A 72,089-nucleotide genomic window follows, 5' to 3' on the forward strand; every position below is an offset into this window, starting at 1 on the left:
TTAAATCACTTCTTAAAACCCATTTTTATAGAACAGCTTTTAAGCGATGTCGTCCTTTTATGCCGTTCTTTGGTTCCCCTAATTTAGTTTGTGTGTTTTTTATTTTATATTTGTATCTTACCATTCTATTTGTTTTGCCTTGACTCTCTGTAGAGCACTTTGTAAACTCTCTTTTTAAAGGTGCTCTATAAATAAAGTTATTATTATTAACCTTTTGAAAACCGTAGACCACTTAGGGGTTCTGGGGTCTTTATTGCTATAAAAAACAACCCAGTGACATATAGACTGATATGTAAACATCTGAGAAAAGAGAAATATTTTAAAAAAGGTAAAAATGATTAAATTAGCCCGAGTGTGGTTGCAGAGATACAGCCTTTTTAGCTTGGATATGCAATTTTCAGAGCAGAGGCCTAAAAAAAGCTTGACGCTTAAAAGGTTGAAGCCACTAGGGGGCGAACTGGGGGGGGGGGGGGGGGTTCGGATGCGTGTTCTGCCACAATGTGCTGCGTCTCTTTATACACAGGATCCTGTTGACATGTTTACACGACCACAGTCAACATCTCCACCTGTTCTCATTAGCTTACTTATAAGCCTTGTAACGACAAATTTCCCCTTGGGGATTAATAAAGTATATATCTATCTATCTATCTATCTAATGGTACTGTGTCACCTTGTGTAGGAACAGCACGTACATTTTTGCATTAGTTGCATGCCAATTGGATAAAAATTGATCGCGCTATGGTAAAAAGAAGATTTTGACCTTTTCATGACCTTGCCCTTTGACCCGATCGATCCCAAAATCTAATCAAATGGTCCAACAAATGGTCCAATAACCAATCATCCCACCAAATTTCATGCGATTCGGTTTAATACTTTTTGACTTATGCGAATAACACACAAACTCACACACACACATACAAATAAATACACAGCGATCAAAACATAACCTTCCGCATTTTCAATGCGAAGGTAATAAGCAACGATTAAACAATATTCCTTTACAATAAAAGTAAATACAAATGTCAAAATAAATAGCTCCCCCGACATTATCTGACCTCATGTATAAAACATCAAATCCCGTGACAGAGACTCAAGGGTTCATCTTTATTCACTTTTAGAACAGTTGGCGCTACATAGACGAGCATTATATTTACATCTGTCCAGCGGTAGTCAACAGGTTCATTAGCTTATAGCATCCGTTGACTCTCAGCCGAACATGTGTTAGCGCGCTAAGCTAAGCTAACCGGCTAACGTCTGTAGCTCTCAGCAAGAAGGTGGACGAAAACTTATTTTTTATAAATGTCAAACTATTTCTGTAATTAAATGACATTATTTCCGCGTGCGTCCTGAATGAATGCGTCACTCTGAGTGTGTTCTCTCTGCTCGGTGCTGAGTGTGTTCTCGTTGCACTTCATTTATCGTGCTGCCCATTTGAGACTCACTGAATGTGAGGTCTTGATCCCATTAGGCCTCTAAAACACACGGCGCTGAACTATAATCTGGATGTGGAGCTCTGACACACAACAGATGACTCACCGGCTCTCCTAAATCCTCAATTTACTTTTCACATCTGCACCTGCTGCACCCAAGGGAGATGCATCCGGCCTTTTCTCCTGAAAGCTCTTTAAATACACGTTCTCTTTTTCCGTCAAATATTTTCGTGTGGATACACAGTTGCTGCTGCCCTTGGATCACAGGTGTGTGTGTGTGTGTGTGTGTGTGTGTGAGTTAACACTTATTTTCTGTAGCTGGTATTGGATACGATGAAAATAATCACATTCTTTAGATCTGAAAAGGACTTTATTAAAGAGTTTTGTACACAGCAAATATGCAGAACAATACAACACCATACAAGACGTGGACAGACAGTATTTATACACACTACAACATGAAAATAGACACATGTGCATACAGTGAAGAAGAAAAAAAGCTTATGTAAGAAAATGTTGCCAAAAGTCTTATATTTCAATAACTATAAAGAGAATAATGCCACACACAACTATCAAAAAGACCAAAAAGAGGAATACAAGCTCTGAAACAAGCTGAACCGACAACAGGCGTAACATTTGTAATAACTGAACATCATCAAAGACACTATTAGGCACAGCTAAATAATTTGACCTGATTCAGCATCAGTTTGGCGGCACTGCAATGAAGTCATATGTTTTAAAATGTTTTATCAAACCGTCTGAATCTTAATAATCACTGATGCTCAATTAGTTCAGAATATCTCGCAGTGGAAAATTTCCATCAGGACGTTAAATTAGATGATTTGTTTACGTGGGTTCAAACACCCGGACAGGCACTTTCCACGAAGGATGTTTCTTTGTGTGCTGGTGGAGAGCCAGTTACTGTAGAAATGGTGAAATGGACAATCGGTATATAACGTCATGTCTCACACAGCCGATGGAAATTAGCCTCTCTGGCTATCTTACAGTTTTACTGTTGATTGGTGTGCATTGTCCATGTCAAATAAAATAAATAAATAAAATAAAATAAATAAAATAAATAAAATAAATAAAATAAATAAAATAAATAAAATAAATAAAATAAATAAAATAAATAAAATAAATAAAATAAAATAAATAAAATAAATAGAATAAATAAATAAATAAATAAATAAATTAAATAAATTAAATATTATATTAAATTAAAAATTAAAAAATCACTGAGTTTCCAGAAACACACTGGATGCTCCGAGGCGTTTAACAAACATACAGTACAACTCATGCATGGAATGTCAGAAGGTTGGAAGAGTTGCAGGTCGTTTATTCGTCAAACCGCATTATTGAGTGGCTGCATGTATAAAATTGCGAAGAAGAAAAAGTCAGCATCCAGGAATGTTAAAATGACTGAGTGCATAATGTATAATTGAACTTGGATACATAGCTGTATCGTAATCTCGATGTAACATGTTTTCAAAGAACATAATGAGTACACATCGTGACATAAATGGGGCAAAGGCTTTTCAGAAATATATATACATATATATAAAGTGCCCTTACACAAAAAAAAGAGTAACATTCTGCTAGCGGCGGTGAATTCATTCGTGAATAAGACTTGTTTTTGATTTGTTCCATAGCTTATTTATGACCCTCGGGGCCTTTATAGACACACACACACACGCACATAAACAGCCACTTACCAGCCATGGATGCAGGAGGCACTGTGCAGTGGCAAGACATTACAGGTATGTGAATACATCATGCAGAAGTGAAAACAACGTGGCGTCACTCCTTCAAAGTGCCCAATCCAGTCCTCCTCCTTTCTCTTCTCTTCATCATCGACCCCTTGGTGCCATCTACTTCATATTCACACCACTTTCTCCCTCACTTTTCATCGCCTTACCTTGACTCCCAACTCCAAAGCTGTCGCAGCTCTTAATTAGCTCTACCCCGACCCCGCTGCACTCACGGAGGGATTCCAGAGGTTTTTACACAACGTCTGGCGGCCGTGATGGAGGTCAAGAACTCTCATTCTACATCGGCTGTGAGCGACTCCCAAAAGAATGAATAGATAGCGGTCAGGTTTGCACATGTTTTAACAGCTCCTCTGATCTGATTCAACATCTCAGTTCAACATTTCGGGAGATGCACTGTTGAGAGTCTTTTCTGGAGAGTTTGGTAAGAAGCTCACATGTAGCTATGCACGCCAGGCGGGCGTAGCTTTGGCCAAAACTTAACACATTTCGCCTATAAAGCTCACAAATTAACATGTTTTTTTTACAAAAAGACAAAGTCTCAAGATCACCCTTTCAAAGAAACAACAGGTTATAACGTGTTAATTGGTGAGTTGGTAGAAAATAAAAGACATTCAGGCTTAAGGAACGGCTTGTCGCCAATCAGCTGTGAAGCATCAAGGACCGTCTGTCCTGCTTGTTTGGTGTTTTTGTGCATTTGTCTTGTTCATGACGTGTGTTACGTGCCTCAGTGATATATATGTGCTTATACTGTTGGGACACTTTTATTTTGCTTATATGTGAATTGTTTTCGTCCACATGTCACTGTCTGACTGTCGGTGAATCTTAGTTGCATTATGTTATTGGATATTTTGTCTTTTGTGGCTGCCTTAAAAAAAACCTTGCCAGGAACAGCAGATGGAAATTAGCCTCTCTGGCTATCTTACAGTTTTACTGTGGATTGGTGTGCATTGTCCATGTGAAATAGAATAAATAAAATAAATAAAATAAATAAAATAAATAAAATAAATAAAATAAATAAAATAAATAAAATAAATAAAATAAATAAAATAAAATAAATAAAATAAATAAAATAAATAAAATAAATAAAATAAATAAATGATTTATTGTAAACAACAAATTCAAATATTTTCCAAAATGCTTAACAATTTATTTTAAAAGGTTTTAAATAGTTTTTTTAGCAAGTTAATGATACTACTTTTGATCAGCTGACTGTGTTGTTTAAGTGTTCTCTCACAAATCAGTAACCAGCAGAAGGGTCAATTGCTTACTAGTATTCATGTAGTTAACATGTACATTCGTTGTTTATATTTGCTTGGACCAATGACAATATAGTTTAGTGTGGCCTGAATCGGGACACAAATCTGATCAGTTATATTTATGAGGAAACTCATCTTGTATTGTACACATTTCCATTGAGCCTCCACGATGGCGTTGATTACTAGACGTGTGGTAAAGTGACTGCAAACCCTCCAGTACTCACGTCCTATAGATATGCATACCATTACATTTCCACTTTTTACAAACGTGTCATTCCATGCCACATAGAGATGTTTAAAAAAAAGAAAGAAGATCCTGTAGCAGTGCTAATAATCCTCAGAATCCTACCTTATGAAAGGGCGACACCTTTACCCCGCCCTTCTTTCTGTCACTTCCTTTCCCCCCACCGGTCCTTGAGAACTCCTGTTGTGTTTACTACAAGGCTCTCCGGGGTCCTTGGTTGCTCCACCGTAAACCTCGACTCCGTTCTCGCTCCAGGGGGCCACGCTGCCCTGGGTCACTCGGCCACAGCGGGCCAGGCTGGCCACCTGGCTGGCCGACAGGACCCGGTCCCAAAGACCAAACTGGGACAACTCCCCAACCAGCGCCTGGGACGAGTCAAAGCCTCCACCGACGGAATCCTGGAGGAGTGAAGTGACAGAGAGGCTGTGATTCAAGACAAAAACACATTTGACTTCCACACACAGAAAGGCTCGCCTCGACTGTTTCGCTCCCTGGGTCAGGCCTGTGAACCGGCTACTGGGCCAGATGGAGAGTCGTGGTCAAAAGGTGTCCAGTATAACGCAGGACAGAGGGGTTCTCCTGGATCTGGATGAGGGCCCCCGAGGCCGTTAGCGGCGGCTTCTGAGCGTTATGCAGACGCACACCTTCTTCACCCAACACCACAACACCACTTAGCTTACTTACTTACTCAAAACCACCTGAAATGTGCTTCTATTTCTGTTTTCAGCAGAATACTGAAGGCCGTTCCAAACACGATTTATTTTGGAGTAAGCCTTACCTGCATCTTACGCTGTGTTCACACCAAAAGCGTTGACATTTTTTTTTAGATCCCATGCAAAGTCAAAGCACAGATGAGAATTGCGATTGACGCAATTTTTCGCCGGGCGGCGGCACAAATGACACGAATAGAGCGAAGCGAAGCATTCGCCTCAATATTTCAACTTTGGTGAAAGATTCGCCAACGCTGAGATGCTCCGCTCGCCCTCACTGACATCGTGGCGTTGTTAAATCTAACTTGCTGCTGCTACTCTAGTCATTCAGACGTCGGTGAAAGTCACCAAGCTGCGTGAGCCTACGGGTGATGTCATCTATAAATACATATCTATATATATATATATATACACTACCGTTCAAAAGTTTGGGGTCACTTAGAAATGTCTTTATTTTTCAAAGAAAAGCACTGTTTTTTCAATAAAGATAACATTAATCATAAATACACTCTCTACATTGTTAATGTGGTAAATGACTATTCTAGGTGGAAGTGTCTGGTTTCTAATGAAATATCTCCAGAAGTGTATAGAGGCCCATTTCCATCAACTATCACTCCAGTGTTCTAATGGTACATTGTGTTTGCTAATCGCCTTAGAAGACTAATATCTGATTAGAAAACCCTTGTGCAATTATGTTAGCACAGCTGAAAACAGTTATGCTGGTGATATAAGCTATACAACTGGCCTTCCTTTGAGCTTGAAGTTTGAAGAACAAAATTAATACTTCAAATATTAATCATTATTTCTAACCTTGTCAAAGTCTTGACTATATTTTCTATTCAATTTTCAATTCATTTGTTAAAAAAAAAAGAGTTTTCATGGAAGACACGAAATTGTCTGGATGACCCCAAACTTTTGAATGGTAGTGTATATATATATATATATGATTATTAATGTTCTGAACCCAGACACGAGGGTGTTAGATGTTCCGACGTTTGTGAGATGTCCACAACAAGAACAACGCAGAAATAGTAAAGCCACAGAGATAAGCCCCGCCCCCTCTAAGGCGCGAATGAAGCGAATAAACCACAAAGAGTCAAGCGAGTAAACTCACTTCAGCTTTTGGTGTGAACGGAGGCGGTCGCATTTTCTCTCCCTCTCCTCCCCATGATCTTCCCTTCCCTGCTTGGCTTCTCTCGTCATGTCTTGTCTTGTTTTATACTTGAGAGACTCTCTCCTCATCGCTCTTCGAACTAAAAACCATGGACCGATCAACTGATCATCTGATCAACTGGTCTCTCAACGCAATTGACACCGTCTTCTCGACGAGAAGCTTGGGTTTGGGGGAACCTGCCCGTCCTGCCGGGACGTTGCAGCTGGTTACACGATGGACGGTCGTGGTGCCTAGCAGCCTTTCCGTGGAGGACGATGACATCTACCTATTCGGAACTATGATTACAGGATTTCTGCTGTTTGATTTGGCGTTGCCCTGGTTTATCGGAAAATTAAGGAAACGGTGACAGCCGTTAAAAGCCCCTAAGGCTGCCCGACGAAATTGGATCGATTTGAAAATGGGAGGAAAGTGGTGGAATAGCAGGTGCGCAAATTGGATGTAGCTGCTGGCAGACCAAACAATCCCAATCTTATCTGCTTTCGCTCCCTCAACCAGAACGGTGCCTTGGCCAAGGCCACGGGAACAACAACTCCTGAAGATCGCTGAAGTGAGAACCTCTCATTCCTTCCCCTATCCACAGACACCTGTGGTTGTTTTCTCCCAGGACCTTTCAAGGCTATCTCCATGGCAACGACCATCTTGGACTGAGAACTCTGTCTGTTGTGGCCTGGGGAGGACGATATACCAGAACACGCACACGAACTTTCAATAATACTGATTGCATTCACTACCCTCCCCCATCCCACGCCTTCGCCTGCTTTTCACCCCAGTGGGACCGGACGGGCTGTGGCTGGCGCTATGTTGGCGCCGGACCGGCTGGCTGCTTGTCGGTGCTGGTTACCTTCTGCCCCAATGGATGGGCTTAGATCACCCAGTTGTTGGATTACCTCCTCCCCTTCCTACTCGTTGCAAGTCATGTCTAAAATGTATGTGCTTATGTGCTAAGGTGTTTTTCCTGCTCCCACACTGTACCCTCTCGGGCATAGTCGGGGGGTTGGTGTTTTTTCTCGCCTTCTTCCCTCATGTTATGCTGTAATCTTTCATCCACCCTTTCTTGTAATTTCGATGCTTTTGTACCTGTACTCTGGCAAACGACAAATAAATATATCAATCAATCAATCAATCAATCAATCAATCAAAAGAACACTTCAGTGATCACTTCATTCATCCTCCACTCCCTCGCTCAGGCGCTCACCTGCTCCTGCCCCAGGATGAGCACCCCTCCAGGTCGGATGTGGTGTCCGGCGGCCAGCGCGTGGCCCTCGCCCCGCAGCTTTCCCCCCTGGTAGGCCTGCCAGGCTCCTCCCTTCTGGCTCCAGCTCACGCAGATGTGCTGCCAGCTGCCTCTGGAGAGGTTGAGCGGCAACTGCGCCACCTAGCGACCGGGGGGGGGGGGGGGGGGCAGAAGAGCAGTTCAGGAGAGGTTGATGGTTTCCACAGCGCCCGCTTGGAGGCGAGAGAGGACGCGGCTCTGCTGCTCTGTGATCTTATTGCTCTGTTGGCGGTGGCGCCGTGTTCTCGAAGTCCTAAAGACATCTTGCCAACTCCAAGGACACAAGCAACTTTCCTCCAGGCATCTATTACCATAATGACTCTGTGGCATTACACCAGTCCCTGCGCCGCACGACTCCACCCAGCAGTGCTGTCGAGGTGGTGCATTAATGTGAGTTCATGAGGTCATTCAGCTTCTCTGCTACATTGGCTCTTTCGTCTTATTTGAATACGAATGCAGCGCACAACTTCTTCTGGATTCGACGTTATTATACTCAAGACTATGATGCTGTTCATACACAGCACAGTGGTACTGGAGACATTTAAAAAAGCTAAAGTACAAAGTGGTAGAAACAAATCATTGAGTCATTGAGTCTTCCGAATCTCTTCCAGATTAGTGCTGTGGACTCTTGGATCCAGTTACTGTGTCTTATAGCAACGTTATTAACAGGTAGCACTCTCTGTTTGACACTTTGCTTCATCCTGTATGTTTATTATTCAAAAGGCACTAAAGGCTGTACCATTACATACAAAAATCACATTGACACAGATTGTAAAATCCCATTGTATCTGTTAAAATATGTAATTGTTTGGATAGAGTACTCCACATATATGTACTAAGTAATAGGTAATAATTAGGGCTGTCAGCGTTAACGCGTTAATCTATGCGATTAATTTGGCCGCGTTAACGCACTAAAATATTTTAACGCAATTAACGCAAATTTTTTTTTTTTTTTTAAACCGCGGCAGTACGGTTTGACACTGTTTCCGTTTTTAAAACAATCATTTCTCCGCGAAAATAAGGAGCATAAATCAGTTTAACTCGTGGATTAATCAGTCGGGTTTCCTCCTGCTCCTCCTTCCTCCCGTCTCCCCCTCTGATACACAGAGGAACGGAGGGGACGTGTCGGGTGACGCGGCGTGGAAAGAACGCGACACACGAAACCTTCAACGTGATTGGTCAATCCGTTTGTCTGTCAACATTTCGGGGGAAAAACAACCAATGAACACTCAGTAAATCACAAAGGACCTCCCACCTCACAGGTTAGGCTCATTTAGCAGCCTGTCAGTCAGAGAACCAGAGGACACGGCGCGAGGACAATGAGGCTCATTTCAGAGCTGAGATTGTTCTGGAATGTTTGATGTATAACACGTGGGGGTGTGTCACATGCAAAAGACTTTAAACGGTGAATTTAATTTATTTTGTAAAATGTATTAAATGAGCCCAGCCTCCAGAGGGTTAACGTGACATATTTGAATGTCAGTCAGTTATCAAGGCCACTGGTTCTGCTGCTGTTCAATGTTAAAGATGACAGGACCAATGGGGTCTCAATATACTTTTTTTTTACTAATCTGATGTTTCACTGAAGAAACAATTTATCATCCACGATATTAAATACCTCGCTGGCACTGTATATGTAGGAGCCTCTTTGAAAACACAGCTCTGTGTGAAGTTTTGTCTTTGAAAAGAAGGGAAAGCCTTTTAACCCTTGTGTTGCCTTCGGTCATTTTGACCCGATTAAATATTTAACCCTCCCCCCGCCTTTGGGTCATTTTGACCCGATTCAATGTTTCACCCTCCTGTTACCTTTATATTTACTAACATATTTTACCCTTTGGGTTCAATTTGACGCCAGCAATTAAAACCTCCAGAAAATTATTAGAATTAATATTGTTTTCCAAGTTTAAGTGTGAGGCACTTTATGTTTGTTTGTTGACTACCGAAAGAACACCGACATTAAACATTGAATGGGGTCAAATTAACGCAGGAGGGTGTAATATTGATTCGGTCAAAATGACCAAGGCAACACAAGGTTAAACGGTGAATTTATTTTTTTTGTAAAATGTATAAAATGCCCCCAGCCTCCAGAGGGTTAACGTGACATATTTGAATGTCAGTCAGTTCCCAAGGCCACTGGTTCTGCTGCTGTTCAATGTTAAAGATGACAGGACCAATGGGGTCTCAATATACTTTTTTTTTACTAATCTGATGTTTCACTGAAGAAACAATTTATCATCCACGATATTAAATACCTCGCTGGCACTGTATATGTAGGAGCCTCTTTGAAAACACAGCTCTGTGTGAAGTTTTGTCTTTAAAAAGAATGAACTTTTAACTTTTAACTTTTAATTGCGATTAATCGCAATTAATCGCGATTAATCGCGATTAATTAATCGCAATTTCAAAATGTGCGATTAATTAGTTAATTTTTTTTAATCGATTGACAGCCCTAGTAATAATGTATGTAAATATTGATTTTTTTATTCAGCAATAGTCGCATTATGGAGTTTAATAATACCAATGTATTGTAAATATAATTGTGTGTCAATGAATACAGTTTCTATTTATACCACTGAATTCATTAAACTCATAATGTTGTGCTCTCCAAAGACTCAATAATACATATCATATCAATCAATAAATAGTTTGAACCGCAGCCCACAAACCGTGACATAAATCGCCTCGGGAACATCACCCAATCAGAGGACAGGTGAGTTTCGGCTCGGCTTCTCGACCGACGCTGACACACACTCACACACACACACCTTGCCGTTGACGAGCAGCTCGGCGGGGGTGTGCAGGCCCTGCAGCAGCACCAGCTCGTTGGGCTGCTCGGAGACGGCGTAGGACAGAGGCGTCCCGACGCCGCCCTCCGCGGGCCGCAGCCACAGGCAGGCGGTGAGGGCCCGCAGAGCCGGGACGGAGTGCTTCACCACAGCGTACATGGAGTTGGTCCGAGTTGGGAAGGACAGCCTGTAGCCCTCTGGGAAGGAATGCCCCGAGACGCCTGAGAGCACGACGCCGGAAGACAAAAGCGAGGGAATCGATTGAATCATCGGTCTGAGGAGACGATCAGATGGATGATGAAACTCCCACTTCTTCACCTGATCTGACATTTTTAAACAGGGCATGGATTTTCAGTCAAGCATCATTTATTCATCTTCAAGAAACCCCATGGTCGGATCTGATTGAGCGCAATACACAAATTACACTTTTAAACTAAATAATTTCTCATTTCTTCATTACAGTCACTCACAATTTCTCGCTTCCTTTTATCTATTCATTCTGTTTTCATTCACACATCATTTTCTTTCTCTTCTTCCCCTGGTACTAACCTCCCTCCAGCCCTGAGAGTCGGTGGTGAAGTTTATTGATGCCCTGGTCGATTTCCTGCCTTTGCTTCTCGCTTTCCAGCCTCAGGGTTTTTCTCTCTTTCTCCAGCAGCTCCACCTTCTTCTCCAGCTCCCCCTCCAAGTCTTCCATCCTCCAGGGCCTGTCGGCACCGGCACCGGCTCGGGGCCGGGGGGCCGCCGGCCTTCCGGGGCCGCCCGGCGCGGCGCCTGCCTCTGGCATTCCTGAGGTGCTGCTGTCTGTCTGGTTGTGAGGAAAGGGGCCGATGTCGGACTGCAGGGAGGAAGAGGATGAGAAGTGGTTCACAGAGCGGCTCTACAGGAAGACATTGTGAAGGACTCTCGCTGCGATGTTTAACCAACAGTTCAGGCATCAGTGTATTTACTCCGACTGGAGTGCGTCTCAACATCAGCTCGGTTGTGTTCCTATGTAAGGAGAGTTATTGACATTACATCACTGCTGGATATACAACAGGGCTCGTCAATAAAGGTTTCACGATGCTGTCGTTAATGTTTAGTTCTTAATGAAATAGTCTTTACAGAATTGCTTTCAAGACTTTTTCTTGGATGGGTGCAGTCACCATGAGGTTGATGGATAGATACACTGCCAAGAAATAGTCCTGAACCTATAACCCCAAATAAAATCCCATTAATGTGTCCAAGAAAAGGAATTAATTGGTTGTTTTACGGCTTGTTTTTTGGTTCAGATTACAAACATTTCGGAATAACCGGTAAAGTAAAGAACATGTGGTGCTTGGCTCTGTCGTGTCTGTATGCTAAGCTAAGCTAACTGAATGTCGACTGGAGTTGAATACTGAATGGACTTATGTGAAAGTGGAATCAGTCTTCTGATAGATCTTACCAAGAAAGCAAATAAGCATTCATGAAAAATAATCACAAAATGGGTGTCTTTTTCCTTTTATATTGAATCTCACAATTGAGCTAGTCCATAGAATTAATTCAATTCAATTCAATTCAGTTTATTTTAGTAGCACAACAAATTAAAAATTTGTCTCTCGGAGTGAGTTACAATCTAACACATAGACATCCCTCCCCCACCTCACATCGGACAGGACAGGAACCAAACTCCCAAACCCTTCTGTGGGAAAAAAAAAGGAAGACCTGCAGGAGAGAGGAACAGAGGAGATCTCTCTCCTCCTAGGATGTGATGATGCAATAGATGTCATGTGTACAGGAGGACAGATTTAAAATTAAAATAATGAATATGACAGAGGTGAATAGTGTATGAATAGTTTAGGTAGGCATATTCACTCCCCACCGCGATCCAGGCAGCAGGCGGGTGGGAGGAGGAGGGCGGGTGGATCGAGGACAGTGGCGTACAGGATGAGCAGATTTACTAACCAGGACGATCCATCAGGCAGATATAGGCAGATAGATTCCATAGGTCGTTGCCCTTGATGGACTCGAAAGAGAAAGCGGAGTCGGGGAGAAAGCAGAGAATTGAGAGTTGATTGAGAGATGAAAAGATGAGGGAGAGGGAAAAAAAAGAGGAGAAGAGTAAAGAAAAGAGTGCCGGCGTCTAGCCGGCAGCTATAGTTTTGCGGAAGAAGAGATCAAGGGGCTGACCAGGGCAAAAGCTCTGTCGCAGCAACTAAGATAAGCTCTCAACTCTAAAGGTCTTGTTGTCTACTCTTCTACGTCTACTGAGTGTTCTGCTGGTGGTGAGGAGCTTGATAACTAAAGGCTCCTGGCTCCATAAAACTTTTCTGTCTATCCCACTTTTTAAGTAGTCCACTCTAGGAAGAAGTCCTCTAGTAGGGAGTAGTGAGCGAGTTTCTTTATGGTGTTTCCACGCATCACCAATCAAGGCACATGAGTTAAGAACGATTTTAAAGTTAAGAGAAGAATTACTGGAGTTGTTCTGATTGAGAGCCAGTGGAAAGTGATGTGATCTCTTAGTGATGGAGTGATGAGATCTTAGTTTTTAAAAGCATGTTTCCACAGCATTACTTAGATGCATGCTAAATAATAATAAAAAATGTTAAAGTCAATTAACTGTGTTCTTGTTGTTCTTGGTTTATACTCTAGGTTGAAATGCACTTATTGGAAGTCGATTTGGATAAAATCGTCTGCTAAATGACATGTAATGTAATGTAATGTAACTATACATTCATTATTGCATTTCAGAAAAAGCTACCGAGACAATGAACTGTTTCAGTGGACAACAGATTACTCTCCTCCCTGGCGTAACGGTTCACTTCAACAAACAGAAAACCACGAGGGAAGGAATGTGAGAAATACGGACGCTGCTACATTCCTCAAACCTGCGAGGCCTGTCCGCTGAGCGTCGTGTTGCAGGTAGAAACACACACAGAGGAAGCATTCATAACACATGCAGGGCGCTGAGCGCTCACATGGAGCCATACGATACCGATTAAGTAAAGCCATAAAGGAGAATTACTGACCGTCTGAAATGTTGTCATGGCATAAAGGAACGTTGGAGCATTGAATATTTAATTATGTTAACATTCTAACGTGCAGGTTTTAATGTGTGTCTAAAAAGAGATGCATGGCTGGATGGATGTGATTTTCACTGTAATCCTCGATTCATCCCATATAACATGTGTGTGTGTGTGTGTGTGTGTGTGTGTGTGTGTGTGTGTGTGTGTGTGTGTGTAGTCTTGACTCAATGGGGTTGAGCACCGAAGCAGAAGGAGTCAGCTTGTTTCATTTCTGCAGAGCCGTTTCCTTTTCAAAGGATCTCGTATGAATCCTTCGGTCACTTGTGCGTGAGCGGACTGAGCTCCTCAAAGGGACAGCACACTCATCAGGAACTCAAACCTCAACGGGTACTGAGCGGCAACATCACATGTTCACATCACGAACGAGGTCGAACAAAGCGGGAGCGAAGGGAGGAGGGCCGTCTCTTGCTGAGTGGAAGGAATCGCACCAGAAGGAGGCGCTTCATTTACAGGCGGGAGCGCTTGTTTTACCTGTCTCAGGTGTGGTCATGACATCTCTTTTCTGGGGACTTTGAACGGGCATCTTCAGTGTTCTTAGGACATGTAAACTCCGACATATACCGCACACTAACTTGACAACCGATGTATTAATACGTCTCACCAACTTTCAGATGGATTACGATGAAATGGCGCGAACATCCACGTTGCCAAGAGGAAGATGCTTTTGGTGATTCCAGTTTCACTTACACTGATATTCATCTCTTTAGACGAGGTTTGAAACAAATACTGCTGGGGGGAGTTTCTCGTCTCAGCGACCACAACTCCCTATCATCATGAAATTTGTTACGGATATTGTTTGTATAACTTAACTTTTCATCTATCGCCATCAGCTGGTCAAACTTGTGATGTATCCAATACTTTAATGAACAAAGACCTTCCCATCGGCGTTAGCTGTGAGTTGTTTGGTGTTAGTTAGCAAACGGTTAGCGTGTTTACAGCGTAGAACATGAAACATTATGTTGTTCATCAGCATGTGAGCATTGTCATCGCGAGCCTGTTAGCATGCTAATGTTAGCATTCAGCTCAAAGCAATGTTTCATTGGCCTGGTCTGGTTCGGCCGGCTGTGGCCTTTTGGTCTGATTTGAGATTTGAGTGTTTTTTTATGATTTGATGCAGCGATTCCATTCCTACAAGCTTCTTTACACTTGAACGTGTTGAGGTACTCGAGGTAATTGTTTCTTCTGTTTTCAGGAAAGCTGCCATTGTGTGTGTATTTATTAGGGTATGCAGGTATATATATATATATATATGTCAATATATGTGCATGTTTTTGCATGTCTAACGGTATTTATATATATATTCTTTTTTATTTTATTTCTATGTTTTTCTCTGAGTACCTTTGTATACATACAATGTGCACATCTTTTCCTTTGCATGTGCATATCTCGAAAACCAATACAAGATTTGATAATAAAAAAAACGAAAGCTGCCATTCTGCATTTTTGCCAGATTTTTTGAAAGTGCCCAAATGTCGGCAGAGCATTGCAGCAATGAATCATTTTAGGATTAGATATGTAAAAATGTAACACGTTATGATGCCCGTATGAACATTGAAAGGGCGACAGTCCTTTAACACCCATCCATGCTGCCTATCAACGAGCCGAATGCAAAACATCCGCATGAGAACACGAGCTGAAAGGAAAGGTAGAGCTCAGTGCAGAGGATCTCCTCACTGAAGCAGGATCAGCGTGATAGAGTACAGAGTACTTACTATCATTGAGCAGATGGTTTCGATGGAAATCGAAACTGATGTTGCAGGGGAAAAATTCTCTGAGAAACTGTGGTGCCAATACTGATAGAAATGGAAAAGCATTCCAATAACTGCACCTGCACAGCATTTTCAGCCATTTCACCGGGTGTGCTTACAGCGGTCTGGTGTTGAATGCTAATGGTTATAAGAATGTAATATACTGTGTCACAATACCAATACAACTATACCATTTAGTATGTCCCAATACAGAGTATGACAAATGCAGTGTGCCAAAAATACCAGTTATGTTCTCCTGCATCATGTCGCTTTTTGCACTAAGCTAGCCAGCATATCTTTTTGGCTTCTCTGACCCTCAATCCTCTCTGCAGCGGATATATAAGAGCAAGAGGGTCAAAGGTGCGACACCATGAGGAAGCATAGTGCGTCTCAGCGGATCACGTCTGTGCAACAGTGTACTTTGGAAGAGCAGCTGCAGTACGGGCTGAAAGTAAAAATGAAAACATTTGCGATTTGGAATATAATTTGCCCTGCCGAGTAATCCCAGATGAGTGCTCGTCTTTTATGTTCACTGACGTAAACGCCACAGTGTGCTACCGCAGTGTAGCTCATGTCTCGAGTGGCTAAAGACACACACGTATATACAGTGTTGGGGTTCAACTATAAGAGCTGTGAAATATACATGCAGGTCTCTCAATGTGTTCCTGAGAGTATGAAACATGGAGATTATTGGGCTCCATCTGTCAGCGTCCGTATGCAATAACAAGCAAAGTGTTTTTAATCCACAAGGAGCATGACCCATGCAGACATGTCCTACACGCCGGCACAGAGCGAGGACGACTACGCCTCAGAGAATCATGCTAAGTCTACAAATATAGACAACTCATAAATTATGTGTGTTATTGCTTTCGCCAAAAATGAGTTCATATCCTATTCTGGGAGCACGTTTCATACTCTACTCTCTCCTCCACCTCCTCCTGCTTTTATCTCCTCCCCCTTTCATCCTCACATCTCCCCTCCTTTTAACTTGAAAATCTCAATCTGTTTACTCGGCGTGAGAAATGAGCGTCCTCCGCGCCAATGCAATGGATTCATGCATTATTAATGACATAAACAGATGGAAAGTTATGAATATGTAACGTTATCAGCAATTAACATTGATATAATTTAAAATCTTATATTGTATCTTTATCTGGAAGCCAAAATCCAATATCACAAAAGCTTTTGGATAACTCACTTGTTCTCATTAAATATTGAAACCCATCGCTTTCATAAACCACTCGTGCATTCAGGGGAGAAAATGTAAAAATAGATATAGATGTCAACTCTGAACATCACTTATTACAGCAAATTAGAGTTTGAGTTATCGTATAGGCTACATTCATTTTGAAAGCGGCTCTCAGGTTATGAAACATAATTGTAGGTGAAACTTTTTGTAGATCCTTCTTTACTGCCTAAACAAATAAAACTCAGATGATGATTTAAGTGGAGGGGTACTTTTCCTACCTCCAGCTTCTCTATGCGGTCTTTGAGCTGCGTGATGGCCTGCTCCAGCTCATCCACAGCCCTGATGGTGAGCAGGTGCACGCCGTCGGTCGTCGCACCGGGGCTGTCTCGCACCATGACCCGCTCCAGGTGCGTCCCCTCCGCCGTGCGTTTGCCCCCCCACAGCCCCGCGGCGCTCCCGCGTCTGTCCGCGCGGCTGCCCCGGCCGTCCAGCCCCTTTTCGCACTCGGATAGTTTCCCCATCAGGTCCCTGATGGTCCGCTGGTCCGCCAGGATCTGGTCCTTCTGCTGCAGAACCGTCTGCCGGAGCTCCTCCGCGGTGGTGCGCAGGAAGCCCCAGTCTTCCCCGGCGTACAGCGACGGGTCCTCCGCTTGTTGCTGAAAGTTGTTCGGGTTGCAGTCCCCGGCGGGGATCGGCGTGCAGATGAGTCGACTGACCGTTGGGTCGTGACCCGTGAGTCCAGTGACCCCGTCCATCCCGTTGAGCCCGATGTTGAACGTCGGTGCTTCTGAATCAGGGGTTTCAGAACCATGGAGAGCGCCCAGAGACGCGGCCCGGGCGACGGAGCCCGCCGCGGCGGGGCTGTGCGCCCGCGGGTCCGGGTACAGCGAGTGGTTGTCGGGGGCCGGTCGCCGTTGTGCGGCGGCCCTGGAGGAGCCGGTGTGGACGGCTGCGATGATGCAGATTACCGCTCCGATGAAGGCCACCATCCCGGCGGCCAAGATAACAACTATGAACTTCAGGGTGGCGGCGGGGGCGATCGATTGTTATAGGAAAAAAATATTATAATAATGCTAATAAATAATAACTGTGAGTCCTTTACCAAACTGAAAGATCCAAAACAACAATATCGTCAATTTATAGTCTGTAAATGTTGGGGAGAGAGAGAAAAACAACTCCTCACTTTTCCTCCGAGCAGGCGACTAGAAAATTAGAGTTCTGCAGCATAATTAAGTCAAAACAATCAGAAACAGTCTGTGATGGACCTCCTCCCGCTGCTCAGCGCGCATGTCCTCTGTGTTCAGAATACAGCCATGCTGAAGGAGAATGAGAGAGAGAGGGAGAGAGAGAGAGAGAGAGAGAGAGAGAGAGAGAGAGAGAGAGAGAGAGAGAGAGAGAGAGAGAGGGGGCAGTCTGATTGCACATTCATTTGAACATGTAATCTGTTTAGCCGCCGGCAATAGCTTGTTTGGCCAGTGTTTAAATAAAGTGTAACACTATGTGATTGGCATCCTTTTTTCTCTTTTAACACATCAGGTTTTCTCTCATAATTTGCAGATGGAGCGACACACAGAGAGGAGGTTACATTTGTTGTCTTTTCTATTCCTTTTATTTTCTCCTCAAGCTTCTATCGAGGATGCAAATTCTAAACTGGAATCTCCCCGGCATGCATAACAATCAGTATCACATGAGGAACCCCCCCCCCCCCCTCCTGGGTTTAATATTGTCTTGCTCAGCAACACATAACAGACCTACTGTAATGTAATGTGTGCACGGCCATAAGTCAGCATGAAGGCTCCCTGCAGAACATCTCTCCAGCAGCAGAGATGACAGAATGATGGCCTAGCCGGGGTTTATGCTTGTGTGTGTGTGTGTGTGTGTGTGTATGTGTGCCTGTGTGTGTTGCTGTGTGTGTGTGTCGCAGAGCACAACACAGACCTGCTGATATTAAGGTCTCATTAAACCATGCTTGGCAGCAAAAATACATTTTAATCTCACTGTGATGCACACACACACACACACATGTAATTAAACAACACATGAGCACGAATGAGCCTGCGTGGGGGGAATATTAAACACACCCATGTACACAAAACACACAAACACACAGAGACACACACACAGAGACACACACACAGAGACACACACAGACAAAGACAGTGAGACAACTATGCTCCCTGCTCATAAAGTGAGTGTGTGACGATCATTCTCACAAGCATTAAGTGGGTTTCAAGCTAAGACTTCTCACAGTCCCTACAGGCGATGAAAAGCTTTAATAGAAGCTGGGTGAGGGAGATGGCCAAAGACCTGTCTGCAGCAGAAAAAAGCCGGGGCTCTCGGTCTCCAGTGCTATAGAATAGTAAAGTAGATTGTTGAGCACTCCTGCAGAGATGGAGACGAGAGCCTGGGAAACGTCAATATGGAACAATCACTTCTCGCACGTGAGCGAGACTGATTGCCGGGCGCCACTTTAGTATTCAGCGAGCGCACTAAATGTCCCACGATGGCAACGTCTCGGCTGGAGCATTGCAGCAGCGGTGTGGCTCTTTCATGCTCGTTGCACCTGGTGATGGTTGTGGCGATTCCGGTGGTTTTATATGGTTTTTTATTTCATTACCTTCGCATTGAAAATGCGGAAGGTAATGTTTTGATCGCCATGGATTTGTATGCGTGCGTGCGTGTTATTCACATAAGTCAAAAAGTATTAAACCGAATCGCATGACATTTGGTGGGATGATTGGTTATTATCCGGGGACCATTTGATTAGATTTTGGGATCGATCAGGTGAAAGGTTAAGGTCAATGTGATGAAAAGGTCAAAATCTTATTTTTACCATCGCGCGGTCAATTTATATCCAATTGGCATGCAACTAATGCCAACATGTTCATAATTCAATGCCCAATCTTGTGATATGCGAAGGTACGCGCTCTACCGAGTGCCCGTTCTAGTTTTTAGTGTGTTGGCGGCGTAAACACCGGCTTTGTACATGAATGCATTTGGGGATTAAAATGATGTTTTATTACGCTGCAGCACTGAGTCAGAGCTTTAATATGAGGGCTATACGAGTGCATTAACAAGGCCGGGCTGGAGACGGCTGCCCAGTTCATGATGGCAATATACTGCGGATCTTTTATGTCTATAAAATGTATTTGTCTATACTCTGGCCAGTAAGTCTGAGCTTGTTTTATCATAACACGCCCATGACCTGCGTGATGCTGACATCACAGCTTTTAAAGCGTTTCCTTGTTGGGAATCTTTCATTGTGTTGATGCCCTTTCTCCACAGGATGTTTTCCATGAGCTGTGATCAGTTACTCCGAAGTCGGAAAACAATATTGTGGGACTTTTGGTCCGGTGATGCTTTCGTAAGCAGGAGATTTAACCACAATCAATCGTGGTAGTGAAAAACGAATTATTTAAGACATATTTCAAGCTTTTCAGTGTGATTGTTTTGTACGTCGATGTTGTTTTTCCTTCTTTTTGTATGCATTTCATCCATCCGCTGCTTAATTGTTCCAGCTGTAATGTGTTGTGCTGTTTAAAGATCCGCCGCGTCAGCAGAATGGACATCACACACACATCAGAGAGGCGCTAATCGTCTGCAGGGGTGGAAGGTAACAAAGTACATTTACTTCAGCACTGGGCTGAAGAATCATTTGGGGAACTTCCTCATAATCCACTACAATTTGAAGAGAAAATCTTGTAGATTTCAATTAGAAATTCAATACTTTTGACTTTTAATTTAGTATTTTTTTGTATTTCTGGAAACCTCCCCAAAGACTGATGATCTGATATATATTATAACCAATACTGCAGTATGTCGCACTAAATCCATCAATGCCATCTTCTTGTGGAGACAGCGTTAGCATGCAGATGGGTTTGTGTGCCACAACTTGAAATATTGAACACAAGTTGATATTACTTTGAGGAGAAAAGAAGAGGGAAGAAGGAAGATTACATCTGGGGGATATGAAGCTGTTTAAAATTCAAGTCATGTAGTCAGTGAGTTTATTGTGCCATCTAGTGTACAAGTCTCTCTCTCCCTCGCTCCCTCGCTCTCTCTCAGGCCTTCAGTTATCTGTTATACGATGAATAACTAACCCACGAACCAAAGGTTTCCCAGTTCTTCACCTCCTGTGTGGATTCTCTCAGACACATGTATCCGACATACGATCTCCACTCTTACCACATCACGGCCCGGCCTTCACAGAAGGAATATGCGTCACCGTCCATGTGACAGCTGCACGTCTCCTTGAGGAGTTCATGGGGCGTTCACTGACTCTGACGGTCACAGACAGAACAAATCTGCCGTTTGACGATACAATGAGTCCGTCAGAGCTTTGGGGGGGCGAGTGCAGCTTCCCGGTCGTGTGTGTTTCCGCCCGGCAACAGGAGGTATGGGTCCGAATGCCAAAACATGATGGTTAAAGTAAGGACAGAAATACATGAGTTTCTCTCCTCTTATCTGGGGTTTAAATCACAGTTATTTATTTATTACGGTTCAGGGTCCTTATACTGAGGCCTCTGTATCATTATGACCAATCATCAAGATGCATTCAATGAACATATTATATTAATTGTTAGACGAGAAGTGTGGGGGCACCACTATTCTTTTTTCCCTTGCAGAGGGATGTTGACATGCGAAGTGATTACAGTATAAGGATGATAGGATTTTGATCCCATATGACCACTGAATTCTGCGTTAACCAATCAAAAAGGAGAAATATGAGTGGCATTACTGTATTAAAGGTTTGGGATCATGGATTTCAAAATATGCTTCATTACAAATTGACATTTTACGTATAAATCTGCCATCATCAATGTATTTTGTTTCTTTAAAAAAAAATATTTAAAAAAAATAATTTTAAAAAGCTCACACACGCACATACACACACACCTGTACACATGCATTTTTTTTATTTTTATTTTTTATTTTTCTCAATACTCTGACTTTATGAAGTTGTGTCCACTGTTTCGTCGTCCTCTAGGTGTTATGTCTATGTATTGTCTTTTTTCTTATAATAAAAAATTAAAAAATTAAAAGATTTTAAAAAACAAATTGACATTTTCATATAAGTCACTTTCATATATGTAGCCCCGAATCCCACATTTGCAGCAATCTTGTAATTGTTTTAGAAATGTGAAGAGGTGCTCCTGAATAGATGGATTATATATAATATAGATTATTGCAGTCTGGTTTAGCTCTCCGTCACGCCATATGCTTTAAAGACACATTTTTTTTCACTTTTGCTTTCCTCAGCTCCACGAGTCCAAAGTTCTCTACTGTCACACTAATAGTGAGTCACAGAGTTACACTAAATGTGTGACTGTAGTTTATTTTGTAGTCAGTCCCACAGACCAGTGCACCGAATGTGTGTTAATCCGCACCAGAAAATAGTCCCCGACATAAACATCATGTTTGAGCAGCACGAATAAAAACAATGAGAAGACATGAACGCCACGCAATGAAGAATTTAATGAATAAATAATGATTTAAATATTTGTAATAATAAATCCGAAATCACACATTGACCGTAGTCATCCATCTAAATACTTAACACGGATTAGATGACTCGGTAAATGAGTGATTCAGACGCACGGGGCATGAGAGAGAAGAGGAAGTGCTTCACTAAAAGGAGCCTCATGTGAAACTTCTAAACAGAGTCAGGCAGATCAAACTGCTAATCAGAGCTGTGAGTCACTTCCCATTAAAAATATAATAAATATTATAATAACAACAAGGTTACAAAGCTTCTAAAATGTTTTATAAATGTGCAAAATACCGAAAAATGGATCCAAGAATAGATATTCATGACTCACTTCTAAGAGTACACATGCAATGACTTCATGAAAACAGATCTCTGATACAGTCTTGAATAAAACATAATGTGGCAAGCACACACACACACACACACACACACACACCAGTCAGGATTTACAGCACGTCAGTGTGTTTTATGGTCGAGCCATGATTAATTATTTACTCGTGTCTTTCTCTGGCCACGGTGGTGTCAGCTTCCAGCACATTAACCCACCTCCTCCTCCACCTCCAGTTCAACACCATTGACTCTTTCCCCTGAGAGGCGTTGGGACATTCGCTGGATGGTTTAAGAGCCGCCGAGCCTCTCAAGGTTTCACAGACGGATACCAACATGTCGGGGATGACTAGTGATCAGCTGCATCGCTCCACCTTGAGCATTTACTCGGTAAGAGAAGCTTTGTGTTCGACGCTAGATGACAAACGTACCCGAGTCACTTTGTCTTGTTGCTTTTCACGAGCTTCTGGAAGGTTGAAGAGTTTCTGGAAAACATAGAAACATGTCCTGGTTCCTGGCGAGTGAAGCTCATGTTAAACCTTGTTTCTCTCTATTATGTGAATAATAGCGAACACGATGTGAATGTAAAAAGACATTTTGAGAGGAGTATTCCTCCCGCTTGAGTCTGAGGACGTCTGTGTTGGGAGCCTGACCTCATAAATACAGATTAAATTAAAGGTGGATTTGATTGATTCTCCTCTAGGCGGGTCTTAAAGTTTCTGTGGCTTTTGACGACTCAACAGAATCTGTGTGTGTGTGTGTGTGTGTGTGTTTTCCAACCAGACCTTGATGGATGAGTTCAACCCGAGCCTACAGGAACTGGTCTCACTGGGTCACAGCTACGTTCACGCTTTCCAGAGTAAGATTTTTAATTTTTTTAAAGACACACACACACACACTGCTAAAGAGACTCTCTCACTTTCTGGTAATGTGTGTGTGACGTTGGCACAGCTACTTTTAGGAGCGCAATAAACTAAACAAACTTGACTGGCCTTCCATGGAATATGGGCGCGTCGAGATCTCACCAGACCTGATTCGAAAGAGGTCCAGAAGAAACTTTCAATATGAATCCGAAGGGACATTAATTTCATCTATATTTCATTTTAATTATCCACATCATTATCACCTCTCATCACCGTGCGTTGCAATGAATGTGAAAGGCTGACGTTCAGTGAAATTCAGCAACAGAAGCAGTTTTTCCCCACGTTGTATTCCCATAGCGGTGTTTTTGTTTAATATATGCATAAGAGCAACTGATTCATAAGTAACTACAAGAGCCTGCAGACTCAAAACAGATTAGTATGTCTTCTGCTCCTCGCCTGCACACAGGAGAGCAATAACATCATGACATGTTTATGAGCTCAAAGAGCAAAAAACAACTGTAACGTATAGATGCTGATGATTCCCCTCATACATTTTTTAAATCATCTATTCCTCCAACAGGCAGCTCAGACTCTCCTTGTATCCATTCCTAGTGAAGCATCATCTCTCTCCCTATTGAAATCAATGTGTCACACCCCCTCTGGGGATGTGGCGTCTGATTGGTTGGCTCCAAAAAACAAGTTGTTCTCACCTGCGTAAAACAAAAGAGCAGAGCGACTCTGCAGCTAATTACGTGCTCTACACCGGGCCGGAGATTTAATTGGGGTCAGTCTGGGATTCGACCCCATCCTACTCCCACTTCCCTCCACAGCAGTCACGTTTCAGGCCGACTGAATAAACTGTTGTTTTAAATCAACCTTTAAATCAATATGATGACTTTGGAATAATGTTGAAATGGATGTAAGAATGGTGAACTCCTTTTGGTTTTCAAGGGAACTATTTATAGAACAATTCTTGAGAAGTATGTTTGTGTGTATGTGTATGTATGTATGTATGTATATATATATATATATATAGTTTTTTGTTTTCTTTGTTATTTTTTCTTTATTCTATATTAATTTTCTGATTTATTTGATATTAATTTAGGATAGGAATATATAAGCATTGTTTGCTTCTACCTATACCTTTTCAGTCTTTCTGTTTTGTATATTATATAGAATAATATTGTATTGTATTTGATTTGATTGACTGAATAAAATAAAAATAAATTCCGTACAATGATGATGAATCCCACCAGAGTTAAACCTGCGATGGGGTTTACTGCAGTGGAAACAAAGCAGCATCACGAGCCGTTGGCCAATGAGAGCGAAGAAGGACTTCATGGTTATTGCTCGTTAAGAGAAATGGGATTTCTCTGGGAATGTATGCTTACTTTTCTTTGCTGAACATACAGCATATCCATTTTATTGGACAATGTCCTCTTCTTTTAACGGCCCTATTTCCCTGCACTTGTGAATGCCACATCAATGATCAATGTACATGCCGTCTGTGCTTGTGTTGTTTCAGCTCTGGCTGTAACGAGCGAGGCCTACTTCAGTGCACTGTCAAAGATTGGAGAGAATACCTTCCACACCATATCATCACGCTCCATGGGTAGGTATAAACAAACAACAACAACAACAACAACAACAAAGAAGTTTCCCCCTGGGGATGAATAAAGTGGATCTCATCGTTAGAAGACGTCATTGCCGTGTCTCCAGGATGTGAGCCGTGTGTCTTTGATGTGTTCATGGTCATTAAACCTCAAGCGTAGTCTTCAGCGTCATGAAGAGCAAAGTTTACCTTCTGGCGGAGCTTTATCACATAGTGCGTGTGCAGTGAGAGTGTGTGTGTGCGTGTGTGCGTGTGTGTATGTGTGTGTGTTTTACAGTGCTTTTAAAAGTCTTAGACACTTGAACCTGACCTGATGCCTGTATTGATCTCAGGTTAAGCCAAGTGTGTGTGTGTGTGTGTGTGTGTATGTGTGTGCTTGTGCAGCAAGAGTGTGTGTATGTGTGTGTGTGTGTATGTGTGTTTTACAGTGCTTTTAAAAGTCTTAGACACTTGAACCAGACATGAGGCCTGCATTGGGCTCAGGTAAAGTCAAGTGTGTGTGTGTGTGTGTGTGTATGTGTGTGCATGTGCAGCAAGAGTGTGTGTATGTGTGTGTGTGTATGTGTGTTTTACAGTGCTTTTAAAAGTCTTAGACACTTGAACCAGACATGAGGCCTGCATTGGGCTCAGGTTAAGCCAAGTGTGTGTGTGTGTGTGTGTGTGTGTGTGCATGGGCAGCGAGTGTGTGTGTGTATGTGTGTGTGTGTGTTTTACAGTGTTTCTAAAAGTCTTAGACACTTGAACCAGACATGAGGCCTGCATTGGGCTCAGGTTAAGCCAAGTGTGTGTGTGTGTGTGTGTGTGTGCATGTGCAGCGAGTGTGTGTGCATGGGCAGCGAGTGTGTGTGTGTGTGTGTATGTGTGTGTGTGTGTGTGTGTTTTACAGTGTTTCTAAAAGTCTTAGACACTTAAACCGGACCTGAGGCCTGCATTGGGCTCAGGTTAAGCCAAGTGTGTGTGTGTGTGTGTGTGTGTGTGTGTGTGTGTGCATGTGCAGCGAGAGTGTGTGTATGTGCGTGTGTATGTGCGTGTGTGTTTTACAGTGCTTTTAAAAGTCTTGGACACATGCCACGGACCTGAGGCCTGCATTGGGCTCAGGTGAAGCCGAGAGTGTGGCAGAACTAACTAATTGAATTTCTACTTACTGCACGTCACCGTCGGGTTCAAACACATGCATGTTTAAGACGGTTTCGAGGAGTTTAGAAGTGTTGGCAGAGCAGGGATCCGATGCCAGCTGGGAACATTAATAATGGAGGAGGACAGGCAGCGGGCTGTGGACTCTGAAGGGGCGCCGTGTTCGGTTTAGTGGCTAAAAGACACCGTCTTCTCTCACTGGACTGTTTCCTCTGTGAGAAAATGACTCCCAGCATGCATTGCAGGCACAGTGACAAGTCAAACTGAATAAGTAGCGCTCTGCAGAATGCAACGTTATGTCACGATAACATCTGATATTCCAACTGCTTCACAAAGGCGTTGGCGCTTTGCCCCGAGCTGCATATCTAAGTTTCAATCGAGGCTCGAGATGAAAGGGAAACGATTGTTCATCCAGCTCATCAGAGGGATACGAATCGCTCGACGTTGGCGCTGAAACTGCCGTGACATTCGCCCCAACACTGTTTCATCTCGTGGAAATGAAATCTTTCATTGATGATTTCCTCCAGCTTCATTCACGTGTACCCAGTCACATGTACGCCCAGGCTGCACGCTCTGTGGAATTCACACAGCAATCCCTTCACGAGGGTCCACAATAGACCTTAGAGTTGCAGAGATACACTTCATACATTTTTGGGCATGTAATTTAAAGTTCAAGAGGTTACTGAACAAAGGGGGAGGGACTTCCTCAGCACGATGTCATCGTATTGTGCTGTATTCATGATAATAATGTGACGTGTAGTCTGATGCGATTGTGTTGAAGGAGATGTCCTGATTCAGATCTCTGAGAGCCAGCGGAGGCTCATGGTGGAGCTCGACGGCGCGGTGAGTTACACCGACACACCGTCACCGGGCCCTCCGAGGGGATCCATTTCCTCTCGTGTTCAATGTGATTTGTGTCCCTCTCCAGGTCCACTCCTTCAGGACGGAGGTCCTTCAGGAGATGGACTCCAACATCAGACTGGACAAAGGTTACATATCGGTGAGCGGGGGCCAAAGCAAAGGGCCCGACGTGGTCAGAAAGGGATTCTCACGGACGGAGGGACGTTATCTCATCTGTCAGGATGTCGTAGCCAGAGAGCGAGAGAGGACCCAAATACTGACAACGCTTCTAAAGAAAGATTTAATTCTTTACTTAAAGGTTTACACATGGAATCAGTCCAACAAACACAAACTAAACTAGAACGGGCACTCGGTAGAGCGCATACCTTCGCATATCACAAGATTGGGCATTGAATTATGAACATTTTGGCATTAGTTGCATGCCAATTGGACAAAAATGTATCGTGCTATGGTAAAAAAAGATGTTGACCTTTCCATGACCTTGACCTTGACCTTTAACCCGATTGATCCCAAAATCTAATCAAATGGTCCCCGGATAATAACCAATCATCCCACCAAATTCCATGTGATTCAAGAAGATTTGACCTGTTCATGACCTTTGACCTTGACCTTTGACCCGATCGATCCCAAAATCTAATCAACTGGTCCCCGGATAATAAACAATCATCCCACCAAATTTCATGCGATTCGGTTCAATACTTTTTGAGTTCTGCGAACGATTTTGACCTGTTCATGACCTTTGACCTTGACCTTTGACCCGATCGATCCCAAAATCTAATCAACTGGTCCCCGGATAATAAACAATCATCCCACCAAATTGCATGCGATTCGGTTCAATAGTTTTTGAGTTTTGTGAATAACACGCATACAAATAAATAAATAAATAAATAAATGGCGATCAAAACATAACCTTCCGGCATTTTCAATGCGAAGGTAACCATACGAATCCACACTGAGGAATGAGACAAACAGGGTTTAAATACACAGGGAGCTGCAGGTGATTGGACAATGGGGAACGAGACACAGGTGGACACAATGAGGGCGGGGCTAGCAATCACACAGGTGGAACCAATCAGGACCAGGGCAGACAGTCACAGGGACAGGAAATGCAGGGAAACAGAGAAGACGAGAGACAGGGATTTCAAAATAAGACAGGAAACAAGACACAGAAACTCCGGATCATGGCACTCATCGTCAAATCCAGGAAGTAACGTTCAATGAATGAACCGGGAAAAACTAGAATAAATGAGAAAAATCTTGTCATTTAAATTTCCTCACTGGATTGCCGATCATGAGCTGGACGTGATGTGAGCCGTCTCCGTTTCAGGGCAGCAGGACGCACTACGAGACGGAAGTCCACGAGCAGGCCGCCGCTCTGGAGAGACAGCTGAGGAAAGGACACAAGCAGGTCTCTCTCTCTCTCTCTCTCTGTCTGCACCCTGCAGCACCAATGCAGCGCCGCTGGACACGAGTGTGTGCTTGTAAAGTGTGTATCTATACATGACCTGTCAATCATGTGTATCCGCAGGATTGCAGCGAGTATATGCAGTTCCTCAGGGAGAGCCACAGCGAGGCTCTGAAGGAGGAGGAGAGGCGATACCGCTTCCTGTCGGAGAAACACTGCGGCCTGATGCGGTCCATCGCCCGCATCATGAAGAAGGTATTCGACGCTCTTCACAATAGCGTTCGTCGATACAATAGTTTATGGTCTGTGTTGGCTAAACGACTGCGGGTGCCAAGTGGGTCGGGTTCGTCTGACAGCTCATTGCGACAGTTCTCCGAGGAGCAATGACGGGATAGGCCCTGGGGGGACAGGTGTCAATAATGTGTAATGATTATGAGGTTTTATCTGTCTCCGTGGGGACATCCCTCTCCTTCATAACAAAGGTCAACGCCCAATCAGCAGGAACCCGCTGAGTGTGGTCACTGCCACGCGGACGGGTCTGTGTAACCGTGTGTTTAGCAAAGGCCGAACGGATGAAGATATTATTAGAACATCAGGTTGTTTGCTTGAACTCTGGACTCACTGCTCCATTTTTATGGCACCGCTCCACTGACTCAATTAAACATGAGACGGAGGCGGACACCTGTAGTGCTCCGCTATTGCAATAAAGCTCTCACGAAGCCGCTGGGACCGCCGGCGGTCCTGAACTGTGTGTTTCCCGCTCGTTGGCTAACTGGTAGCCCTCCAACCAAAATAGCTACTGAGCATAGTTATTTAGCAATGTAAATACAGCTGGCTTGAGTTAAATATTTTTAAATATATATTTAAAAAGTCTGAAATACAAGATAAAAAGACAACATTTTAACATAAAAAGTCAAGTTTATATGATTAAAGCATTAAAAGACAGAAATTACTAGCAACTATGTAAATATCTAAATGATAAGTATAAATTATGAAACAACATTTGTTTTATTTTGGGAAACTAAAATCTAAATTAGTCAACAAAATGAATAGGTAGGAGTTCTGTCAAAAACAGATGAAACTAGAACGGGCACTCGGTAGAGCGCATACCTTCGCATATCACAATATTGGGCATTGAATTATGAACATTTTTGCATTAGTTTCATGCCAATTGGATAGAAATTGACCGTGCTATGGTAAACAAATGGTTTTGACCTATCCTTGACCTTGACTTTTGACCCGATTGATCCCAAAATCTAATCAAATGGTTCCCGGATAATAACCAATCATCCCACCAAATTTCATTCGATTCAAGAATATGTTGACCTTTTCATGACCTTGACCTTTGACCCGATCGATCCCAAAATCTAATCAAATGGTCCCCGGATAATAACCAATCATCCCACCAAATGTCATGCGATTCGGTTTAAAACTTTTTTTGTTATGCGAATAACACGCATACAAATAAATAAATAAATACACGGAGATCAAAACATAACCTTCTGCATTTTCAATGCGAAGGTAATAAAATATAGAATGTAAGTCTAAATTAAAAGATGAATCATATGTATGTAGTGTGTATGCCTCTTGTCCTAAATGTCTGTGTGTGTGTGTGTGTGTGTCAGACAGGGGGATCCCTCCAGCAGACAGCTGAGGCCTGGAGCCGGGAGGTCGATGCCACCAGAGGACCCGAGGCCAGACGGCCCGCTGACGTCATCAACTCTGTGAGTTCAGCTCACATAGAAAGTTCATTTTCACTGAATTATTCAAGCATGGTCAAATTTTCATCTGTCAAAAAACTCCAAGTGTGAGATAACATCCTGTTTTAGCAGAAAGAACTGGGAGAATATATTTGTAATTAAAAGTGTTTAATTTTTTTCTGAATTTGTGCAACGAAGAAAAGGGATTGTGGTGGAGGGAAAGCCTTATTATTGCAATCATATTCATGTTACTATGGCGCCCTCTAGTGGTGGAGCCTGGTTTAATTTGAAATCAGTTTCTGAGGAGGAGTTGAAACAAGAAGACGGGGGTTACAGATTATTCGGTGATAGGGTTTAACTTCACATATCAACTGACTACACACATACGTTCTTGAGTTACATCCCCCTCTCAATACAGTGGGATTAACACAGATAATTCCCAAAATTGAAAGCACAAAAGCTGCATTTACCATTCAAGACACAGAGACGGCCCAGAGGTCAACCCCGCCGGCTTCAGTCTGTTCCTCGTTGGAAGGGAACACCCCACATCCTCCTCTCAGAGAGAGAGAGAGAGAGACGGAGAGCTTCTTCCTCAGTGTAACCTACAGAGCATCCTCCTCTCAGAGAGAGAGAGAGATGGAGAGCTTCTTCCTCAGTGTAACCTACAGAGCATCCTCCTCTTCGGGGCAGCAGCTATCCTTTATGAGTTGACATGTAATTGTTTCTTTGTGACTGCAGTGTTTTCTGAGGTTTACAATATATATGAGCATCAGGAAGAGATTACTGACACATGTCCGTCACTACCTTGTGTTGCACAGATGGGGATGAGGGAGGAGGAGGTGACGAGGAGCAGAGAGGAGCAGCCGCTCGGCAACGTCCCGTCGAGAGGTGAGGACTCGACACGTCAAACGTGTATCTGTTCGAGTGCTCGATGCAGACGATTCTGCTTTGATTTCAGTTCCACACATTTCCTATTATGTTGTTTCCTGCCTGTAATGCCTCCAAGAGTTCTCATTTCCCTCCACCACCCGCTTTATTTTTCTTTAAGCCTTTTATCTCTCTCTCTCTCTCTCTCTCTCTCGTCTATCTTTCTCTCACTCTTCATAATTTTGCACATCACACACTTTCATATCTCCCCATTTGGAAGTTCCAGTGCATAAAGTCTGTCTAATTACTTGGCTCGCCTATCTATGGTAAAAGAAATACATAATAGAATAGATAAAGTCAGAATGTTAAACAGACAATAAATAATCGGCAGAATATTAAATATAGCTTCTTTGCCCAACTGATGTTAGAGAGAAAAACAAGGCCCCCGTCTTCCGTATAATTCATGATTCATTTTGCCATCAAAGCTAAAGTTATTTTACACAGAGAAACATATTAAATACTAACCCTCTGAGTAATGTTTTCCAGGGACATAATTAAAGAAATCAAACATTGTCGCTTATAGTTTTTAATGAATCATCTCACCAGAGATCCTTCTTGGCAATTTACGCTTATTATCTAACTTGTCTTTTAACAAGCTACCCTCAATGAAGTGTTTCATGTGTCGTCTCTCCAGCTCCGTCTCCCCAGGGAAGCATTTCTCGGCCTCCGGCAGTCAGAACCACGAGGGCCCGGGTGGCCCACCAGCCGGGGGGGTCCAAGCCCACCATGCTGCCCTTCAACAGGGGGGAGATCATCACTGTGCTGGTCCAACAGCCCCGAAACGGCTGGCTGTACGGACGAGCCGACAGCAGTTCACGGTGTGTGTGTGTGTGTGTGTGTGTGTGTGTGTGTGTGTGTGTTACGGTGGCTAAACCACTGGCTCTCGGTACCCTTCATTAGGGAAAACAAAATGGTGAGAATAAGTGATAGGAGCAACCATTTGTAAAGAGTAAGAAACTGATGAGACGACTGGACTGACGATTAAAGAAGAAAGAAGAAAACAGAAAAACAAAAGAAAACATAATATCGCAAGTCTAGCTGCTCCGGGACGCTGTTCGGTTATTTGAGCTAATGCTAACCTCAATATGCTAAGAGGCCGACACATTTTTTAATTGTTTTAAATATTGGTTTATTTGCTAAGGGACAGTGCACATTAATAAAAACATTTCTGCAAATGTACCAGCGTTAGCCAAGAGGCTAATTTTCATCTGTAGTCCCGAAAATGCTAATGCTAACATGCTAACATTTAGCATGATGCTTTCTGCGTTAACCGTCTGAGTTTAGCACACGAGCCACATTTGCTTCTTAGCCATAGCGCTAAAAGTGAGAGTGTAGAAAGTGCAGATTGTATTAGTGTATCTGGTAATAAACCAACGTATTTGGACCTCGAGTCAATGAGGGTTCATCCTCTGGGGGCCGTGAATATCTGTACAAAATGTAATTGCCATGAACCGCCATTTTCTTTGGGTCTCTTGTCTTCAGTGAGGGATGGTTTCCAGTCACCTACGTGGAAGCATTGGATGATCCTCCAAAGACAACCAGCTCTGGGTAAACATCCAACACAAGTTATTACCTTCGCATTCTGCGGAAGGTAATGTTTTGATGGTTGTGTATTTATATATTTGTATGTATGTGTGTTTGCGTGCTATTCGCATAACTCAAAAAGTATTAAACCGAATCGCATGAAATTTGGTGGGATGATTGGTTATTATCCGGGGACCATTTGATTAGATTTTGGGATCGATCGGGTCAAAGGTCAAGGTCAAGGTCATGAAAAGGTCAACATCTTCTTTTTACCATAGCGCGGTCAATTTGTATCCAATTGGCATGCAACCAATGCCAACATGTTCACATGACATCAAGCTCCCCACACTCTCATGCCAAGTACCAAAAAAGTGGCTGTGGCGAAGGTATGCGCTCTACCGAGTGCCCGTTCTAGTTCAATATGTACTCGGTACGAATGTCAAATAACAATAATGTCACACGAATTGGAGGTTTTTCGATAAATTAAATGACGTAACTTACTGACTACTTACTCCTATGCCTTGTTAGCAAAAGACAAGGTTGTAAGAAGGTGACTAAGCATATTATTTTTGTTGAAATATTACTTTAATAGCCCCAGTCTAGCATATTACAAAGAATCTTTTAAGTATTCATGATTTCAGTATTGGGTTTCATTGCATATTGCATATTAACTTATTAACACACATCCACCAACTGAATCACAGCTGCTCCCATGTTCCTCTTTCTTTGGAATATACTTGAAAATCATCTATTTGGGTTGTCATTTTGAAGTGGGGTATTTTTATAAAACGATGCTGCTTGTCTTGGTCCCACAGGGTTCGGGCTCATATTTGTATGTCTTACTTCCCACAATTCAAAGAAGTCATTGATTATATATTTGCATCCATTCAGAATGGATGCAGAGACTTTAACCCAAACATGTTTAAAACATGATACAGGACACATGTCGCTGCTCCCCAGGCTGTCCTTATTGGTTTATGGGTCCAACACTTTTAAAAGAGGGTCAGTATGAAGCTCAGGCCTGGAATAATCGTGTGTAAACTATTTAAGATATGTGGGTGACCCATTGCTATCAGCAGAAAGAATAAGAAGGTTAAACTAAATTGTTACTCGGTCACTCTTGACACACGCCGCACATCTAGAAGCTTCACATGCACTGAGCTCATGAATTTCACAGAAAATTTTATTTATTTAAAAACATGATTAAACTCATTGTCTGTGTTCAAATGTAATATACTGTGAGTATGAAATACAATTTGTTAAAAGGAATGAGTATAAAACAACCACTATACTTCTTCAACAAAGAAGACAACTCATTTTAAATTGTACATACACTACCGTTCAAAAGTTTGGGGTCACCCAGACAATTTCGTGTTTTCCATGAAAACTCACTTTTATTCATAAAATGAATTGAAAATTGAATAGAAAATATAGTCAAGACATTGACAAGGTTAGAAATAATGATTAATATTTGAAGTATTAATTCTGTTCTTCAAACTTCAAGCTCAAAGGAAGGCCAGTTGTTTAGCTTATATCACCAGCATAACTGTTTTCAGCTGTGCTAACATAATTGCACAAGGGTTTTCTAATCAGATATTAGTCTTCTAAGGCGATTAGCAAACACAATGTACCATTAGAACACTGGAGTGATAGTTGATGGAAATGGGCCTCTATACACCTATGGAGATATTTCATTAGAAACAGACGTTTCCACCTAGAATAGTCATTTACCACATTAACAATGTATAGTGTGTATTTATGATTAATGTTATCTTTATTGAAAAAACAGTGCTTTTCTTTGAAAAATAAAGACATTTCTAAGTGACCCCAAACTTTTGAACGGTAGTGTATATATCTTTTGTGATTTCACTAGCTCCTCTCTCCGGAGCAGCAGCAGCATGAGCGACCTGCTCAGCCAACCAGAAAGCAGTAGCCACAGCGGAGCCCCGCCCCCTGCACCACCTTTATCGTCATATAAACAGGATGAGATGCCAGCGATCACAAAACCTGAGAAAAGGACCGAGTCTAACTCAGAACACAAGGTACATCGATATTAATAACGTCTCACTCTTTCCCTCCTTTCTTTAAACGTATTCTACAAATGGCCTTTTTTGTCTTCTTCTGTGGTCTTTTTGGGGACTAATTTCTAATGAGAAGCATTTTCTATATTGTTTATATGACGTAACTAATGTCTTTATGAATGAGTTTTGAATTAGCCATTCATAATAAGAACAACTTTCTCCTGTGCTGATGGCTTTCTCACTTGCTCAGTCAGAAAGAGTTCGCTCCATCAAGTCTGCGAGGTAGTGCGTACACGCTGTGAATAAAAGTCACGTGATTAAGATCTTTTCCAACTGGCAACCCACATTGCTTGATATTTGTCTTTTTTATGAACCCATAGAGCATTTGGGAATTTCAAGCTTTTCAATTCACAAAGGGCACCGTATAAGAGAATGCTGTACCACATTGATCTGTGCTTCATTAACACCCGGTGACCTGCGGGGTGGGGGGGGGGGGGGGGGCGGCTCTCTAATTCATAGTTGGTACATCTTCGATGTTGTTTGCCAGTCTGTCCAGCAGGGGCGCTGTGGCCAGCTGCTGCTCTCCATGGCTCCACAGCCATCTTTCTGGTGGATGCAGGGAGGAAGCTCCAGCTGCTGATGGTGGATGGGCGAGGAGGTCGTGTGTGTGCGTGTGCATTTGCATGTGTGTGTGTGTGTGTGTGTGTGTGTGTGTTATCTTGTTTTGGAGACCTATTGGAAGTACTGGTGACTACACAGGTCCGGTACATAACCTTTAGGTTGCTGCAGTGTGATGACACTTCCAATGTGTTTTCTCTTGGGTGATTCAAGCACACAGTGGTTTGAATCGCATGATGAAAAAATCAGTATTCCAACAACTGTTGGTATAGTTAAGAGACAATAGGTGAGATATATTTTGTTTAGGATGACCTCAAATATCTGCTCATTGGTCAAAGCAAATTGATTATATGTCATGTTGAGATGATGCATTTCCCCGGACGTCTCCTCATGGTTTCTTTTGTTGCTCAGTTGTCAATCCATCGTCAAAATATGATTTTGTCAACTGGAAACACTTGTGTGTGTGTGTGTGTGTGTTTGTGTGCACAACACATCATTGATGTGGGAGCTTGTGGGAGGACCAACTGAAAGCAGAAGGGCGTAGGGGTCGAGGGCCGCAGCCCGCTGAGCCTCCATTAGTGCGTTATGTCACGGTTCGGCCCGGCCTTCACTCACCTGGACACCTTTCTCATCTTCTTTTTTCCTGTAGAGATCAAAACCACACGCATCACAGCCAGAACTCTTCCCGAGGTAAGATTCATGTACCTGAGGCTCTCCCTCTCCCTCTCTCGGGTTGTGATACGTGTAAATGGAACTCGTGTTCCCTTCTTCAAAAATATCATGAACCCACGAGAGAAAAACAGATTGCAGGATCGCTTTCCTTCCATGAGAGTTTGAAGTGTATTTTAGTGCCGGAGCCATTTCACACTCACTCTCACTCTCACTCTCACTCCAGGTGAGCAGTTTGCTCGATGAGGCTTGAACAGTGGGGAATGCGGTTCTCATTTCTCTTGCTATGATCTTCACCATGAGACTCAAAGATGCATTTTTTTTCTTCCCCTCCAACATCTTCATCCCTCTCTTCCTCTTTTATTTTGAAGGGGCACCAACCCGTTTGCCACAGTCAAGCTGAAGCCCACGTCCACCGACGACAGGTCCACCCCGCGTGTTCATCGACGATGACATCATCAAAACTAAACGCCTTGAGCTCGACGGTTCATCGTTGACCTTCAACATGGCAGAGTGTGTGTGTGAGTGGAGGCCGTCGAGTGTGTTCCTACTTTTTAAAACAACACTCGGTTTGCTAAGGGACACACAACGCTGGAGAAAGAGGACTGAGTATTGGATCGTTCACGTGTTCGCATCAGGACTGCATATGTATATTTTTAGATTTTGGTAAACGACAACAAACATCGTGTTTTTAAGGGGTTAAAATGTTTTTTATCTTGTTTACTTTTTCAAAATTTGCTCTGGTTTTAACATGTGTATGAAAGTAAGCCTGAAACAATGTGTTGATGTCACATAAACTAATAGGTGCATTAATCGTACCTGGTTTTAAATCATCATTATGACATTATGAGATTAGAATATAATGAAAATGATTTTTATTTTCCATCTGTATTTCCATGAACGATGTGTTTGTGTCCAGTTGATGTGACGAGTCAGTGCTGAGTCACGTGGAGCTCAGGGATGGATGTGATGAACAATCCTTTGTTTTTATCGTAGTGTTTTATCTCCACCATGTTTCTCTGCATGGTCTGTGTGCAGAGAAAACCCATTAAGACATATTAATTGCATTCCTAATTTACTTTGGAAAATGGCTCGTGGAAAAATGAAAATGTAACTTCTGGCAGATGAATGAAATAAATGAGCCAAACACACGATGAAAGCACTGCGTTCATGGATACTATAATATCGTCTTTAAGCATCACATAATTACTTTAACCAATTTATTGAGCTTATTCAAGTGGCTTTTTTTTACTGATGTCATAATGATGATACTTATCTAGCAAACATAAGCTTTTAAATAAACAATACTGATATTACATCATCAGTTAAAGCCCCTGACTACTTGATTTAAAATATTTAGTATGTGGGTCTATAGCATTAAATATTGACAACTAAACGAGCGACTAAGTTACTCTTACGTTCTCTTTCTAGAGAGCGACACCGGCCTGCGCCTCCTGGTGCTAAACCGCCGTTAAGTGATAGCCTCTGAGCTTCAGACCTGTGTTTATCTGCTCAGGCAGTAAAATGGCCTACTAAAGAGGATTCCCACGCTGCCTGTTCGGGTCCCTACTGGGCACACTTAACCCACATGGCAGCTCAGCGTGGATCCAGGTCTGCTAACGGCTCCAAGGCTCAACCAGCACAGGAGACGGGTGGCCTCCTTCTCCTCCTCCTCCTTCTCCTTTCTTCTCCTTCTCCTCCTTCAACTTCTCCTCCTCCTTATCCATATCCTTTCTTCTTCTTCTCCTCCTCCTCTTCCTCCTTCTTCTCCTCCTCCTCCTTCTTCAACTTCTCTTTCTCCTTTCTTCATCTCCTCCTCCTCCTTCTCCTTTCTTCTCCTCCTTCAACTTCTCCTCCTCCTTATCCATATCCTTTCTTCTTCTCCTCCTCCTTCTCCTTTCTTCTCCTCCTTCAACTTCTCCTCCTCCTTCTCCATATCCTTTCTTCTTCTCCTCCTCCTCCTCCTTCTCCTTTCTTCTTCTCCTCCTCCTTCTCCTTTCTTCTTCTCCTCCTTCAACTTCTCCTCCTCCTTATCCATATCCTTTCTTCTTCTCTTCCTTCTCCTTTCTTCTTCTTCTCCTCCTTCTCCCCCTCCTCCTCCTTCTTCTCCTTCTCCTCGCCCTCCTCCTTCTCCTTCTGCTCTTCCTCCTTCTTCTCGTCCTTCTCCTCTTCCTCCTTCTCGTCCTTTTCCTTCTCCTCGCCCTTCTCCTCCTCCTCCAACTTCTCCTTCTGCTCCTTCAACTCCTCCTCCTCCTCTTCCTCCTTCTTATTGTCCTTCTCCTCTTCCTCCTCCTCTTCCTACTTCTTCTCCTCACCCCTCTCCTTCTCCTCCTCCTTCTCCTCATCATTATCCTTCTCCTCTTCCTCCTCATCATTCTCCTTCTACTCATTCTCCTCCTCCTCCTCCCCCTCTTTCAGCAAAGTGACCTTTTTAGTGCAACAGAAGAAGTCATGAGTAGTTTTTGTTGCTCATGACTCTAACAATCGGCGCTGCAGGGAGACGTTGACCTTCATCACGACACCCTTCATTCATTACTAGGTTGATGTCACGATACGCTCCGCTCGATACCGGTGACGGAGAAGTGGAGAGAGAAGGAGAGATGGATGGAGTGTAGAATCAGATCAGAGCGTGGAAAGGAGGAAAGTAAGAGAGGAGTCGGTGTTGTCTTCTCATTTTATTCTTTCACAGCTTGACCTCTTTCTTCATTTGGTGTGTTTTACAACAGCTCATTACCAGCAGAGAAAGGGATGGAAAGATAGATAGATGGGTGGGTGGGTGGGTGGGGTGATGGTGTGGGAGGGAAGGAAGGAAGGGAACAGAGACAAGAGTGAAATCGACAGAGAAGAGAAAGATGGAAAAAGAAAGACAGGAAGTGAGAGGAAGAAAAGAAAGAATTCAGAAATACAGAAGGACATTCGGGTCTTCATTTTTAATAATCTCTATTTCCTTTAAATATCTACGTTATGCTTTAGAACGTGAGGTTTACTCCTACAGGCATGTGCTATATCCACCCAGAAACTAGGAGGGATTGTATAAAAAGGGGAAAATAAATAGGATGACTGGCCGCGGGGGAGCGTGGCGCGTCCACCGCTTACTTCCTCTAGTGCAGCGTTGCATTGCTGGCGAAGACAGCCGTGGGCGAGAGGAAGAGGAGGAGGCTGAAGAAGAGGAGTGAGTGAAGCGGGTGTCGGCTGGAGGGGTGAGGCATGGCCGCAGGGAAGGAGGGGGGAGGAGGAGGCGGGGGAGGGGGGAGGTGTCGGGATGTAGCGGGAGCTGGGAGTGGATCTGGGAGAGCGGGTCAGTCACTCTGGGTGAGCGGCTACTCTTTCACCAGGGCAGCGAACTCTGCAAGAAGAAGAGAAACAAGACGATGTAAATGTCACTGATGCCGACAGTAACACACGGAGGGCACAGTTTGTCGCGAGGGAATGTACACAAATCATCAGGCGGGAAGGTGGGGTCAAAAAAGGGGCGGGGTTTATGTATTTACTTTTTTACTTCACGAACGTGGATCTGAATGTTTTTCATCGTGCACGGTTCGTAAATGTTTTGTCATAATCAGGGCTTTTCATTTCTAGTATATAGGACGACAATGTTAGTTTTAAGAAACTTTATAATTCAATTTAATTCAATTCAGTTTATTTTGTATAGCCCTTTCTCACAAATTACAAATTTGCCTCAGAGGGCTTTACAATCTGTACACAGAGACATCCCTGACCTTTGACCTCCCATCGATCAGGAAAAACTCCCAAACAACCCTTTCACAGGGAAAAAAGGGAAGAAACCTTCAGGAGAGCAACAGAGGAGGATCCCTCTCCCCATTGTGGGATATAATGTGTAAAAAGCACGTTACTTTTCACTCACAGGCACGCTAACTTCATTGGGCTCTATGGCGACGTTAAATCTTTCATAAAGAGTTCAACCTTTAATGTCACGCATGTTCGGCTCAATCTTCCGCTCCACTAAAGTGTAAACCTGCAGCGCTGCTGCCTGCGCCCCCGTTGGCTTATTCAGTGAGGGGTGGTGATGACTGATGAAGAGGATGCACCGCTCGTTACGTTCGCCATCTCTTCCCAATGTTTGACCCTCCCGACCCCGGTCATTTGTGGACGGTCCCTTAATGGGTCGAGTAATAATAATGTGTGTGTGTGTGTGTGACCTCATGGCGCTCCCGCTAAGGCGACAGTGTTTACCATCGACTCCAATCTTGCCGTCGCCGTCCTTGTCGGCTGCTCTTAGAAATTCTTTGGTTTCCTTGTCCGTCAGGTCGCGGCCATCGTTGGCGAAGCCCTTCAGGACGAATCTGACCAGGGACAGAGGAGCAGAATGGAAACACGGCCCAGAGCATGTGTTGCATCCTCGTGGGTTGATGCATGTGTGTGTGTTGTGTGTGTGTGTGTGTGAGTGTCTCACTTGAGCTCCTCCTCCTCTATGAAGCCGCTGTTGTCAGCGTCCAGCAACAGGAAGACCTTCTTCACTTCGTCAAAAGACTTGGCCCTCAGACCCACCATCTCGAAAAACTTCTTATGGTCAAAGGAGCCAGCTACGGAACACACACACACACACACACACACACACACACACACACACACACACACACACACACACACACACACACACACACACACACACACACACACAAAGATGCTAAATTCCAATACATTTCTTTACATTTCACCAAAATACAGACTTTTTTATTTAAAGAGTTTTAACGTCAGTAATGTGAAAACACAAAAGTACATTTCTAAAACCCAAATGATCGTTATAGAACCTGGAATAACGATGCATTCCTCTGTTTTATAACAATAGGGATATTGTTGAAAGGAGAAATGATCATGGGAATACAGATCGGGGCTCAAGAAAATAAAAAACTTCTGGAAGTGGCGGCCAATGGCCAGATGTGGAGGAGTCCGCTCGGAGGTCGCTTTTACCTGGAAATGCATCGAGAGCTCTCTTGATGTCATCAGCGTTGAGAATGCTGCTCATTGCCATCTCAGCTGTTAGAGAGACAGAGGAGAAGGTGACAGGGAAGGAAGAGAAGGACAGAGGTTAGAAACAAGGTCGCCAGAGAGCAGAGAGAGAGAGAAGGAAGAGACGTTCTCCTCTTACACTGGTGGCGCTCTAGAAAGGGAGCAGGAAACCAGGGGAGCAGGAAACCAGGACATGTAAGGAAGAGGTGGCGAGTGAAGGAATGAAGCAGTGACTGTCAGAGGAGCGAGAGAGAGAGAGAGAGAGAGAGAGAGATTGCTGGAGAAAGGGAAAGATACTGAAACAGGACGGAGTTGAGAGCGTGGAAGTGGGAGGCGGTCTAGTTGTGGTGCTATGGTGTCAAATTGAAGAGATGAAGGAAGCAGATCAGCCAGCGAGGCGTCCTGATTGGTGTCTTGCTTCTGACCCCTGACCGGTGACAGCCGGCCCCGGGTCAGCAGCGGTCCAACAGGCCCGATTCAGTTTTTCCGTCCCGGTCCAGAAGGAGAACCGGCTTGTACTGTAACACCCGGTTCCGTGTCTCCTGTGTTCCGTGTCTCCTCTGTGTCTTCTCTGTCTTAATTGTTTAATTCCCTGCACCTGCCCTCAGCCACTCTTGTCTCGTTACTGTCTGATGTCGTACACCTGTGTTTCCCCCCCTATATATTGTGTCAGTCTTTCCCTTGTCTGCGGTCGGATTGTCGTCTCTAGTTCCGTGTCTTTTTCCCGTCGTCCTGTCTGTCGTATCTGATCCTGCCTGCCTGCCCTGACCGACGATCCTTTGCCTGCCCCTTTTGGACCTTGTATTTTTGTAAACTGTTTTGCTTCATTAAAGAGTGCTTTTTTGTTATTTATATTGCGTCCAGCCTGTCTCTCTGCGCCTGAGCCTCACCCCGTCACAAAGACCTGACATGTACCTCACACTATGAAAGGTGAGCTCGGCACTTAGCGGCCCGTCTGGCTTTTTTTATACTGGTGAGCGAACCCGATCGCTGTCACCTGTCCCCCGACCTTGACCTCCTCTCTCTCTCCTCCAAACACACGGCGACTCGAAGCTGAACACGGAGACGGACAAACACAAGAATAATCGACGGAGGCGCTGAGAAGGAGCGACGTTTAGATCGAGAGGACCCTCTGATTTCACTTTGACTTGGCAGACCGTAATCGGGTTTCTCTCGGGACACACATTATTTCAAGTATGCTGTTGGACAGATGATTGACACTTCACTCAGACGTCCACACAGACCTCACCTGCACTTCATTGAACACACACACACACACACACACACACAACAAATACATCCTTCTGGGAAGTAACATTTTGCTCAAACAAAGCGTGCTAAGAGTGACATCTTCATATAAATTGCCTGCTTAGGTCCAGCTGCCAGGCTCAATGGACATTTTCCAGACTACAATCTCTTGTTGACAAGACTAGAACTTCACCTCATAAGCGATGACATCAGCGGCCGCAAGCGTCAAGTCCTTTCAACGAACTTGGACATAAATCTGATCATTATTGTCCTCGGGAACTATATGTCGAGTGAGTTACATTATATACATATATATATATATATATGTATGTAATGTATATAATGTAACTGTATATATATATATACATATTTGTAGAGGCATTATAGATATATAGAGTGAGTTACATTATATATAGATATAGATATAATACATATATGTATATATATTATATATATACATATATGTAGAGTAAGAGGCATTATAGATTTATAGAGTGAGTTAAATTATATATATATATATAGATATAATACATATATGTATATATATTATATATATACATATATGTAGAGTAAGAGGCATGATAGATATATAGAGTGAGTTACATTATATCTACAGTATATGTAGAGTGAGAGACCGTCCTGTCAACAGAGTCTTTAACAGACCGACTAATGTCAGACATTTACTGGACACAAATACAGGAGGAACACCGTGTCACAGGAGATTGATGAAAATCAAAAACACTCCTACAAAGGATTGTTGCTTCAGCTTTCGCCCCCTCAGATATTTGCGTGGAGAACAAAGTGGTGCACTGGCATTAACGTCCCCAGAGACATGAAACCAGCTAAAGGATAAAAAGCTGTACTTGTGCTTTGGCTTTCCAAGGCCTGGGACCCTGTGAAGGAGAACGTGAACCCCATCGCTCCGGGCCACGGAGGGAGAACAGGAGTAGGACGGACATGGAACGGTTCTCGGAAGAATAGCACAAAAGAAAAAGGCAATTTGTTGTTAGTTGCCGCGGTGACAACACAGGTCGGCGGGGCTGTGAGGCGTCGACGCGGCGAGCCTTTTACCTTGACTCCATTTCTATGCCCCGAGCTACATTTACTGTAGTTTATCTGCAGTGGACCCTGGAGCTCTTGGACAAAAAAACACACACACACACACACAGAAAACACACACCTCCCTGTTAGTGAGGGCCGCCTGTTAGATAATAAATGAAACATCCTCCAACCTTTCATCTCTGATTTTGATGAGCAGGGTTGGACTGAGATGTCTAATCAGTCACAGTAATGGTAGCAGCATCATCACCACTGTGCCCCCTGATTGCGGCCCATAATGCCGAGCTGTCCAATATCACCATCACCATCATCATCATCATTAAGGCTCTTTCATCAGTAGAATTACAGTCGGAGTTGCCTGTATATTCCCCTGTTGTGTTTTGCTGCTTCACGCCTCAAGCGGTCCAACTATTGTAATATCATCTGCTCATGGTCTGCAACGCGAGATTTATGTGGCTGTATATTCACAAAAAAACAATGTTATTCATTCTTGAACTGTGAAACATTTACCACAGTGTGGGGAAATCAACAGAAATTAGGATATCGCCGAAATGGTAAATATGTTATTACAAAAAATGAAATGTATCCTGTCTGGATCTTTAAGTGTTTTTTTTATATTAGATCCCAGCTAAATGAAGCATCCCTAATCGAAGAAACTCGATGTTCTCTTCTATTGGCGTCACACTCCAATCCACTTCTTTATGGCGCTATCTAGTTCAGTAACATACTGCTGCACGCACGGATCAATACTGAACACTGCTTAACTTGTGTGGCCACACATTCAATCTTTCATCATTATAAAAAGCTCAACCTCCTTCTCTGACCTTTACCACAAAAGGCGTCCGTGGGGAAAAGAGACAATTCGCCGTGAAAGGAGGAGGTTAAGATCGATTTAGCGAGATATCTCACTCAGTGTGCTGCCAGCGGAACTGTCTAAAGTACATCACATTGATTTATTTAAAGGGAATTAGGCATAAAGGACAATTGCATTTGTCTTTGCACATTTTTTAGCTCAGTCAGTTTAACTTCATTCAGTAGAATTTAATACATCCTGGAAAAGTTCACTCACAATTCTTTCTTAAATAACAGGAATATAAAATGTCAAATGATGTTGGCCATAGGAGTAAGGGTCTGTTTGTATAATAAATCATGTTTAAGCTTGGCTTTGTTAAATTTAACAATATTCGAACAGAGCTTTTAGTCTGACAGTGGGGAACTGTTGAATACTTTATTAGCCGTGTTGTCATGCATTTAAATGTAAATTAAGTTATCAAACAGACGTTTCACAATTCACTTACTCTTGTGGTATATATATATATATATACATATATATATATATGTATATATATACATATATATGTATATATATATATGTATATATATATATATACGTATATATATATATATATATATATATATATATATAAATATATATATATATATATATATATATATTTAAAATATATGTATATATATATATATATAAATATATATGTATATATATATATATATATATATGTGTGTATAATATATATATTCGTGGATAATAATACGTTAGTGCCAGGAATGCAAAGTTGCAGTAGTGGTACTTATAATATTTAGTCAAGATTACGGTTTAGTGCTTCTAAGGTTTGTTTACATGATTCTTTAGATACACTGCGTTCTCTCTAAAAAGATTAGTGTAAATATGTGTTCATCCCCAGATAGGTTGAAGTCTGCTGCACCGCAGTGCTGATATGAAGCTTTTATTGTGTTCAGCCGTTGTCTCCAAGAACCATCTTATCTTTTTTCCATTCACTCATTACTGCGCTGACTTCTGCAGTCCCTGAAGTGTGTTGTTTACTTCTAGTCTCACAAGTAATCAACGTGTTCACGGCTGAAGCAGAATGCCGAGGCTATTAGATACACTGCCTGCTAGACTCAATACAAAAGGGAAAACTAATAATAAAACAACGCTTGAGCTGATAAACTCTGATTCTTCAACATGGTCAAATTGCTTTTTATTAGTAGTGCTCTTTATTCGTGTCTTTGTACTGTTTCATGAAACAACAGTGAGGTAATGTCTGACAGTGGCATGTTAGAGGGGTCCTGTATGTGCGTCACACTGCACGGAGGGGGGAAAGGAAGTGAGCGAACAATGTGCGACGTGAGGATGTCGTGGTTGAGGTCTCTGCAGGATGCTGATGGCATCTCTCCCTCTGGGGGCCGGTGAATGTACAGTGTGTGAAACTGGGGTTTCCTTTGTGGGAAGTCCCATCTCCCTGATGGCCTCCCTCGGTGTGGGAAACCCAACCATGCTGCCAACTGTCACAGCTGCATGAACGTGTGTGTGTGTGTGTGTGTGTGTGTGTGTGTGTGTGTGTGTGTGTGTGTGTGTGTGTCACAGAGGGTGCCAAGCAGGCTAGGACGAAGAGGTGGAAGGCTTAAAGAAGAATGCACTTGCATTTCAAGAAACCTGAGCTCCTTATGTGCATTTGCCTGTTGTGTGTATGTTTGTGGGGGAGTCTTTGACAAAATTGGGGATGAATAAAGTATATATCTATCTATCTGTAAAAACAGAGACAATGGGAAAATAATATAAATGTGCATCTTCAGTGTCGTCTGCAGTTTTTGAACGAGAAGTGAACTCTTGTGCTCTACACGAATAGGCTTTGAAGGTATTGTGTGTGTGTGTGTGTGTGTATGTGTTTCTCCCTCCATGCTTCCGTGTCAGTGGACTGTATTTGAGCATTGTGTTGTGATTCATACATAATTGGAGCGTTATGCTGCTTTAAGTTAAAATTGAGTTCACCAATATTGGGATTTCTTTTTAATGAATCGCTGAAAAAAAACCGACCGTTCTTCTGTATGTGTCTTTGGTAACTAATATAAAAAACACTGGGTACAATATTTAGAGATATAATAGGATTCAGATTATTATCATATGACTGGTCTCCATCAGAAATAGGCCTCCATCCCTGGTGGAGTCGATAGAGAAGATCGAAATGACTAAAAGCTAAATTGTTCTTGTTTAATACTAAAATACATAATATTTAAATGCCACTAACAGCAACACTGACATATTGCATATGTATCTACATTTACACGAAGAGACCCAGCTACCATAGATGCACCATGCATCTTAAGAACAATAGCTACAACATGCCATTCTTCTGAAGACGACCTTCAAAGGTCACACACACACATGACATTTGAAAGCAACTTGGGGTTCAGTGCCTCGCTCAAGGGCACTTAGCATGCGGACAGTAGGAGCCCGCAATCAAACCGCCAACATTGTGGTTAACGGACAACCTCGCTCTCTCCACTGAGCCACAAGCACACCATCAAAGGTTCCCCAGTGGTTTCCTTCATCCATAAAAGCTTTTTATCTGAATGCTAATCTACACAGTTCATGTTCTAATCAGCTTGTTGGTGGAACGCAGGGAGAGCGATCTTCTCAGTGGGCGTTACATTGTCTATTGAGCCGATGGTATTGAACAATGGTGTTCATTCAAAATCAAACACACACACGTACATCCATGCATACACAAACACACAGTAAGGACAGATTAGATAACAGTATTACAGAGGCCTGAGGATCAACTGGCCATTATCACCACTGTCCACTGGCTAATCCTCCGGCAGGGACGGAACAGGATTAACCGCACGGTTAGAGCTCGGCAACAACAGTGGTGTGTGTGTGTGTGTGCGTGTGTGTGTGTGTGTGTGTGTGGGTTCATAACTGCACGGTACTTAATTGCCTTCCTGATGGACTGAATGTAAATGAGATAACATACGATTGTATTTTTCTGGCTCCTCTCCTTCCCTGGTCATAGCCACGTGGTTGTAGCTAACTGTCATTTTTTATGTATTCTAGTTTTGCAAAATGAAAAACACACTGCTAATATTTCGCATTTAAACTATTTTCACTGCCAGCAGTTGCAAAACTTCAAAATAAAAGCCCGGAATAATTTTCACAAAGGCTGAGGACCAACTTCCAGGATATTACTAACCCAGAGCAGCGTCTGTCTGATGTTGTTTAGCTAACGGGAGATATCTAATCCAGTTCCCCTTCAGTAAAATGATCCGAGTACATTTTTGTTCTTACTGGTGAACAGTTACGCAAAGTTTTTTTCTGGAGTTTCTATTGTGAAAGGTAAGCACAAGAAGAGTGGATCTGGTCTTCCTTTATCAAGGTTAAAAAGGGTAATAAAGTCTCGGTTCGGACTGCACACCTCCGTGTTGTGCCATGCGGTGTTCATGTATACGGCCTCTCTGTGCTAACTGCTAGCATCAGCATGCTAACATGTTCACAATGACAAGGCTCACGTTTACGAGACTTTCATATTTGGTCATTATCAAAAATACTTACAAAATATAAAACGTTGACGAGACCAAAAGTCGGGCTCACCAAAGTTATCTCTGTTCATCCCTGGGGGGGGGGGGGGGGGGGGTAACACACTGTTGGATTCATAATCTAATAAGGTCACAAACTATGGAGAGGTTTTTTCAAAAGCCGTCTTCAGCGCGCAATCTCGATACACATTTGCATAAAATATTACCAAACACATTATAGATGTAAATTACATTTAATCTGCCATTGAAAGCCACAGCGTCAAGAGTGTACAAAAAGAAGAAGAAAGGCGAACATATCTCATTTTGGCACTCAAACTAAAATGTGTCCGCGTCCTCATTAATTAACTGAGACTGCGTGTACTTAAGTGTCGTATGAATATTCATCATATATATAATGAGTCTGTATGAGTACATGCCAGATCTGTGATCAGCCGTAGAATCAGACATTTATTCTCAAGAGGAGCATCAAGCCTTTCGCTGCATCAGCATTTTGACAAAGGGCGGAGACGCTATTCAATCTCATTGGGTGTAATTAAAAGTTGACCTTGAACGATAACGCCGTGCAACTAAATGGACTCTTATTTTGGAAGCCAGCGGCCGCCATCAGGAAGTTATTACCCGGTTGATATACTGTCTCGATGTATATGAAGAAGGCACGCTGCATTTCTTCACACATTTCTCGAGCGACTACCTCTCCTACTGGTTTCATCCATCGCTGCATGTGATCACAGATTAACATCAAGAATCGTGGATATCTTCCCTCCACTTGTATTTTGAGATAACCCGTGAGTCGTTAGGAGCCCTCATCTTAAAGCAGTTTATTTCTAGGAAAGCTTTACCCCCTAAATATTCATCTCACATATCTTTGTCTTACCAGTTCACTTGATGACTGACGTTGAGTTGGGAGAAAGTTCCAGAAAGCTGCAGTCAAAGAATCGGAGGCTCTGCTCCTTCTGTTTTATACTACGACTATTTTGGGATGAAAAATGGGCGTCCAGTTTTGTGATGGGGTCGGGGATGTCGGGCCGCTCAGGCGTCGCTTTCCCGACTCCACTCGTGTTAATCAAACATTGCTATTAATAATCATCAATCTCCACCTCTCACACCAGCTTCTTTTCTCATGCTCGCCCCTCCCTTTTTTCAACATTCCCTCCTTCCTCCACCTCATTTCCTCCCACCTCCCACCTGGGGGACACTCTCTCCCTCCTCTAATCCCCCTCTGATCTCTTTCTCCTCCCTTCTCAATCTCTTTGCCTCTCTCTTATCTCTCTCTCTCTTCCCTTAAACTTTTCTTTTGTACTTTTAATTCTGATCTCCCACTTCCTTCCTCCTCTAAGGCATGTAATGTCGTCAGTAATAAATGATGAGGCCCTGACCTCCTCTAGCTTTATTATTAGTCTCTACTATTGTGTCTGTGGGTGCTCACTTTCAAGATGTCAAAAGCTGAAATGACAATTGTTGCTTGTTGTATCAGCTGCAGCTAGCCAGCTAATGAAGTTAGCTCCATGAGTTGTAGTCTTGTGGACTCGTGGACTACATACAGTGGGTACGGAAAGTATTCAGACCCCTTTAAATGTTTCACCCTTTGTTTCACTGCAGCCATTTGCTAAAATCCCAAAAGTTCATTTTATTTCTCATTAATGTACACCCCAACTTGACGGACAAAAACAGAAATGTAGACATTTTTTCAAATTTATTAAAAAATAAAAGCTGAATTATCACATGGTCATATGCAAATGGATGCAATGAAACAAAGAGTGAATGTTTTAAAGGGGTCTGAATACTTTCCGTACCCACTGTATATCTGGGACACCAGCTCCAAACTGTGGCACGTTTTTGTACTTGTTAATGCAACGTGTGACCCCCAAAAAATGAATGTAACCTGGTTGATAATGAAGTGCTCTTGGGCTTCAGCTGGGCTACGACAGTAAGTAGTAAGCTGTGGACACGTTCACTCTTATTTCTTTCAAAAGGTTTGGATCCATTTTGCCTCAGGGGTTAAATTAAAGTTGGTTGGCTTTCAGTGTGGAGGATCAATAGCTTGACTAAGATCCAGAAAGTGCCGCAGTGAGTCTGCAGAGAAAAATAATCTGCCAGTTGGCCCCGATGCTCTCCATTGCTAACTTAAACAATAAAAACCCTTTAGCATTGCCAGGCTATACATCCCTCTGGGACAGTGCAGAGTCCTTCCTGAGGCTCACTTATAGACGTGAGGAGATCATAGATCACAGCAGCATCAGCTGTTTCCACCAGTGGTATTACAGAAGAGCCTCTCACGTTGATCGGTCGGCAGATGCCAGACTTAAGGGCTACTGTCCTGAACGTGAAAGCCGTAAGCAGGTTTTCATGGGAGGGTTTGTATTGATTCTCTGTGTCGGTGCTGTGAATGTGGACTGCGAGTAATGGCCACAGCCATTAGAACAGGAACGGGTGTTCTCGACTTGATGATCTCAACTACTGTCGGGGTATTAATTCATGACAGCTTTATATTTTTATAATAGTACGTTTTATTGATATTGGAGATCCATGTGTCAATCCATTGTCCAAACCGCTTCTCCTTCTTTAGGGTCGCGGGGCACTGGAGCCGATCCCAGCTGACATTGGGCGAAGGCAGGGTACATCTCAGGGCACATGTAGAGACAGACAACCATTCACGCTCACATTCACACCGACGGGCAATTTAGAGTTCAATTAACCTTGAACCTGCATGTCTTTGGACTGTGGGAGGAAGCCGGAGAACCCGGAGGGAACCCACGCTGCCACGGGGAGAACATGCTAACTTCACACAGAAGGACCGCCCCGACCGGGAACCGAACCCGTGGCCCTCTTGCTGTGAGGCGACAGTGCTGCTCACGACACCACCGGTGGCAAAGATGCATTGTCTTAATTTATGAATTCTTCTGCTGAATCTCGTTTGACAAAACACTTAAAATGTCTTACGCTTACGGACAAAGAAGTCATTGTCTGTGGAAGAATGACTCGGGCTGATCGGCATATGTCTATGAAACTTGCCGTTTACTGTCTTTTTTGTTCTCTTTGTATCTTTCTGTCCTTTGCTCTTTATTCCCTTTGGCATAACCGCGCAGGGACATCACTCCCTGTGCAATTCACAAACCTTCCCCTCAAAGTTCTCAATCTTTTTGAACCATTAGAGGCCCATCAGAGCCTCTTTCATCTGGTGTTTCATTTTGGTGCAGCCTTGTGACACGTTTTCTCTCAGCTCTTTGTCCATTTGCTGCGAGACCCCTCTAAATGTATCAGAGGGGGTCGCCTTGATCCCACGCTGGAATGAGAGGAGGAGGTGAGTGCTGACAAGCGAAGCCGGCAGGGAGATAGAAAGTGGATGATGGAAGAGGAGGAATTAAAAAGAGGGATGGCAAAAAGGAGAGATTCATAAGAGCGAAGTAAAAAGGGGAGGGTTGAGGCCAGGGCAGACGGCCAGAGGTTGATGATGAATCTCATCAGGGAATTCTGGTGTTCGATGACACGTAGATGGAGTGGAGGGCAGGGAGAGAAGGCCGAATGACTGAAAATGAGGAAGAGAAATTCACATCATGGGTATCTCACCCAGAGAAAAGAAAACCATCAGGGGTTGCTCCCGGAGACGAAATCTAAGCCTTTTTTGTTTTCCTCTATTCTCTTATCAATGGCAACATGCAACACAACATCAGCTGTCCCACTGCTTCATAGTAAAACTTCTGGCCTGAGACATGAGATTACACGTATAGTGAATTCTCTGACTTAAAACAAAGGAGTTATTCTCGAGATCAACTATGAGGATGAAACAAAGTCCGGGAGGAGAAGAAGAGAGAACAAGTGATGGGAATAAGAAAAGGAGAGGGAGAGACGCTTTAGAATCTGAGTGCAGGTAAACCAACAGCATGCAGACACATCGGGAACCTATTGAGGCTAAGACACATAGAGGAGTGTGGTGTCTGATACAGTGTTTGAACAGGTATAAATGTCACATTTCCGCATTATAATGTCTAAAACAACGAGGCCTAAGTTATATATGTTGTTGAGTTGTGTTATGCCAAATGTTTCTAACCTTTTTCAAACCTAGAGACCCATCAGTAACCCACAACGTCAGAAACTGACAAAAGTTGAACTTTATATGCCTGTTTTAGAGAGATAAAAACCTCTGAAGTTACCAAATGATATGTTGTGCATTTGAATACTTTGCCCGAATTTGTCAAAAAGTTGCTAAAAACACATTTTAAATGTGCTGTCATGTCTTTCATTCATGGGTCTTTTACTATCAGAGCAATGTAGTTTCATAGACAAGGTTTCTCTCTTTACTGCATATGCTCTCCCTGAGGGGTGAAACCATGTGCTTAAACCTGTTCTCAATGCAAACCAGGTCCCTTGGCCTTGACATAGCATCTCAAGACTCATCCTCCCATCTTGTTGTCATCTGTCCAATACTGTCTTTGTAGATGATAATCTTGTTTGTGTGACAAGACACAGTCCTAATATGCAGATGACACTCTACTCTATAGCACACTATGTAGCATGGCGAACACACTGGATCCTGAATGTCTTCATGTGTTGAGTCATGTACCGCCTCATTAAGTAATCGACATAACCTTGTTTCATAACACTGGTATTAGTGTGTGCTACTATTCCTCTTCACTGAATCAACTCTCCATTTGCTCCACGCCTTCTGTTTGGTTACTACGCCAACACACTCCTAGAGTCACTGGATAAGAACATGTGCTAAATGCATAAATTGCAAATAACGGAAACTGATGTCTTTGGCTTCACTTGTCCTCAACACTGTGTAAGTCTTCTTAAACCCGGCCAGAAGGCTTTCTTTTCTTCACATCTACTCAAAGTATGCTTTTAAAACCAAGTCAGCTTACTTGAGTTATTTAGTTCTGGGTCCCGAAGTGTGTGAAGTGTGCAAATTGACAGGTTTCATACACACAGACGTGATAGAGGGAGTAAAACATGATAAAAAGAAATGATTGCGTGGAAAAAATGTAAAAAAGTCACTTACCCGAAACAATAGAAAAGTACTTCTGAAAGTAAAATAATTTATATTTGATGCTCGTCAGTAAATATTGCCGAGGGCCATTTTGGGTTGCTTCAGTATGCCACTACTGTGAGCAAATAGATTATGTTACTTTATGGCATCAACAAATCAACTCTGTGTCGTGTGAGCTGTTGCACGGAACATTACATCCGAGGAATATTTAAATATGGGAAGTTTTAGTACATGAAGGCACACTTTTCAAAATGCATCATGACTCATACTCAGAGGTAAGTGTTGATGAGAGAGACAGACAAAAGAGCTGTTATGTGATCTCATCTCTATATTACATTATGTTACTCTGCCCCAGCAGTTATCTCTCCATCCGTCTCTCTCCCTCTGAAAAAAGTGCAGATTGAAATAAATGCCCGGATTAAGAAAGGCAGAGATGGATGAGAGAATAAAGAGGCAGAGAATAGAAGAACAGTGGAAAAGATGACATGCTGAGTAAGGACAGATAGATAGATAGATAGATAGATAGATAGATAGATAGATAGATGGATGGATGGATGGATGGATAGATGGATCGATGGATGGATAGATGGATGGATGGATAGATGGATGGATGGATGGATAGATGGATGGATAGATGGATGGATAGATGGATGGATAGATGGATCGATGCATGGATAGATGGATGTATGGATAGATGGATGGATAGATGGATAGATGGCTGGATGGATAGATGGATAGATGGATGGATGGATAGATGGATAGATGGATGGATAGATGGATAGATGGATAGATGGATGGATAGATGGATAGATGGATGGATAGATGGATAGATGGATGGATAGATGGATAGATGGATGGATAGATGGATAGATGGATGGATGGATAGATGGATAGATGGATGGATAGATGGATAGATGGATAGATGGATAGATGGATGGATAGATGGATAGATGGATCGATGGATGGATAGATGGATGGATGGATAGATGGATAGATGGAAAGATGGATGGATAGATGGATGGATAGATAGATGGATAGATGGATGGATAGATGTATGGATAGATGGATAGATAGATAGATAGATAGCATGGTACTTGTGACAGCAACAATGAGAAGGAGACAGGAGAAGAATGATTTGCCTGTTAATAGGAAATCCAATCCAATCTCGTTTGCTGTCTGTTCCTGTGTAAGTGTGGTTGCCTGATGCTTGTGCATCAGGCTCCACCTGCTTAAACAATGTTCTTTCTGCATAAAGATTAGACATACCCTCCTCTTTCACTGTATAATCAGATCCGTTTAATGCAAAAGAGGCCTGCAGATATACAAGGATACCAGACTCAGAGGACAGGAAGACTGATTGACCTGTCCGCATACACGCAGAGGAGTGACGCATCGAAAGAGAGGAGATAGGAAGGCAAACGGAGGGGGCAAAAGGCTGCACCGAGGGAGAGAGGATGTGTTGAAAGTGCTTTAGGGAGGAAGATGTGCAAGCTTTGTGACAGATGAGTGTCAGACAGTCTTTCTATGCGTCTGTTCTTTTCTCTGGACGATGAGATCTCTATCAAAGCCATCAACAGCACATTTATCACCTCCATCTTCATCACTATCATCACTTTATCTCGGCTGTATTCAGGTATGTCAATATGTCAATATGTTATTATTTCACGGCCGAAAGGTGGCGCTTGGCTTCGCCGTAAGCCGAGGAAAACCACATAATAAGTCACAGTGACACTCGTAGATAAAGAGCTTCCATTTCAAGGGCAAACTTCTCAAACCTTATATTGTCTTTGGATGCTAATGAGATTCAGGGATGTGGTGACACTGCTACATACATTGTTACTCTCTCGGGCGAATAGCATGAGAAGTCAGATCAAGTCTTCCAAATAGGTCTCCGATTTAACATTCTCGCTCAATCATGTCCATTCAGGTGGAAACATCTTAAAGTGACCTGTCTACATCTGTTCGCGGTGCTGTGGGGCTAGCACCTTGAGCTAAATGCTATTGGCAACATGCTAACATGCTCACAAAAACAATGATAACATTTCTTAGGGGGCATAATCTTTTCAGTATTGAGTATTTCCGTTCGCTTGCATGGGGATTTGTTTGCAGGCGTTTTGTCTCGAAGACCAGATTAAAATGTTCGACCTGATGATGGCTATAACATGAATTTGAGGGTCGGTGAGGAAAGGAAGGGTAAGCAGAGGGATGTGCACGAATTCCACGGCGATCCATCCCATCGTCAACACATTCTTACCAAACCGTAACAATCTCAACCGAGGAGAACAGTGATGGTATGAATACAGACACATGCACTACTGTTCAAAAGTTTGGGATCACCCAGACAATTTCGTGTCTCCATGAAAATCACACTTTTATTTATCAAATGAATATAAAATATAGTCAAGACATTGACAAGGTTAGAAATAATGATTAATATTTGAAATATTAATTTTGTTCTACAAACTTCAAGCTCAAAGGAAGGCCAGTTGTATAGCTTATATCACCAGCATAACTGTTTTCAGCTGTGCTAACATAATTGCACGGGTTTTCTAATCAGACATTAGTCTTCTAAGGCGATTAGCAAACACAATGTACCATTAGAACACTGGAGTGATAGTTGCTGTAAAAGGGCCTCTATACACCTATGGAGATATTTCATTAGAAACAAGACACTTCCACCTTGAATATTAATTTACCACATTAACAATGTAGAGAGTGTATTTCTGATTAATTTAATGTTATCTTTATTGAACAAACAATGCTTTGAAAAATATAAAGTCATTTCTAAGTGATCCCAACTTTTGAAACGGTGTGTATAGAGGAAAAAAATAGAAACACACCATCCAAATGGATATAAAACACAAACGTGCCAACACATGGACAAACATGCACACCAGGAATGGTGAGGGGAGCTACAGCCTGTGAAGTGCAGATTCTAGATGAGAAATGTGGGGGTTGGGGGGGTGATTGTGTTATTCGCACAGTATCTGGTGGTCAGAACAGTGTGAACCCCGACAACAGATGTCAGAGAACAGTTGAGACTGACTTCAGAAGCAATATGAGCTCCAGCAGCTTGTGATGAGAGTTGGTGATATTCAAAGACACAACGAGAGGAGGAAAGATACACACAACTTTGAAACCAAGTTTCAGAAATGTCAAAGTAATACATGAAGTTAGAGTGGTTGGGGTATTTATACCATTGGATGAATTGATGGTGATGATGAATAATAATATGGAAATCCTGGCCACGAAATACACGTAACATCTCGTATTAAATACATTGATTGATCTACAGTAAATGATTATAAGCAACTGAACGTAACTGTATAAGCAACTCTATAACTTTTGGTTCATTAAAGAAAAATAGCCGATGGGGAGAATGAATGTGCACATGCAACACACACACACACTGTGCATACATACAACATGACCCTCCTCCAAGTTGTAAACACCTACACAACATACACGTGCCGCTATTTTGTTTTGCACATATACAAACGCATGTCACACACACACACACACACACACTTATTCTAAAATGAACAAAAGCGTTTGACCAGTTGTGCAGCTGTGCATGATGTGCTGTTAAGCATGTGGGATGTGAATGAGAACAGTAAATCGAGTCAATTCCAACAAATAGTGTCAGGCAATTAAAAATATATAAAATCTCTTCAGATTATCCCTTAAATCCTCTCAAACTTGAATCAGCACATGGCTACATCTGCACATTAAGATAAAAACTAACAACGGCCGTCTGTGACGTTTACGTGCTGCGTGTTGCTTTTGTTAATCCCACCTGCTCTGCTCTCTCATCCTGCAGGTTGAGACTTCATCTCTGGCTTTGCTGTGGAGCAGTCGCTTGACTACCTGGCTCTCAGAGAGAACTGGAACAGAGCAGACAACACGTGTGCCCGGCCGGCTCTCTCCTCCGCCGTCTCCTCCAGCCACACACCCAGACCCTCTGGTGGGGTGGAGGTGTTTACTCATCTCACCCACATGGTGTTTTGCTCCCTACCCGCTTCCACTCTTCATCCCACTGACTTTTGAGTTTCATGCTGTGACCGTTACTCATCCGGTTCAACTTCACATTGTTGTTCTCTACCGTCCCCCTGGTTCTTTGGGAGATTTCTTGGAAGAGCTAGACGTCCTCCTATCGAACTTCGCGGAACACGGCCCCCCGCTCATCCTTCTGGGTGACTTCAACATCCAGACAGAGAAGTCATGTGATCTTTTATTCTTACTGTCTTCCTTTGACCTCTCACTCAGTCCCTCCCCTCCCACTCACAAAGCCGGCAACCGCCTTGACTACATTTTCACAAGAAACTGCTCTACCTCTAACATCACTGTGACTCCTCTCCATGTCTCTGACCACTTCTTCATCTCTTACTCTCTCTCGCTCTCTGGTACTGACAACCCACCGATATCTACAGACTCTCTGCACCTGTCGCGCAACATTCGCACCCTCTGTCCCTCCTCTCTTGCCTCCTCTGTCCTATCTGCTCTCCCCTCAACTGACTGCTTCTCACTCATGCAGCCTAACTCTGCCGCAGACACTCTCCTCTCTTCCATGTCTTCATCTCTTGATTCTCTTTGTCCTTTTAAGACACGACCGGTTCGGAAATCCTCTCCGGCTCCGTGGTTGTCGGACTCGGTCTGGCGCCGAGAGAGCCACCCTGGCGACGGAAAGAAAATGGCAAATCGAATCAAGCGGAAGACCTGCTCTTCTATCAATCTCTCCTCTCCTCATTCTCTTCCTCTATCTCTGCAGCCAAAAGCTCTTTCTACCTGACCAAAATTCAGTCTTCCTTCTCTAACCCCAAAAAACTCTTCTCTATCTTTTCCAACATCCTTGATCCCCCCTGGCCCCTCCTCCTTCCACCCTTTTGCCGAGCCACTTTGTCGACTACTTTACAAACAAGATAGACGACATCCGCTCCTCCTTTACTGATCCATCTTCTATCACCTCACCAACACTAACTTCTTCATCCCCCTCTTTCCTCTTTCACCCCCGTCTCACAATCAAGTTCTTAGCTTGGTGACCTCCGCTCGACCGACCACCTGCGCCTTGACCCCGTCCGTCTCCCATTCTCCAGGCTATTGCTCCTGATCTTCTGTCCTTTCTCACCCATCTTATTAACAGCTCCTCTCAACTGGCTGTTTCCCCAACTCTCTGAAGGAGGCGAGTCAACCCTCTCCTGAAGAAACCCACGCTCGACCCGTCTGAAGTCAGCAACTACAGACCGGTCTCTTCTTCCTTTCTCTCCAAAACTCTGGAGCGAGCTATCTTGAGCCAAGTGTCCTCCTATCTCCACAGTAACAACCTTCTTGACCCTCACCAGTCTGGATTCAAGGCCGGCCACTCGACAGAGACGGCCCTCCTTGCTGTCTCTGAGCAGCTTCACACTGCTAGAGCAGCCTCTCTCCTCTGTCCTTATCCTTCTCGACCTTTCTGCAGCATTTGACACCGTGAACCACCAGATCCTGATCTCTTCTCTTCAGGACCTGGGGATCTCAGGCACTGCACTCGCTCTTTTCTCTTCCTACCTTAAAGACCGCACCTACGGGTAACTTGGAGAGGATCTGTGTCTGATCCTTGTCCTCTCACTACTGGGGTTCCTCAAGGCTCCGTCCTGAGTCCCCTCCTCTTCTCTCTGTACACAAATTCTCTCGGCTCTGTCATTCGTTCGCATGGCTTCTCCTACCATAGCTATGCCGATGACACCCAACTGATCTTCTCGTTTCCACCGTCCGAAACACAGGTGGCGGCGAATCTCCGCCTGTCTGACTGACATCTCTCAGTGGATGTCTGCTCACCATCTGAAAATCAACCCTGACAAGACCGAGCTACTATTCCTTCCAGGGAAAGGCTCCCCCACCCATGACCTGACTACCACCTTCAACAGCTCTGTGTTGGCCCCTACCCTGACTGCCAGGAACCTCGGGGTGACACTAGACAGTCAACTCTCCTGACGGCCAACATCGCTGCGACGACGCTGCCCTGTAGGTACATGCTGCACAACATCAGGAGAATACGGCCTCTTCTTACTCAGAAGGCGGCGCAGGTTCTCATCCAGGCTCTGGTCATTTCACGCCTCGACTACTGCAACTCCCTCCTGGCTGGTCTACCTGCTAAGGCCATCCGACCTCTGCAGCTCATCCAGAATGCAGCAGCTCGACTGGTCTTCAGCCTCCCGAAGTTCACCCACACCACTCCGCTCCTCCGCTCTCTCCACTGGTTACCGGTGGCTGCTCGCATCCGCTTCAAAACACTGGTTCTGGCGTACCGTGCTCTGAACGGATCGGGCCCCGTCTACATCCGGGATATGGTCACACCGTACACCCGGCACGTCGCTCCGCCGCAACAGCCAATCGACTTGTGACTCCTGCACCTCGAGCTAATCACTCTACATCCAGACTGTTTGCTGTCCTGGCTCCTCAGTGGTGGAACGAGCTCCCCACTGACATCAGGACAGCAGAAAGTCTCTACATCTTCCGTCGGAGACTGAAAACACACCTTTTCCGACTATATCTGGATTAAAACACAGATTTGCACTTCAGTGGCTCTTAAATAGCACTTACTTATGGTACTTTTGTAGTTCGACTATGTTGAGAAATGTTACTTCCTGTATTCTTGTTGTTCTTAGTTTGTACTCTAGGTTGAAATGCACTTATTGTAAGTCGCTTTGGATAAAAGCGTCTGCTAAATGACATGTAATGTAATGTAATGTAATACACGCAGAGGAGTGACGCATCGAAAGAGAGGAGATAGGAAGGCAAACGGAGGGGGCAAAAGGCTGCACCGAGGAGAGAGGATGTGTTGAAAGTGCTTTAGGGAGGAAGATGTGCAAGCTTTGTGACAGATGAGTGTCAGACAGTCTTTCTATGCGTCTGTTCTTTTCTCTGGACGATGAGATCTCTATCAAAGCCATCAACAGCACATTTATCACCTCCATCTTCATCACTATCATCACTTTATCTCGGCTGTCGTCGTCGATGTGTCAATATGTTGGTGCTGGCTTCGCCGGCCGAGGCTGCAAACCACATAATAAGTCACAGTGACACTCGTAGATAAAGAGCTTCCATTTCAAGGGACTTCTGCGACAACTTATATTGTCTTTGGATGCGAATCTCCGCCTGTCTGACTGACATCTCTCAGTGGATGTCTGCTCACCATCTGAAAATCAACCCTGACAAGACCGAGCTACTATTCCTTCCAGGGAAAGGCTCCCCCACCCATGACCTGACTACCACCTTCAACAGCTCTGTGTTGGCCCCTACCCTGACTGCCAGGAACCTCGGGGTGACACTAGACAGTCAACTCTCCCTGACGGCCAACATCGCTGCGACGACGCGTTCCTGTAGGTACATGCTGCACAACATCAGGAGAATACGGCCTCTTCTTACTCAGAAGGCGGCGCAGGTTCTCATCCAGGCTCTGGTCATTTCACGCCTCGACTACTGCAACTCCTCCTGGCTGGAGTACCTGCTAAGGCCATCCGACCTCTGCAGCTCATCCAGAATGCAGCAGCTCGACTGGTCTTCAGCCTCCCGGTTCACCACACCACTCCGCTCCTCCGCCTTCCACTGGTTACGGTGGCTGCTCGCATCCGCTTCAAAACACTGGTTCTGGCGCATCGTGCTCTGAACGGATCGGGCCCCGTCTACATCCGGGATATGGTCACACCGTACACCCCGGCACGTTCGCTCCGCTCGGCAACAGCCAATCGACTTGTGACTCCTGCACCTCGAGCTAATCACTCTACATCCAGACTGTTTGCTGTCCTGGCTCCTCAGTGGTGGAACGAGCTCCCCACTGACATCAGGACAGCAGAAAGTCTCTACATCTTCCGTCGGAGACTGAAAACACACCTTTTCCGACTATATCTGGATTAAAACACAGATTTGCACTTCAGTGGCTCTTAAATAGCACTTACTTATGGTACTTTTGTAGTTCGACTATGTTGAGGAAATGTTACTTCCTGTATTCTTGTTGTTCTTAGTTTGTACTCTAGGTTGAAATGCACTTATTGTAAGTCGCTTTGGATAAAAGCGTCTGCTAAATGACATGTAATGTAATGTAATGTAATACACGCAGAGGAGTGACGCATCGAAAGAGAGGAGATAGGAAGGCAAACGGAGGGGGCAAAAGGCTGCACCGAGGGAGAGAGGATGTGTTGAAAGTGCTTTAGGGAGGAAGATGTGCAAGCTTTGTGACAGATGAGTGTCAGACAGTCTTTCTATGCGTCTGTTCTTTTCTCTGGACGATGAGATCTCTATCAAAGCCATCAACAGCACATTTATCACCTCCATCTTCATCACTATCATCACTTTATCTCGGCTGTCGTCGTCGATGTGTCAATATGTTGGTGCTGGCTTCGCCGGCCGAGGCTGCAAACCACATAATAAGTCACAGTGACACTCGTAGATAAAGAGCTTCCATTTCAAGGGACTTCTGCGACAACTTATATTGTCTTTGGATGCTAATGAGATTCAGGGATGTGGTGACACTGCTACATACATTGTTACACTCTCGGGCGAATAGCATGAGAAGTCAGATCAAGTCTTCCAAATAGGTCTCCGATTTAACATTCTCGCTCAATCATGTCCATTCAGGTGGAAACATCTTAAAGTGACCTGTCTACATCTGTTAGCGGTGCTGTGGGGCTAGCACCTTGAGCTAAATGCTATTGGCAACATGCTAACATGCTCACAAAAACAATGATAACATTTCTTAGGGGGCATAATCTTTTCAGTATTGAGTATTTCCGTTCGCTTGCATGGGGATTTGTTTGCAGGCGTTTTGTCTCGAAGACCAGATTAAAATGTTCGACCTGATGATGACGCAACATGAATTTGAGGGGTCGGCAGAGGGGGATATGAACCTGTGCACCGAATTCCACGGCGATCCATCCCATCGTCAACACATTTCACTCAAAACCAACAATCTCAACCGAGGGAGAACAGTGATGGCATGAATACAGACACATGCACTACCGTTCAAAAGTTTGGGATCACCCAGACAATTTCGTGTCTTCCATGAAAAATCACACTTTTATTTATCAAATGAATATAAAATATAGTCAAGACATTGACAAGGTTAGAAATAATGATTAATATTTGAAATATTAATTTTGTTCTACAAACTTCAAGCTCAAAGGAAGGCCAGTTGTATAGCTTATATCACCAGCATAACTGTTTTCAGCTGTGCTAACATAATTGCACAAGGGTTTTCTAATCAGACATTAGTCTTCTAAGGCGATTAGCAAACACAATGTACCATTAGAACACTGGAGTGATAGTTGATGGAAATGGGCCTCTACACACCTATGGAGATATTTCATTAGAAACCAGACACTTCCACCTTGAATATTAATTTACCACATTAACAATGTAGATAGTGTATTTCGGATTAATTTAATGTTATCTTTATTGAAAAAACAATGCTTTTCTTTGAAAAATAAAGACATTTCTAAGTGATCCCTAACTTTTGAACGGTAGTGTATATAGACAAAAAAAAATAGAAACACACCATCCAAATGGATATAAAACACAAATGTGCCAATACATGGACAAACATGCACACCAGGAATGGTGAGGGGAGCTACAGCCTGTGAAGTGCAGATTCTAGATGAGAAATGTGGGGGTTGGGGGGGTGATTGTGTTATTCGCACAGTATCTGGTGGTCAGAACAGTGTGAACCCCGACAACAGATGTCAGAGAACAGTTGAGACTGACTTCAGAAGCAATATGAGCTCCAGCAGCTTGTGGTGAGAGTTGGTGATATTCAAAGACACAACGAGAGGAGGAAAGATACACACAACTTTGAAACCAAGTTTCAGAAATGTCAAAGTAATACATGAAGTTAGAGTGGTTGGGGTATTTATACCATTGGATGAATTGATGGTGATGATGAATAATAATATGAAAACTTCGGGCCACGAAATACACGTAACATCTCGTATTAAATACATTGATTGATCTACAGTAAATGATTATAAGCAACTGAACGTAACTGTATAAGCAACTCTATACACTTTGGTTCATTAAAAGAAAAATAGCCGATGGGGGAGAATGAATGTGCACATGCAACACACACACACACACTGTGCATACATACAACATGACCCACTCCTCCAAGTTGTAAACACCTACACAACATACACGTGCAAGTATGCCATTTTGCACATATACAAACTCCACGCAAGCTAAACACACACGCACACACACACACACACACACACACACACTTATTCTAAAAATGAACAAAAGAGCGTTTGACCTTGAAGTTCGCTGTGCATAGGGAAATGTGTTCGCTGTGGCATGTGTGGGATGTGAACAGTAAAGTAGATCGAATTCCAACAAATAGTGTCAGGCAATTAAAAAAATATATAAAATCTCTTCAGATTATCCCTTAAATCCTCTCAAACTTGAATCAGCACATGGCTACATCTGCACATTAAGATAAAAACTAACAACGGCCGTCTGTGACGTTTACGTGCTGCTTTTGTTAATCCAAGGGCGACTTGCTGTCCCCACACTAGTAGATGCTGCACATTATAAAAACATTAGGATGATGACAACAGGACCGGGGGTTCGTGGAGAAAACAACAAGCACCTGCTCTGCTCTCTCATCCTGCAGGTGTCAGTTGTTGTGCTCTTCATGGCCAGCACAGGTTTAAGAGTCATTCCTAAACGGATGTCCCATTAACACGCATTATGCTCACTGGCTAACCGTGTGCTGTGAAAGCCAGCCGCATTGCAGTTGAAATCTAATTTAAGTCAAGGACTCGCTCGGGTGAAGGATTCTTCTGGACAACACTCTGCCAGTCGCAAGACAGAGAGCAGGGTCCTCTCCCGTAATATCCATCAATCTTTAAACAGCAGATTAGAGCCATTAATGAACATGAAATGGGGGTTGTGTGTGTGTGAGTGTGTGTGTGTGTGTGTGTGTGCGTGTGTGTGTGGGTCTGCAAGTGTGATTATTCTGAGCTCTTGTATTCATGCCCATAAGGCGCTGACATTTGTGAATGTACATGTCTTCAACGCGTGTGTGTGTGTGTGTGTGTGTTCATCAAATCGATGTACCATCTTCTTCTTCAGAGGGGCTATCGAGTCTAGTGTGATTCTCAGTGAGCCTGGAGCACCAGAAACAAGATCTGGGACGGACTGAAGTTAACACAGGAGTCCTCCGTCACATTGAGACGTGGTATTGAATCAAATGCAGAAGGAATCGCTTCTTTAAATGTAGCTACAGCACTGTCAGTTAGACATCTGGTGTGAAACTTTTGACTAACGGTGTACACTCTGTTAGTATAAACCCAAAAGTTATGAGGTGGTGGTCTGACAGAAGAGGATTCTGTTGGAAGACCTTCAAATGCTCAATGTCAACGCCACATGAAAGAACAAGATCAAGCATGTGGCCAAAGCTGTGAGTGGGTTTCTGTACTCTGACAGAAAATAGTCCAACAATGACATGAATGCAGCACTAAGGCAATCATTATCAACATCCACATGAATATTAACATCTCCTACAATAATAACGTTATCAGTTTTAAGGACTAGACTTGATAGAAACTAAGAAAATTCATATTGAAATTCTAAACATGGACCTGGTGGCCGGTACAGCATCACAAATAGAATTGGATGTAATGTTATCAGGTTGGGTGTGAAAGACTAACAACAAGGCTTTGAAATGAGTTGTAGTTTAATTTGGGTTTATTAATAGGCTCGAGTCAAAGATGGCTGCTACTCCACCTCCTCGACCGGTGCCTCAAGGAATGTGAGTATTAATATGACTTGGAGGAGTTGATTCATTTAGGCTGACATATTCTTCTTGACTCTGTCTGGTTTCATATTAAATCATTGACTAACACAGCTTTAGATGACAAAGATCTAATATTTAGGAGTACACATTTAATTATCCTGTTGTGTTGAACGGCTGAAATAATGGTGTTAACTTGTTTGAGGTTATTTGGTATGACTCCTCTTCGGGTTACTTTTGATTGAAGTGGCCGTGGGACCCTATAGAGATAGATAGATAGATAGATAGATATATACTTTATTAATCCCCAAGGGGAAATTTGTCGAGCCAGTAGCACACACAACACATAAAATAAAAAAAAAAAACAAATATAAGAAAAGGATCAGGCTCAGGAAAATGAGTCGACTCATCCCCTTCTTGTACACAGCGTTGATGTTGGCCTTCCAGTTCAGTAGAGGCTGTCTCCATAGGGTTGTAGGTGGGTAACTGCCCCAATGGAATGATATAAGACTACAACTATGCTTCTGCTTCCCGATCTGAACCCTGGGTTGTCATGGATTAAGTCCGTTCATCAACTCGGTCATATTTGCAGAAACGAGACGCGCTCCATCCAAAGTGGAATAAATGTTGTCTCTCTTCATCAAATCAGGTTTTCCTAAGAAAGTCTTTCAGTTAGCTACGTACCCCACATCGTTTGCTGGGCACCACCTCAACAACCAGCGCTAGAATGACAACATGCGGCTATACATGTCATCATTGATCACATTGAGGAGAGGACCAGAGAAAACTACGGACTCCGACATGGTATTGGCATAAGCACACACAGATTCCAAATTAATGACTTCCGACCGGCGTAGTTGGAAGACATTGCCACCGGCGTGTAATATAATCTTACTGTTTTTACGTTTATCTTTAGCTAGCAGTTTTAAACTGGATTCAATGTCGCCCGCACTGGCCCCCAGGAGGCACACGACTGTGGTCCGTGGCTTCGCTATCTTCACGTTCCTGACTACGTAGCAGGCGATAACCAGAGTGTATTTCTTCGCGGGTGTTTCACCAAGTGGCGAAAACCGGTTAGAAACGTGAAGTGGTTGCAGGTGCACCGTGCGCTTCTGTTTAGACTTAGCCTATTATTCCTTCGAACAGCTACCCAGTCATCTGGCTGCTGCCGGCAAACAGCAAGCAGAGGCTACATCTGGTTAGTCCGCATCGGCTATGGGAGGGGTGGCGGGCTAGCTAACGTAGCTAATGTCTGAGCTTCGATGGTGCGGAGCCGTGCATCCAACCCACTGAGAACTACCTCCAACCTCGCGAATGAACTCCACTCGATGCATGTACCGTTATCATTAAGGAAGGCAGAAGAATAACTATACATGAGACACACTGAGCCAGAGGGAGCGGGAGAGGGGGAAGCCATCGCTAGCTGCTAATGATGTGTTGAGAACAGCGTGAGTCAGCAGAACGTGAGTGTGTGTGTTGAAAGGCAATGACTGCGTTCGCGCTAGGTGTGACAAGGAGCAGAGAGGATGGGTTTGACCCTTGAGAGACACTATGATTAAGTCAAGTTAATGCACTGGCCTCTCATGTGCATCGATCCAATCCCTGCTAATGTCCCATAGTGGCATTACTTGTTGGACTTATTAAGTGCACACCTCCACCTCCAGTTAGATCTGATTAGATCGGCTCAGAGGGCATTCACCCAACCTGCACGCTGAGTCATTGGCGGTGTCATTGAATGCAGCAGTGGCAGCAACATTAAAGACGGTTTAATGAAGTCACGCAGATGATGGACTTTTTTTTTTTTCTCTTCCAGCTCAGAAATGCAAAGTCTTCTTATCTCAGTGCAACGAGGAAACGTCACACTGCGTTTTATTTCATGCCCTGCGAAAAGAGAAATTGGTTTCATTTAAATTCCTGGATTAAAATGAGTTCATCCAGGCCGCAGTGTGTTTTATGGAGGAGATAGAAGCGGACTGGAGTTATAATCGAGCAATTCTAGGGAAGTGTTTCAAAACCCTTGAACAAACTATCGTTCACGACCTGAAAACACACATTATATATATTTATTCTAAGAAGGGCTTGCTCTTACTGCTGCCCCCCCCTGCAGAAAGACATGAAAGTCTTGAACAACAAAGACTCACCTGCCATGCATCAGCCTGAAAGTTAGAACATTAGTTAGAAAAAAATATGTGAAACATTAACTTCAGGGTGAGTAATTACGGTGGCGGAGAGTCGGTCGCCACAGAAAGCGATTATCGCTAATGTTATTGATGTTCGACAGCTAATGGAGAAACAAGTTGGCCAGTGGACACGTTAAATATTTATACAAAGGCGTGCGTTTGGATAGAAATGTAATTACTTATCTCGTAAATTTTTTATAAGAAGAAGAAAAGAGCAGATGAAATAATAATATTGAGTTGTGTACGGATACAGCTTGATATTCTCTTTGAAAAATCACCAAGCACCTCAGGATTCAATGACATGTTCAGCTTCTTTTCTCGTGCAGAGCTCGCTCTGGATCAAACCGCCTCCTCCAAACACAACTTCCTCCTCTGCTGGTTTCCCGTTGGCCAGGTCATCCCTCCGCACTCAAACCCACCGATCATCTATTTTACCTTTGCGATTAACTTCTCTGACCTGTAAACTGCTGACTCAGCAGTGGCCCACATGAAGCCTGCCGACACAAATAAAACAGCCACAAACAAAGTGACCATCGAGGGACAATGTTATTAATGTGCATTAACCGACCGTGGGGAAGCGTTACATAACGCACCTCATATAGGGTGGGAGTGCTAATGTGTAGGCATCTATGAACACAGTTATGCGAGTGGGATTTGTTTGGGCGTATTTTATATGTAGGATGAACATTATCATTAATGGAGTCCAACACTGTATAGCCCAGAGTGCTCTTCAGTAACATCACACCACAGTGCTTCCCCTGCATGCAGAGGAAAAGTGTGTGTGGGGGGGGGGGGGGGGGAGGAGTATTTGTTCACTAACTCTCAGAGCTCATGAGAATGAATCATGATCAAAACCTTTGTTGTTGCGATCTGAAGGGTAGCTGCTGCACCCACGGGAGCCAGTGCTCAGCAGCCTGCATCAGAACTTAAACACCCCACTACTGCGTGTCAGCCTGTCAAAGTGTGTGTGTGTGTGTGTGTGTGTGTGTGTGTGTTTAGGTGCAGAGCACATTCAGCTGCAGGGGTCACAGTGCTTCCTACATCGGAACAGTATTCCAAAGATGTTTGACTCTCTACCTCCGTCACCTTGCAGAACATAAAGAGATGAGGGGAGGCCGATCCATGAGACGATACGATACGAGAGAGAGAGAGAGAGAGAGAGAGAGAGAGAGAGTAAAGGGAGTGACTGGTAGAAGGTTTGAGTAAGAGTGATTTCCTTCAATCCCCTCGCTGGGCTTTGTTGTATCAGTCGTTCAACAGCGGTTTGCATGTCTCCCCTGGGTGCTCTGCAATATTAACACACACGCATGTCAGGTCACAGAGATGAGACGGGTGGCTGGGAGTGGAAAGGTGGGCTGAAGGTGCTTGGACCCACTACCATGTGCCATTGACCCTTCCCATTGTCCTTTCATGTGTCTTTGCAGCTGTTTTTGCATCACTTTGTAGCCGATTTTGTCTTTTTGTTGCCTTTTTGTGTCCCTTTGTTGTCGTTTTGTGTCTCTTTGTGGTCATTTTGAATCTCTTCCTTGTTGGTGCATGTCTCTTTGATAATTTGGAGGTGAAGCCCGGGGGGGGGGGGGGGGCTGACACTCTAGGCCCCTGGGCCTGTTCCCAGAAGGCCCGTTCAATATATAATCAATCATTTTTCTTTCTTCCCATGTCTTCTAGTCTCCTCTCTTCTTTTCGTGTCACGGTAACATCCGATTCCTCGCCACAGGAGTGTGTTCTTTCTCTCCATCCTTCTGGGAGAAACGCTGCCATCTGTTTCATCAAGGCCTCTGATGGTTTCCTCATCTCTCTCGTTGCATCATCACGCCATTCCCCGTTCAGGTGCCTCCCTGGGGAGGTGTGTCGTTGCATCTCAAGTAGCTACCGAATGCTTCCTATCACCAAACAGCTCAGAGCTGAACAAGAGATGGGGGGGTACATTTTAGAGCAGAATTGAGACCAATGCGTTTCCTCAGTAATGAAAATTCATAATTTTGTCATAATTTTTTTTTTACTTTGTTACAGTTGGAAAAAATATGGAAATTTCTTTGAAAAGCGTTGCTATGGTTTCAACCCAAACTCCCATCAACCTTATTTCTATGTATATTGTAGATATTAAGGCTAATGGTCCAGTCTGAAGAACACGCGACCTCATGAACGGGTGGCGTTAATTTAAGGAGTGAAGAGAATTGGGTGATACACGAAATATTCTTCGTTTCCATTTCACACCAAAGAAAAAGAATCAACCTAAAGAAAAAACTTTCAACAAAGACCTTTCTGAGGAATGTACACACACTGCGTCAGCTCCGTCTGTTCACCATTTAAAAGAGGCTTCTTCTTCCTCTTTTCTAGGATGATTGAGTTTGTGAGTGAGGGAGGGGGGCTGTCCTTGGAGCTATCTTTTATTCATTTAAAGTCAGAGTGATGATGGAGTAGCTCCAAAGTAGTGCTCTGAAATCAAATTGGGGCCGGAGCCAGACTGGACGGCCTTACAGCTCAAAGCTGCGAGGTTATACCGGTTCTTCCTGTTGTCTGTTTATCTTATTTCAATTGTTTTTTTAAAATTGAATTTCCCCTCATTTGTCTGTGTGGCTCTTCTCTATTCTCCTGGAGCCCAAATTAACACGGCCATCTATTTCGTTGACTCTTCATTCATCTCCTCCCTCTCATTTGGCTGTCCTTCCCTGACTCTCTCTCTCTCTTTCTTTCTCTCTCTCTCTCTCTCTCTCACACACACACACTCACTATGTATTTTGTATTTTTTTTATCTATGCGGTGGCATAATGCTCTTCTCCTGGCTCAGATTGTATCCCCCATTCTCTCACCCGTAAAGCCTCAATTTACCCTCCCCCGCCCCGACGATTATCTCTTTTCCCCTCCAATGCCGTTTTCCCTGCACGCCGTCTGGCAGGATCATTTGGTCGCAGCAGAGGCACTCTTGAGCTCCAGGTGTGGTGCATTGAATTGAATGATGACCACAGGAGGAACAGGACGTGGCTCACACGCACACACACACTCACACACACACACACACACACACACACACACACACACACACACACACACACACACACACACACACACACACACAGTAACCAGTATTTCTCCTTTTTTTCATTTCTTCTCATTCAAGGAATCTCATCTGTCATGTTTTGCCAGTCAGCCTTTGCTTTAATGCCTGATTCAGATAATAGTGTTGTCAAACTGTGACTAATACATGGGCTCATAATATATAATTATATATATATATAGTTATATATAAAAAACGATATATATAGTTATATATATATATATATAACTATATACATAACTATATATATATAGTTATGTATATAGTTATAAATATATATTTATATATATAACTATATATAACCATATATATAGTTATATAAAACTATATATATATATAACTATATATATAGTTATATATAACTATATATATAGTTATATATAACTATATATAAATATATGTATGTGTCTTCCATTCCATCTCGTCTACTGGGTCCTTGTTTAGGCCATTACTCTCCTCTCCTCTCCTTTCCTCTCTCCTCCTCTCCTCTTCTCCTCCTCTCCTCTCCTCTCTCATTCCAAATGGATTAATTCATCCAGCCGATTAAATAGGCAGCAGCATCAATAGTTTTCAAGACGATGCGATCATAATTTTCCCTGGAGGCTCGATGAGGTGTAAACATGTTTATTATAACTTGTTGGGAAAGACAGAAGATTCATTGTATCGCAACGGGGTTTTAAATGGAAGTAATCTTTCACGCTAGAAATCAGCAAGACATTTGCAACAGCCGAGGAGAATTTCTGAAGTAATTACTTTTCCTATTGATATTTGTGTGAGCGCAACTTGAGGGACAGATTTATGCATCTTGTGCATTTATCACAGAATGGAAATAGCTCCATTGTTAGTAAACCCATATGCAAAGTAGATAAAAGGGTTTGAAATGCAGCAAAACAATGCCGACGTGATTAGTAAAATGTCTATTTAACCCGTCTGCACCTCTGCTACAAAATATAAATACTCCCAACAGCCAGTGTCAAGTATACGATGTGTTATTGCATCGAGTTATCGGGTATTCAGGAGAAAATCGGACTTAACTCGCGGTGCAAGTTGTTTGTGTGCAATCATAAACTTGCACTGGTCTTTTATTCTGCAAAGAACGAGAGACCCGGGCTGCTCTGGGTCCCCAAGCAGAACAAATAACACATTTAGGACGTTCTGTGTGGGAAGTTTGACATTTAACCATTTCATATATGAAACGATATAAACCACCACCTCATCTCCTCCTGTGCAAAATGTAATAGTGGAAGTAATTCCATCCAAATGAACCAGCCCACAAACATTTTGAAGACGTTTATTTGTTTGTTGGAGCTGCAGAAAAAGAAAGTACTGATCATAAAACACTTTTTACAGAGTTGGGTTTCATTCATCTTTTATACTCGCTTTAGCCCTCTCAGGGTCACCGGGGGGGCTGGAGATAATCCCAGCATGCAATGGGACAGAAGCAAATCATCCTGGACGGGTTGTGAGTCCATCGTTTTGGGGATTCTGGATTAAGCAAACCCACTGTGATCCGACAGAACAGATGTCATTAACGCTGCATTTTGTTTTAGATACGGAGCCGAGTATGAGCACATTGAGAATAGGATGCGATGCTTTGCCCGAAGGAATTTAAATAACGCACATGCCTTTGACCTTGAGATGTGTTTTTAACTGCAGGCTCTTTAACTCCTTTTTTACGGTCTTGTTCTCATGTTTTATTTGTCAGCATTTCAAGACAGAGTGCCTGAAGACCAGGGTGCTGCCAAAACACCCACACACACACCTCAGATATCCACCCACCCACACACACACACACACACACACACACACACACACACCTCAGATATCCATCCACACACACACACACACACACACACACACACACCTCAGATATCCACCCACCCACACACACACACACACACACACACACACACACACACGCTTATGCGTGCACACTTGGAGAGCAGGTACTGCACATGTGCACACACTTATAACACACACATTCACACACATGTAACAACTGGACGAGGCGCCGACTGGAAGAGTCAAAGCACTGTCACACAAAGTTAATATCTTATTATCAAAGTATATGATTATCATTGGCACTCATTGATTGATGCAATGGAAAAAAAAAAAAAAAAAAGTGTAACATGAATGTCGATACGAAGGAGATATTCACGCTTTTCCTTACCAATTTACACTCTAGCATAACAGAAAGGGTTTTTACTGGAGTTATGTATAGTTTCTTTAAAAAGTTGCGGGGCCACATAGTGCTTGTGTGTGTGTGTGCGTGTGCGTGTGTGCGTGTGTGTGTGTGTCTCCCAGCCTAATAATGCTGCAGTCCTCATTGTGCCTGGCTGGCTCTCAGCAGTGTGATGTCAGGGCATATTCTCTCCTCGGCTGCTTTAAAGTGATGGAGTCCAGTGCTTTGTTTGTTTGTTTGGGGAAGACACTTCGTCAAACCGGACAGACATTGATCTTGTGTGTGTGTGTGTGTGTGTGTGTGTGTGGCTCTCAGGGCAATACAACACTAGTGGTGTGTGAGCCCTGAAGAAATGGGGAGCGCCCAATGTCTCCTTCTTGAAATGTACAGTGGTCCACACACACACACACACACAATGAAACATAGACGTCCACAATCACACAAACAAAACACTCCTGGCCTTTTGTTGCCGTTCTCACACCCCCCCCCCCCCCCCCCACACACACACACACACTGTTTCCTGTTGTTAA

At 43.3% G+C, this 72,089-nt stretch overlaps 3 protein-coding genes across 4 annotated transcripts in view; 1 reads left to right on the forward strand and 2 right to left on the reverse strand.

The window, feature by feature from the left end:
- Positions 1–4,827: 4,827 nt before the first annotated feature.
- cbx6b (chromobox homolog 6b) lies at positions 4,828–17,618 on the reverse strand. The gene is made up of 5 exons (XM_056406986.1): positions 16,908–17,618; positions 11,195–11,483; positions 10,625–10,866; positions 7,782–7,961; positions 4,828–5,100 (listed from the first exon to the last, which is right to left on the reverse strand). The coding sequence occupies exons 1-5, from the start codon at positions 17,616–17,618 to the stop codon at positions 4,828–4,830; spliced, it is 1,695 nt and encodes a 564-aa protein (XP_056262961.1).
- A 5,143-nt stretch (positions 17,619–22,761) lies between these two features.
- baiap2l2a (BAR/IMD domain containing adaptor protein 2 like 2a) lies at positions 22,762–36,937 on the forward strand. 2 transcript variants are annotated; one of them, XM_056406793.1, is made up of 14 exons: positions 22,762–22,834; positions 23,228–23,303; positions 24,833–24,919; positions 26,835–26,896; positions 26,982–27,053; positions 28,242–28,322; positions 28,443–28,574; positions 29,945–30,043; positions 30,838–30,907; positions 31,581–31,764; positions 32,429–32,494; positions 34,344–34,512; positions 35,759–35,799; positions 36,150–36,937. In XM_056406793.1, exons 1-14 carry the CDS (start codon positions 22,781–22,783, stop codon positions 36,229–36,231), a joined length of 1,275 nt encoding a protein of 424 aa, XP_056262768.1. In that variant the 5' UTR covers positions 22,762–22,780; the 3' UTR covers positions 36,232–36,937. The 2 variants fall into 2 exon arrangements, with proteins under 2 accessions (XP_056262768.1, XP_056262769.1); XM_056406794.1 differs by having other exon boundaries at positions 34,365–34,512.
- Positions 36,938–38,446: 1,509 nt separating this feature from the next.
- The window catches only part of pvalb6 (parvalbumin 6), a 49,115-nt gene continuing 15,472 nt past the window's right edge, over positions 38,447–72,089 (reverse strand). Inside the window, exons 2-5 of the mRNA XM_056406795.1 lie at positions 40,711–40,776; positions 40,193–40,322; positions 39,973–40,082; positions 38,447–39,124 (exon numbers count right to left, since the gene is read on the reverse strand). Coding sequence (XP_056262770.1) covers positions 39,099–39,124; positions 39,973–40,082; positions 40,193–40,322; positions 40,711–40,771 — 327 coding nt within the window. The 5' untranslated portion in view covers positions 40,772–40,776 and the 3' untranslated portion in view covers positions 38,447–39,098. The remainder of the gene's footprint in view (positions 39,125–39,972; positions 40,083–40,192; positions 40,323–40,710; positions 40,777–72,089) is intronic.

Source organism: Pseudoliparis swirei, chromosome 23 (assembly GCF_029220125.1).
Source record: "Pseudoliparis swirei isolate HS2019 ecotype Mariana Trench chromosome 23, NWPU_hadal_v1, whole genome shotgun sequence".
Classification (NCBI taxonomy): domain Eukaryota; kingdom Metazoa; phylum Chordata; class Actinopteri; order Perciformes; family Liparidae; genus Pseudoliparis; species Pseudoliparis swirei.

Coding starts and splice junctions, on each gene's coding strand:
- cbx6b (XM_056406986.1), bottom strand. CDS start 17,618: ATGGTGGCCTTCATCGGAGCGGTAATCTGCATCATCGCAGCCGTCCAC. Junction 10,867..11,194: donor ACTCTCAGGGCTGGAGGGAG/GTTAGTACCAGG, acceptor TCGTGCTCTCAG/GCGTCTCGGGGCATTCCTTC. Junction 5,101..7,781: donor TCATCCTGGGGCAGGAGCAG/GTGAGCGCCTGA, acceptor TCACTCCTCCAG/GATTCCGTCGGTGGAGGCTT.
- baiap2l2a (XM_056406793.1), top strand. CDS start 22,781: ATGTCGGGGATGACTAGTGATCAGCTGCATCGCTCCACCTTGAGCATT. Junction 24,920..26,834: donor CATATCATCACGCTCCATGG/GTAGGTATAAAC, acceptor ATTGTGTTGAAG/GAGATGTCCTGATTCAGATC. Junction 31,765..32,428: donor CGAGCCGACAGCAGTTCACG/GTGTGTGTGTGT, acceptor TCTTGTCTTCAG/TGAGGGATGGTTTCCAGTCA.